This window comes from Solanum lycopersicum, chromosome 2, assembly GCF_036512215.1.
Source record: "Solanum lycopersicum chromosome 2, SLM_r2.1".
Classification (NCBI taxonomy): domain Eukaryota; kingdom Viridiplantae; phylum Streptophyta; class Magnoliopsida; order Solanales; family Solanaceae; genus Solanum; species Solanum lycopersicum.
The window spans coordinates 40,011,169-40,083,257 of record NC_090801.1 but is presented as its reverse complement, the minus strand read 5'-3'; positions in this window follow the sequence as shown (position 1 = coordinate 40,083,257).

Here is a 72,089-nt window from a genome sequence, read left to right as displayed (position 1 = left end):
ACAGACACGCTTGTGATCCGAACAACACTAATTTAGAATTTAGTCTTAGAATAAGATCCTAAAGTCCACTTCACAACACCCAAAACATCTCCATTTCTTTTTTGTGATCCAACTTGCTTGCATTAGAATCAGATTTCCCTGAAAATGCCATATTCATTTGAGAAACCCAACATCACCGATTAGAATACTTACCTTATCAAAATCTAACATCTTCTTGCAATCAAAAGTATGTATTGATCCTTAGATATCCTTGATATCTCCAGCACCATCTGAAACGTGCCTACAAGCCCATACAACCAAAAACATGGGAGAATTACATGCTTCACCTAAGCATTGAAAAGTAAGATTTGCCATAAACAAGGAACACAGCCCCAAGGTAAAGACAAAAATCCATTCTTGATACTGAAAATCCAACAAATCCAGTTGAGACACAATATTTTAAACCTATCTACACTAATCCAAAAGACTACCATTTTGTGAACGACATGATTGCATAGAGCCCATCTCCAATGACCTACTCCAAGCAATGTAACTTTAAATAAAACTTACACCTTGAGCGTACAAGATACTCTCCACCACAAATCCTAACTAACCACTTGAGTTTAATGGAAATCAAAATGGTAGACATCGTATTAACATAGTCATCTAGACAATAGTGGCCCAAGGATGCCAACTCCCATCACAAACCACAAAATTTATCAACCAAGATGATACAAGACCATATCCTGAATAAGAACTATGTAACACTTCAAAAATCCAAGATGTGTTCTAGAGCCTAACATAAGTGTCATAAGGTTTAGAAACCGTTTTAAGGTCCATTTTAATGAATATAATTCATTTAGAAAGTGTATAAATCCAAACGTCCAAGATTTTCCATGACATTCGGAAACTAGTTCAAGGAGGTACTAGCATGACTTAGCTATTTGACTAGCTTTTAGGTGTCAGAAGTTCATGAAATTCGTTGGAAGGGTGACTAACTTGTGTTAGGATTGATTCATGGTTGAAACGTCCTTGTATCACTCCTCAAGGACCTACTAAGGGACCTTTAGGAGGACCCTTGCATTTTGGGGGCAAAGACTGTCTGGGCAGTATGGACCCATGAAGGGAAGCGACGGAGCTTGTGTGGATTGATGGGGCATCGATGCCATCCGTCAAGCAACACTTACAAATTTTGGCTAATGGTTTATTTGTACAAGTCTCTCAAATTACCTACGAATGTGTAGCACAGAATGTGGTACGGGTTGTCGACTCACACACGAACCGTTGGTCGAGGTCTCGTCTGTGAGAGCATGACTTCTTTGTACGTTTTAAATTAGGTCCAATTAATTAAGGGGTTAGGTTGTTATTTAGGGGTTCGGAGACACTTAATTAAGTTAATTAACACCCAAAATAAAGACCCTAACCTTATTAAACTAATCTAAGCTCTCATAACTCACAAACCCAAACTCTCTTCCTTCTCTCTTCTCTTTCTCTAGTGAGGAACTCCATTGAAGAACAAGCTAGGGGAGGGTTTGAGGTCTTAAAATATTCAATTTTATCCATAAATATTCATCAATTAGTAAGTTATGTGATCTATTTCACCTTTTAGACCTCTTTCCTCAAAGGGTTCCATTAAGTTGATTTCCAAAGTTGAGTTTTCAAGTGGGTTTCATCCAATCTAAAAATTGATTTGCTTATGACTTATTTGGATGTTATGAATATGTTAACATGTTTTCTAATTAATTATGATATATGTTGATGGTTTGGTATAGTTTGTAGAATATGACCGTCACCCCTTAACCCTAGGTTATGATCTTGATATGAATTGTTTAATGTTGGTTCAATTGACTTGATTATTGATTGAATTACTACCAGATGATGTTATTGTATCATTATGAATAGATTAGGATTAATATTGTCCTATCATGCTAGTTCTTGAGAAGTTGATCTAGGTTATGAAGTATGTTGTGAATCAACGTACTTATCTTATCTTAAGCTATGAACTAGTGATGAATCGTGATATAGCGATGCAATTGTCCTTGTTATCATATTGGTTATTGTTGTGATGATATTAATACCTTGTTAGGTTTAATTAAGGGTTGATAGTAAGACCCTTATGATGAATTATCGAAGAGACTTGGTTAGTCTAATGATCCCTATTCTTTACTTCAAATTATGGTTAATTGTGATTAAGTCATAATGTTGTATTGGAGTATGCCTTGTATTAGGATTGATAGGTTGGAATGATGTTGAATTGTTGACTATGATTTGTGAGGTGTTGGCTAATATGTAAATGCTATAACGATGGTGAATGGTTTACCAATGTGCCTTATTATGAAGTGATATGTAAATGTGCTAACCACACTTACATGAATTATGACGAAGGGATTATACTCAGGCAATTCTTATTGAGCTGTGATGATGATGAATATACTAGGTTTAGACCCTATGACCTACAATAAGTAATGATTATTCATTAAGACAGTAAAGACATTCCAAAAAGGGACTTACCTTAGTACTGAGTGAACTTGACTATGGGAGGTGATGACTTCCCATAGAGGAAGATTCACCATATAGTTCCACATGTGGTGTTGACTCCATAATAAGGGATACTCATCCAATGGATTCCCATAAAAGGAGGTCCCAATTTCCAAGTGGTATTTAGAGGGATTATACCTATCTCTTAGTTCTTGAACTATGTTGCCCCCATAAGAACACTAGCTAGTGGATCTACCTAGAAAGTTACGTTTACGTTTATTTTTACTTTGGTCGTAGACCACCTTCCATCGGTGTAAGGTTTCACAACACTAGATTCCTCACTTATATCTTGTGGTCTATGTCGGTTAACTCAAGTGTTCCCTAAACTAAAATGAAGTAATGAAGTACAAACCAACTAGGGTGACTTAAAAGGTTTGACTTAGCTTAGGTAGGGGTATGGGACTCTACCTATGCCTTGCACTAGTTTGCCTTGAGGGAAGCCTTAGGAGGTTGTTCTTATGTATGAATATGCTTATGGGTATTTTCTTAGTCATTGCACTTTTTGACTTGATAGGGGTTGTAGTTAATTGTATTGCTTTGGTTATGTTGAAATGTACTCCAATTCATGGTTGTTACTATTATGACCTGATGATAGAGTTACTTGACTATATGTTCAATCATATGATATGCATATTGACTTTACTAGACTTAATGTTGTTGTTCTTGTGATGTACATTCCTATGACTAAATTAACATGTCCTATTAGTTGGTATGGTCTTGTTGAATGTGCATAAAGGTTTTTAATGAATAGTGCATACTCATTGAAATGTCCCTTTTCTTTGCATGATTTCAATGTATATGTGCATATGATCTCAGACTTAGTACAAATGGTATACTAACCTCATTTTCTTCCTGTTCCCCAACATTTTAGGTTCCGATCGTTGAAGGATCTTTGAGACGACATTGAAGAAGACATGTAATTTCTCAATCATCCAAGTGGGTACTCCTCACATTTCGAGGGTGATGCCAATATCAAGCTTATGAAGTTGTTTTAGTTTTAAAACTTTTAGGTTCTTTCTCTTTTACATTGATGTATGAACTATGTCAAAATTGCTGTAATCTTATTAGATGGTTATGAGATGAGACACTCTTTAAAGACTCTGTTCTATATTTTATATATACTTATGTGCAATAAAAGTAGAAGACTATGTAATCTTACTATACGAAGGGTCTATGTATACTCGATATGAATATATTATGTGTATGTAGAAGTCTATGCAAACCTCAGTGTAGAAGTAATGAAATTTTTTAATTTTTTCCGCATTTTTAACCTATGAATGTAATGATGTATGATAAGAGGCTAGTGTTAGTTCTTAAAGAGATTGACGATGCCAGTTACGTCTAGGAGGTGCTCCCAAGATGTGAGAAACCAAATCACGGATTCCACGAATCACTTTAACCCCATTATGAAGATGAACTTTCTTAATAAACTTTCATTTCCAACAATATCTTGAATCGTAAGTCATTGATGAGATTTACCTATCTTACTTCAAATCACAAACCAATCTCCAAAACTATCTACAACCCCACTGAGAAACAATTAAATTAGCAACTATATACAACAAAGAACCATACCTCCAATTTTTGGCTAGCCATAACCAAACTCAAGAACCACTAAATTAAGAAATACCCAAAAAGATAAAATGAGCCACACAACTTCACATTCGAGAATCCACAAAGGCAAAAAAATAAAGTGGCCAACTAGGACTACCACAAAATTACAAAAGACTAAACTACCACTCACACAACTAGCAATCCCTAAACTACTGCAATAAAGGACGACATTCAACTAAGGCAACCTCCTAAACCAACTAGGCCCCGCAATACACAAATCTCAACTAGGAAAAACTGGTACAAACACTAATCAACCAATAATGGAATCATAGTCAAAACTCATAATAAAAGTTGATTAAAGGCAACCAGTAATCCCAAGATCGCCTACACAACAAAACAACCAAGGCAAAGGCGCGATGAGCTACTCAACTATTACTCCTATTCTAAGAATCATGGACTAGTAAATAAACTATTAAAAAAACCAACAAATGAGTCTAATCACATACAAAATCCTCAAATGAAGATGTCATAAAAAGCCAAATAAACCCGAATAGGCATCAAAAACCCCAAATCACACAAAATAGTAACAAAAGGATAAGACCCAAAAAATTACATCTAAAGAAGGAATACCTAGATCCTCAGCCTTGGAGTGGCTTAGAAACACATAGAATGGATCAAGACCGACCTTAGCTTGAGCACTTGAAGTATAACCAACAACACCAAAGACACAACCTATAACTAAATGTATCATTAATCAACAAATTGAAAAATCTAAAAACCTCTCATCGTTGTCCAATGTTTGGGACAAAATCTAAATTAATTTACATGATCTCCATACATACAAAATAGTCCATCCACTATATCCTGAGGAATATCATATGCAGGCAATTCCTGGGAGATCAACTTCCACCCAGGGCACTATTTAACTAGTTGTCAAACTCTCTATAATTGTGGAAACCCGTAAAGTAGAAGCTTGACATTAAGGATGAGATGAGCTATCCTGTCTACTATGCTAAGCTAGAAACCACCCCACCCATCTAAATTGGAGTTTGTGACAATCTTATACATAGTGGCCTACTTCACCATACTCATATGATTCATCACCAAGTGTAACCTGCTATAAACACCTAACTAGAGTAATGTGAGACCCAACAATGACAGGTCTAAGATGGTCACCATGAGAAATATGACTAGAGAATTTACTTCCATAGTACCACCACTACCTCATATCCCCCTAGAACCTCAGATGCCGCACCATAGGCCTGATAGGTCATGAAGAGACCTGACCCTCACTAAGCTGATACCCACTTAGAAGTGGAATGTTATCACTATTGTACTGATTGCGAGGCCTCACACCACTCTCTCTGTAAGACTCAATATATACCTGCTCCATATCCCTCACATGGATAACAACCTAGATAAATGTAAATCTCGTTAATATAAGATTTTCCTATGTCAACCTTAGTGGCAAGGCTAACCTATCGATGAACCCCTGACTAAAATCTCAATGTGAAGAAAACAATGTTAGACTAAGACTATCCTACTCTAAAATCACATGATATACTCAAAATACTCGACGAGCTCTACTAGGGACTATTAAACCCAACTCTATCTTGAGAAGCACTCACTGCATTAGAAACCACACATGTGTGTGGTGTACCCTTGAAAAATCCCAAACCTCCTAATACTGAATCTTGAGGAATCGAGGTGGTCAATGATTATGTTTGATCTTGGGCTAACCCAAAATCCTCTAAATGCTGAAGAATGTCTTTGATTCAATGTTTATTCCCAACTAAGGACTTCTAACCTTACCACGTACTGAGACTACGATGGAATATGTTGATGCTCCTTCCATGTGCAGTGAGTACCTTGTTCTATTAAACTAAGAAAGTGCAGATTCTAAAGAATCTATTTTAGAGGTTAATTGAAGCAAAAATAAATAATCAGTTAATGATGGAATAACCTCCCAATGATATGATACAGACGTCCCCTCACAAATTAGTAGGACTCTAATACACATTTACTCTCAAACAAATGATGTCAGCAAACCTATAACTCTAATACCAACTTGTCACAATCCAATTTCTTGGGTCATGATGGAACCTGCTACACCCAACAAATAGGTAAGTCTAACCATGATCTTAGAGTCATAGGGAACAAGATACCAAGCGAAAGTTGATAACAAGAAGCGTAAAACTTTTAACTAAGCAAAGAAAGGATAATCTACAGAAATGTAATAAAAGGAACAATCCATTAGTCAGCAATTAAGTTTAATAAAAAAAAGAGTACAAGGATGTTACAAATAAAATAAGTATAGGTTGTATTTCAATAAAATACAAACACTAAATATCTCTCCCCATTTTTTTGCTAAATTAAGTTTGCAACGACGTGGCAACTCTTTTATGATTCTTCTGAGTATGGTTCATAAATAGAGAAGACTATTAAGAAGGAAAAATCAATACAAATATATAGGAGAAACACTATTTTAATTACTTATTTACCAAAATAAATACAAATAATTAATTAAAAAGACAAGACAAATTAAATTTAAACCTACGACTATCCTTGTTGGATCAAAGCCTGACTTATTAATCGGAAGATAAATTAGAGCTTATAATTTTCTGCTCGAGTCAACTTACATCATTTACGAAAGAGCCTATCTAACACAACCCCCTTTTAAATTCCTTTATTATTAAGATCCTAAAATGAACTAAGAAAATCATAAAACTAGAAATAACATTACTAGTCTTCCAAATAGGTTGTTAAAGTTAAAAGAAAAGAATTAAGCAAATTAAAGTGACCAAAGAGTACTCAAATATCAAGATCTTCACATAATCATTCTTTTATAAGTGACAACCTTACCACGTTTAAGCTAGATTCCAGAATTATTCTAAATCAAACAATTCCACGAAGTTAAATGGAAGTGTGGAGAAAGATAGAATCAATTACATATAAAGGTACATAAAATAACCAAATACTAATCGTATGTTTAAGCATTATGAGAATCAAAAAAAGCAAAACATCTAAAATTGTATCAACTCAAATTTCAAATAGAATCAGTCAATAACGACACATTTAATAATTATTTGAACATAATTAAAATAGAGTCAAAATTAGAAATATCAAATTGGTCGTAGATGAATATCAATTATACAAATTCTCAAGAATTGACATTTCAGCACACTAAGCCTAAAAACATATATGGTAATGAAAGAACTAAATCAATAAATTGTATACTAAAAAAAGTAGAATATTGTAGGGAAGAGGTGGAACTTATGTTAGAGGGACATACCTTATGTGGATCTGTCTTAAAGACAATAATATCTAGAAGCTTTGATTGATCCGACTACAACTTTTTGGTTCCATAGTTACTAGTGGAAAAGAGATCTGTGGTTGGTTTCTTTTGCCAATGAAGATGGTCAGAGATCAAGGAGAGGGAGGCAGAGGAGCGAAAGGGAAAAGGAAGAGAAAGAGTTTGCTAATAGTCTTTGCCAGATATGGGGTGGAGCATCGGTAGAAACAAGAGACACATCAAAAGGGAACAAGGACAGAGTGGGTGAAGCAGAAATTGTTTATAACCTTAGACGGGGATTAGTAGGGTGTTCCAGTATAGAGGTTCATCAATGTGAAAGTGGAGCGGCGGCGTAGGAGAGGAGGAGACGAGGAGAAGTGGGTGGTGCTTTTCTTTTGGGAAGAAGAAGCGTGTATTGATTTGAGGACTTTTTGTTAGGGTTATAAAAATGTAAAAAGAGTAGGATTTTATAATCATAGGATTAAGAAGGCTCAACTTAATATGGATCAAAATAGATCAAAATTGATAAGTTATTGTGTAGGATTAGACTTCAAATTAAATAAAGAATTCTAGAATTGAAATGAATTTGAAAGAATAGGTTATGATTTAAATAATTTGGAGGAAGAGTAAAAAGATCACTATTTAATATATGAGATATGCTACACATATTTAAATAAATGAATATAAATTTTCACATAAATAAATACATTTTCCACCTGAAAAGACACCTACGCTTTGAAAAACAAAATAATTATTTTAAATTTAGTAATCGATAAATTTAATGATAATATTTTTATTAATTACAAATTACTAAAGTATATATAGAATTTATACATAATTTTGAGCATATAAATGAAAACATAAGTTTTAAAATATATTAATCGATTAGACATATAGAGATGGGTTATAACTATAAGTCTAGCCAAAGCAGACATAAACCAGTGACTCTAGTGAATGGCAGATCTCATCCTAGTTTTCGAACTCTAATATACTCCGTTAGATTCCAAATTGAAAGTGAGAACCCAAACTATGATCGACATGGAGTAGAAGTGTAGTATGAGTGCCAAAAATGGTACTCATGGTCGACTAAGATCAAAGATAAGACAAGTGTAAGAAACAAGTAATAAGGAAAGTGTAGCTCATATACTGAACATGAGATTACATAATAGACAAGCAATAAGGAGCATAAATAGGACACAAAACAATAAGGAACCAAGTCAAGAACATACCTGGAATTCAAGACGAGCACCTAATCACAATCAAACTAAGATACAAAGTCAACTACCCCTGGTCAGGAGGATTAACAGGCAAAATTCAAAAGAAAAATCCTATCAGCTAACCGATCAATAACAACAGAAAACATAATATAATCAAACAATAACCTAGTTAGACCCCCATAAGCCTTGAAGCTAAAAACAATAAGCATAACTGCCCCCATATAATTAAGGGTGCAATAAAAAACAAGTACTATTGGTGTTAAGCAATGTATATGAATGCAGAGTATGCAGTAGGACCATTAGTAACCAAGTGTAAAAACCTACCTCCATCTTGTGAGACTCACGGCTAGATGGGATCAAAGTTGAAATGGGAAGTTTGTGTACATTGCTTAGGCCTGAATCCCTGTCTTGCAATTAATTGACAACATAGATGAGAAGACCAGAACTTTAATATGCAAATATAAGGGATCTACTCTATAGAGAATCAAGAGTAGCAAAAATTACGAATTAAGGAACGTCAACGTGTCAGCTAGTCAACTTAGAACTAAGCATATCCCAAAGGTGTGTAGTGTCTCAAGAAGAAAAAAGAGCATGTTAACGATGACTCATAAGTCTCAAACTCAATAAATTTAGTGATGCAACTGGTACGACTCCCATTAAAGCCTCTTTAGAATAAAAGTCAAGTGAAAATATTATTTCTCTATGAACAAAAATTTATGAGCCAAGATCATGCCATAAAATACGTGCTGGTGAACAACAAATGCAATGCATGCCATCACTAACATTGAAACAAGGCACTAGCAATCAAATAAAAATAATTCTAATCAAACCATGTTATCAAGTAAGAAAGTACTTACTTGTCATCCAAATAGTCCTCAACATGGACCTGGGCCAACAATATAGTCAAAGATCAAAGGATTATAACTAGCCTACAACTAAAAACAAGCAAAGTGACCAGAAAAGATTCTGAATAAATAAAAGGGGGAGAAAAACTCAACGAACGACGCCTTACCCCAATCATACTGCTCATATCAATAACTAAGCACATCTAGTTCTAACATATGGCTACGATGAGCCACCAAGGTCTTAAGCACCATTACATGATGAACAACCCAATAGAAGCCCTACAGGGAGCATATCACAACTACAAGGGCAATAAAATACTCTCCAGGGCATCAAATTCTCCAACATAGCCTAATCCCATAAGAATCAAACCTAACAAGGATACATATTTAAATATACACAATAAATGAGCATGAAAGATTAAACAAAGGATAAGGGGGAAGCTCTAAAGTGAAAAGTTAAATTACCATATTGTTCTTTTACTAAGTTCATTAATTATTTAATTAAATATAAACATTTTAATTACATAATGGTAGAATTTAAGTCTTTAAGTCCTTAAATAATTAAATTATTATATTCTTGATATATGAGTACGTTGATATTGAGTTTAGTTATGCTCATAATTCTCATAATGGAAGAATTTGAAAAGTTGTGATAGGTAAAACAATATTTATATCGTCATCATCATATCATATCATCTAATATAATATCATTCATATATTATTGTTAAAAGTGGAAAAGTACAAAGTTCAAATTTTGATTACTATTTTACCCCTACATTCAATTTGAATATTATAAAATATTTAATTAATTAAGTATTAAATAGATAATCATATTGTATTATACTAAATCCTAAAACAGAGAAGGTATTTAATTAAATTACCATAATTCGTTCTTTTAAAAAACAATGCATTAATTTTCTTAGTTACTCTCAATAGTTTAAGAGTATTAAGGGTTACTTTATATGGTTCAATTATGTGGATTAGATTCAAAAGCAGGTGTTATGTATTCTTTCCAAATGAATTCATCGATTCTCTTAATTAATTTTAAAAAAATGAATAAATAATTTGAAAAGTTACCTTTCAAGTATAATTATTGGTATGCTCAAATTACACCTCCTTAAATAAGCATGAACAATCGTTATCAAGTAAAGAACCCAAGTGGTAGGTCGGGGTCAATCCTACGAGGAATATGGTTTAGACTTAACTTTAACCCACACCTATATTCTCTTAGTCAAAGTATTTCCGAAACAAGTAAGTACAAGGGGGGGGGGGGATTTGTGAAACAAATTCCCAAGAATATGTAATTATCAAGTAAGCAAGAGTTAACCTCGATTATCATCAAGATGAGAAAGTAACTAGGGTGTACGTGTTCCTCACAAGTTCATAACGCGGTAATACTAGTAATAGAAATCCTTTCCTAGTGTATTTCATACAAAGGGATAAGTTATGTATCTTTACATTCTTGGTCCGACATCTAGAGAATTTCACCCACACCTTGTTCCGATTATGTTTGTACAATTTACTAACCCTTACCTTTACGTCATATTAGGCATCACATTGATGTATGACTTAGTTTTCACCCTCGCACCAATCGACACTAGACTATTAGATAGTATCACACTAAATCTATGTTTAATTTCTTACTTATTAACTACATCCTTGTTCCAACAAGTAGCCACAAGGCAAGTTTTAACATTTACAATCGCTAAATAGACTTCTAAATGAAAAAAATTTATCAATGCATGCAAAACACTATTCGAAGATTGCTTAATTACTATTTATACGTTGTTAATCACTCATAAGTCCAAAACCTAGTACGCATATGTCACGACCCAAATCCGGGCCGCGACTGGCACCCACACTTACCCTCCTATGTGAGCAAACCAACCAATCTAAACCTTAACATTTCAATATAATATAAACAGAAAGTAATGCGGAAGACTTAAACTCATTAATAAAAACCAATTCAATAACTATCAATATTCAACATCTATTATTCCCAAAACCTGGAAGTCATCATCACAAGAACATCTACTTTAAACTACTAATTCTAAGAGTTTCTAAGAAGCTAAAAATACATAAGAAGCTAGTCCATGCCGGAAGTTCAAGGCATCAAGACATGAAGGAGAAGATCAAGTCCAAGCTAGAAGCGTTAGCTCACCCTGAAGATCCGGTGTGACGAAGACTGGCTTGAGTTACTGTTGAGTCGAAGATGACGGCACGTTTGCTGCACTCCACAAATAACAAGAAGAAAAACATAAAAGTAGGGGTCAGTACAAAACACGGGTACTGAGTAGATATCATCGACCAACTCAAAATAGGGAACAATATATATCAATATTATCGTAAATCAACTATAAAACTCAACATGTAGCAACAACAAGTATTATAATCATCAATAAGTACCATCAAGTTCATCCATGAGGGCTCAAGCCTCAACACCATACTCATTTGGGAATTAAGTATATTAAGTTGAGTATATTATCATCTTTCAAGATTCATTATCTTTCCTCCTCTTGTGTCGGTACGTGACACTCCGATCCCCTACTACTATGTGTCGGTACGTGACACTCCGATCCCCTAATTCTATGTGTCGGAACGTGACACTCCGATCCCCTACATGTGTCGGAACGTGACACTCCGATCCCCTACATGTGTCGGAACGTGACACTCCGATCCCCTAATTCTATGTGTCGGAACGTGACACTCCGATCCCCTACATGTGTCGGAACGTGACACTCCGATCCCCTACATGTGTCGGAACGTGACACTCCGATCCCCTAATTCTATGTGTCGGAACATGACACTCCGATCCACTAATACTATGTGTCGGAACGTGACACTCCGATCAACTAATACTATGTGTCGGAACGTGACACTCCGATCCACTAATACTATGTGTCGGAACGTGACACTCCGATCTACTAATATCATTCTGTAAATCATCAACCCTTCTCTATTCCAAGGCATCATCAATCCCATTACTTTAATTCATCAAGCCTTCTTCTATACCAAGGCATCATCATTAATAATGTATATTAAAGTTTCTTTTCAAGATTTGGGATTCAATATTTTCATCATGCTTATCTTATCACAATCACATAATCATATTCATGCAAACATACCATTAAGCATATAGTAGGGTTTACAATACTACCAATACATATCATTCACTATTAAGAGTTTACTTATGAAAGCATGAAACCATAACCTACCTCCACCGAAGAGTTGAATCAAGCAAGAATTTTCCCCAAAGCTTTGTTTCTCCCTTCTCGTTCGATTCCCTCTCTCTCTTGTTGTTCTTTCTATTTTCTTATTCAAACCCTCTTTATTTTACCCTAATTAGTATATAATTAAGAATAAAAGATGGTAATAATACCCCACTAATTAACTTAGGGTTACCTCTTTTAACCCCTCAAGAATTTTAGTTATTAATATAACACCACGAAATCTATAATTAAGGAAAGAATAGTCCAAAAACGTCCCTTAAAACTTCACCAGAAATCCGACTCTGCCTGGGATTTGCGCAACCTGTGACGGGCCGTCGTGCCTGCGACGGTCCGTCCTGCAGGTCGTCGCAAAGTTCAGAGAATGGATTTTCACTGAAGTCTCCGTGACGGTCCATCACGCCTGTGACGGTCCGTCCTGCCATTCCGTCACGAAGTTCAAAGAGTCGATTTTCAGTACCCAATTTCAGATTTTCTAAGTGTTTTGAAACGAGACCCTGCGACGGTCCGTCGTGCCCTTGACGGTCCGTCGTGGGGTCCGTCGCTTCTGCCAGTTTCTCCAGAATTGAAGTTTGTTGCTCAAAACGACTAAACAGGTCGTTACAATAGATACCAATTTACCCATCGTTCGTCCCCGAACGATCAAAAGAAGGAAAACAAGGGCGAAAAGAAGTACCTGAATCTGTAAACAGATGTGGGTATTTTTCTCGCATATCCGCCTCCTTCTCCCAAGTGGCTTCTTCAACGGGTCGATTCTTCCATTGCACCTTGATGGATGCAATCTCTCTTGACCTCAACTTGCGAACTTCCCTATCTAAAATAGCAATAGGATCCTCCTCATAAGACAAGTTCTCATCAAGCAAAATTGAATCCCAACGGATGATGTAGTTTCCATCCCCATGGCATCTTTTCAACATCGACACATGGAATACCGGATGCACTCCGGACAGCCCTGGAGGCAAGGCTAACTCATAAGCCACCTCTCCTACTCGCTTAAGTACTTCAAATGGTCCAATGTACCTTGGACTTAGTTTACCCCTTTTACCAAACCGCATCACCCCTTTCATTGGTGAAACTTTCAATAAGACTTGTTCACCCTCTATGAACTCTAAATCTCTAACCTTTCGATCTGCATATTCTTTTTGTCTACTTTGCGCCGCTAGAAGCTTTTCTTGAATAGACTTCACTTTTTCCATTGAATCCCTCAAGAGATCAGTACCCTAAGGTCTAACCTCGAACGCATCAAACCAACCAATGGGAGACCTACATCTCCTCCGATACAATGCTTCGAATGGAGCCATATCAATGCTTGAGTGATAGCTATTATTGTATGAAAACTCCGCTAAGGGTAGGAAGCTATCCCAATGACCACCAAACTCTATCACACACACACGAAGCATATCCTCCAATACTTGAATCGTTCGCTCAGACTGACCATCGGTCTGAGGATGGAACGCAGTACTAAAGTCCAACCTAGTACCCAATTCCGCATGCAATGTTTTCCAAAACATAGAAGTAAACTGCGTACCTCTATCTGATATGATGGATAGTGGAACCCCATGCAATCGCACCACTTCCGAGATGTAAAGTTTGGCTAACTTTTCTGCATTGTAAGTCACCTTGACCGGAATGAAATGAGCAGATTTAGTTAACCTATCAACAATCACCAAAATGGAGTCATACTTACCCATCGTCTTTGGAAGACCAACCACGAAGTCCATTGCGATTCTTTCCCATTTCCATTTCGGAATGGGCATTCTCTGAAGTGTTCCTTCGGGCCTTTGGTGTTCATACTTTACTTGTTGACAATTTGGACATTTGGCAATAAAATCCACAATATCACGCTTCATTCTACTCCACCAAAAGTGTTGCTTTAGGTCACGGTACATCTTGGTTGCACCCGGATGTATCGAATACCTTGAACTATGAGCCTCTGTCAGAATAGTGTTGATCAAATCATCGACTCGGGGTACACATACCCTTCCCTTAATCCTCAAAACACCTTCCTCATCGATTTGTGCTTCCTTAGCCTCTCCTCGCAATACCTTATCTTGGATTCTGCGCAGTTTCTCATCATCAAACTGTCTTCCCTTAATCTTGTCAAGGAAGGAAGATCTTGCCTCCACACAAGCTAAAAATCCTCCCTTCTCATTTACTTCTAATCTCATAAGGTCGTTAGCCAGAATCTGAACTTCTCTAGCCAATGGGCGTCTAGAAGCTTGCAAGTGAGCTAGACTTCCCATGCTTCCCGCCTTTCTACTTAAAGCATCCACTACAACATTCGCCTTCCCCGGATGATACAAAATAGTGATGTCATAGTCCTTCAGTAGTTCCATCCATCTCCTCTGTCTCAAGTTCAAATCTTTATGAGTAAAGACATACTGTAGGCTACGATGATCCGTATAGACCTCACACTTAACCCCATATAAATAGTGTCTCCATTGCTTTAATGCAAACACTACCGTGGCCAATTCCAAATCATGAGTTGGATAGTTACGTTCATGCACTTTTAATTATCTTGAAGCATAAGTAATCACATTCTTCTATTGCATTAGCACTGCACCCAAACCCGAATAGGATGCATCACAATAGACAATGAAATTCTTACCTTCCACTGGTAAGGTAAGGATTAGTGCGGTAGTCAACAGAGTCTTGAGCTTCTGAAAGCTTTCCTCACACTCATCCGACCATACAAATGGGACATTCTGCTTAGTCAAGTTCGTCAATTGGGAAGCGATAGAAGAGAATCCCTTGATAAATCGGCGATAGTAGCTAGCTAACCCAACAAAGCTCCTTATTTCTGACACATTAGTAGGTCTTACCCAATTCTTCACTGTCTCAATCTTAGAAGGATCCACCATCACTCCATCCTTAGAAACCACGTGTCCCAAGAAGGACACTGCATCTAGCCAAAACTCACACTTAGAGAACTTGGCATAAAGCTTTTTCTCCCTTAACATTTCCAATACCATTCTCAAATGCTCTTCATGTTCCTTCTTGCTCTTTGAGTATACCAATATATCATCAATAAATACGATCACGAAGAGGTCCAAATATGGTTTAAAAAATCCCGTTCATCAAGCTCATGAACGCAGCAGGGACACTCGTAAGACCAAAAGACATCACTACAAATTCGTAATGCCCATACCTCGTTCGAAAAGCAGTCTTTGGCACATCCGTTGCCCGTATTTTCAATTGATGATAAACGGATCTCAAGTTAATCTTAGAGAAGACCCAAGCACCTTGTAACTGATCGAAAAAGTCATCAATGCGAGGAAGAGGGTACTTGTTCTTAATAGTTACTTTATTCAGTTGTCTGTAGTCTATGCACATCCAAAACTCCCATCCTTCTTCTTTACAAACAAAACCGGAGCACCCCAAGGGGATGCACTTGGTCTAATGAAGCCTTTGTTCAATAACTCTTGAAGTTGTGCTTTTAACTCTCTTAACTCCGCGGGAGCCATTCTATAAGGGGGTATAGAAATGGGGCGAGTACCGGGTTCAAGATCAATACAGAAGTCAATATCCCTATCCGGTGGCATACCAGGAAGATCTGCAGGGAACACATCCAGAAACTCACGAACTACTGAAACCGACTCAATCGAAGGTACTTGGGTAATGTCATCCTTGAGGTGTGCCAAGAAAGCTAAACACCCTTTACTAATCATTTTCTTAGCACGAAGAAAGGAGACGATACGCACCGGATTGGAAGTGTAGTCACCCTCCCACACTAACGGATCTGTCCCAGGCTTGGCTAACGTCACCGTTTTAGCATTACAATCCAAGATCGCAAATTGCGGAGAAAGCCAAGTCATACCCAGAATTACATCAAAATCATCCATTTCTAAGATAACCAAATCTACATAAGTGTTGCTCCCCACAAAGTTCACCAACCAAGACCTATATACCTTTTCAACTACCACAGACTCACCCACCGGAGTAGAAACACGAATAGGCATATCAAGAACTCATCCCTTTTCCTATCCCTCAAAGTTCGGGGGATATACTTCTCCATAAACAAGCTAGAGAATGAGGCCCAAGTCATAGGTGGTGCCTCTGTTGGCTGACACTCAATATGTGACCGCCACCACATTTTTGCATTCCCTTGAAACTGATAAGTCACAAACTCCACACCAAACCGTTCTACTATACCCATCTTGTGTAGTAGCTCGTGACAGTCAACCAGAAAATCATAAGCATCCTCCGATTCAGCACCCTTGAAGACCGGAGGTTTCAATTTCAAGAACTTACTGAAAAGTCCATGCTGATCATTTGTCATTATAGTCCCTGTAGTCAAACGAGGAAATGTGCCTATTTCCAATGGAACATCCATGCGGGGAGCATCAATAGCCGCATGTTGTACCTTCGGACCCTGAGGTGCTGGTGTAGAAAACACTAGAGGTGCCTGACCCTGATCAGACAACCCACTAAGATAAGCGAGAATCTGATTGATCATCTCTGGGGTAGGTTGGGGTGGAATTTCCTCATTTTGCACTTGTTCATTCACCCCATCTTCCCCCTCTCTTATCACTTCCTCAGTTGGTGGAGGAGTCACCGCCCTAGTACCAGATGGGCTAGGCGCTCGTCCTCTTCCCCTAGAGGACGTCCTCCCACGACCTCTACCACAGCCTCTTGCCGTTGCTCTTCCTCGAGCCACAGCCCCAGTGGCTGGCTCAGACGCTTCTTGTCTTGCCGATGTTAGTGTTGGCGCAGTCGTTGCTCTAGTTCTAACCATCCGCGAAAGAGAGTGAAGATGGTCAGATACCAATTTGTATCGCCTAGATACCAATTGGACTCAAGTAGTAGCACGAAAGAAAGAATGAAAGAGTGAAATTTTCCTAAAGTCTTATAGCCTCTCAAAGAAAAGTAAAGGCGTCCCCCTACCGTTCCTTAAGACTCTACTAGACCTGTTCTTGTGTGATGAGACCAACGAACCTAATGCTCTAATACCAAGTTTGTCACGACCCAAATCCGGGCCGCGACTGGCACCCACACTTACCCTCCTATGTGAGCGAACCAACCAATCTAAACCTTAACATTTCAATATAATATAAACAGAAAGTAATGCGGAAGACTTAAACTCATTAATAAAAACCAATTCAATAACTATCAATATTCAACATCTATTATTCCCAAAACCTGGAAGTCATCATCACAAGAACATCTACTTTAAACTATAATTCTAAGAGTTTCTAAGAAGCTAAAAATACATAAGAAGCTAGTCCATGCCGGAAGTTCAAGGCATCAAGACATGAAGGAGAAGATCCAGTCCAAGCTAGAAGCATTAGCTCTCCCTGAAGATCCGGTGTGACGAAGAATGGCTTGAGTTACTGTTGAGTCGAAGATGACGGCACGTTTGCTGCACTCCACAAATAACAAGAAGAAAAACATAAAAGTAGGGGTCAGTACAAAACACGGGTACTGAGTAGATATCATCGGCCAACTAAAAATAGGGAACAATATATATCAATATTATCGTAAATCAACTATAGAACTCAACATGTAGCAACAACAAGTATTATAATCATCAATAAGTACCATCAAGTTCATCCATGAGGGCTCAAGCCTCAACACCATACTCATTTGGGAATTAAGTATATTAAGTTGAGTATATTATCATCTTTCAAGATTCATTATCTTTCCTCCTCTTGTGTCGGTACGTGACACTCCGATCCCCTACTACTATGTGTCGGTACGTGACACTCCGATCCCCTAATTCTATGTGTCGGAACGTGACACTCTGATCCCCTACATGTGTCGGAACGTGACACTCCGATCCCCTACATGTGTCGGAACGTGACACTCCGATCCCATAATTCTATGTGTCGGAACGTGACACTTTGATCCCCTACATGTGTCGGAACGTGAAACTCCGATCCCCTACATGTGTCGGAACGTGACACTCCGATCCCCTAATTCTATGTGTCGGAACGTGACACTCCGATCCACTAATACTATGTGTCGGAACGTGACACTCCGATCCACTAATACTATGTGTCAGAACGTGACACTCCGATCCACTAATACTATGTGTCGGAACGTGACACTCCGATCCACTAATATCATTCTGTAAATCATCAAGCCTTCTCTATTCCAAGGCATCATCAATCCCATTACTTTAATTCATCAAGCCTTCTTCTATACCAAGGCATCATCATTAATAATGTATATTAAAGTTTCTTTTCAAGATTTGGGATTCAATATTTTCATCATGCTTATCTTATCACAATCACATAATCATATTCATGCAAACATACCATTAAGCATATAGTAGGGTTTACAATACTACCAATACATATCATTCACTATTAAGAGTTTACTTATGAAAGAATGAAACCATAACCTACCTCCACCGAAGAGTTGAATCAAGCAAGAATTTTCCCCAAAGCTTTGTTTCTCCCTTCTCGTTCGATTCCCTCTCTCTCTTGTTGTTCTTTCTATTTTCTTATTCAAACCCTCTTTCTTTTACCCTAATTAGTATATAATTAAGAATAAAAGATGGCAATAATACCCCACTAATTAACTTAGGGTTACCTCTTTTAACCCCTCAAGAATTTTAGTTATTAATATAACCCCACGAAATCTATAATTAAGGAAAGAATAGTCCAAAAACGTCCCTTAAAACTTCACCAGAAATCCGACTCTGCCTGGGATTTGCGCAACCTGTGACGGGCCATCGTGCCTGGGACGGTCCGTCCTGCAGGTCGTCGCAAAGTTCAGAGAATGGATTTTCACTGAAGTCTCCGTGACGGTCCGTCACGCCTGTGACGGTCCGTCACGCCTGTGACGGTCCGTCCTGCCATTCCGTCACGAAGTTCAGAGAGTCAATTTTCAGTACCCAATTTCAGATTTTCTAAGTGTTTTGAAACGAGATCCTGCGACGGTCCGTCGTGCCCTTGACGGTCCGTCGTGGGGTCCGTCGCTTCTGCCAGTTTCTCCAGAATTGAAGTTTGTTGCTCAAAACGACTAAACAGGTCGTTACAGCATAACGGACTAAAATCCGGAAAGAAGAAAATATAGAATGAGAAGCAATATAACTTATAACTAGCAAATAGAATCGTAAATCACATGCAATCTATATTATACATTATCTAAAAAGCCCAATCAAGAAAATAAATTGAAGCCTACATCAAAGGCTATCATGAGGGCTTGAACTCCATTACAAATGACTAATCCATTTCTGAAATGCCTCTAAATATAGTCACACTACCAATTTATTGACCAAAACATCATTGCATATGTTCAGACACTAGATTCTCAGTAAATGGATATGGAACCAATCTTTAGCGAAATGAGAATGTGGGACCTACATTGGAAATATAAAATTGATTCCATCAAACGGTCCTACATATTACAAGGAACTTGTGCCTTGAAAATGGACTTAAATCCGACCATGGAAATGGTAAAAAACTACACATGCAATAAAACTACCATAAAACCTCAAGGATCATGCTTAAGAGCCCCTTCGGATAGAAGTTTCCTCAGAATGATTCACAGTTTCACAATCATGTAGCCACGCAAAAATCCGAACTAGCACAACTAAAATCAGCTTGATATAAGCTCTATTGCTCATGAAATTGCATTTTGAAAATGAGGGGCGAATTTAAATTTTTGAGATTTAAATAGCAGCAATTTGTTCACCAAAACTCAAATCTGGACCTAAAAGCCTAAATTTTTGTAGCTAAACATCTGCACCAGCAATACCAGGCTTTGCTATTTTTTTAAAATCTCTGAATGGACCCTTAAGATTAATATAGGACCTAATGAACCAGATATGATACCACAGTAAATTCAGCAATCCAAACTTAATGAGGTCATTGAAACTTTTATCCAAGGTCATCTTAACGAAAAGTGAGTCCCACACTCAAGCTCCATTGTAATCCGAAATCCACAAAGAGGCTTTAAACAAAACTGGAAGCATTGTGATTCGTATGAAAGGTTGTTTTTAACCAAACTCGACCTGCCAGAGCTAAGCGTTCAAATAAGTCCAATGTAAGCATGCTTATGAATACTGTTAACTTAACTCAAACTTTGGCGTAAGCTTCAATATTAAAAGGCCCAACGACACAAAATTGCACAAAAAGCGCTGAGCCCCGAACCAACCATGCTCTTAGCTTAAAATGGCCCTTTTGGAGGTGATTAAACCGTTAATATTTCATATCCGGACAATGTTCTTGAAAATTTACCAAAGTCAACCATTCATGTTTTAAAGGGTCAAAAATATGGGAACTTACATAAAACACAAAATAACAATCTGACAACTAAAATGTCAGTCCCAGCAGGTCATAAATAACTTAGCATTTCTAGAAAAAATCTCTAAATGCCAAAAATATATGAAAATGGAGGAATTGTGTTAATTAAATTATGCTTTAAAACAACATTCTTTATTCTTTTCTTGTGAAATGTGTTGATTAATTTCAAAAGTTCATTTGATTTTCATAAAAAAAATCATCAATGGCATTGTCTTTTGATCATTATACATGACATCAAACTTTATCTCCTTTTAACTCTTTTACTCACTTGTACATTATTCTAACCACATTCTCTGTGTCTTTCTATTAGACCATACCTTTTCATACAAAAAACACTAGCCTTCTCCACAAATAATTTTTTATGTTTTCACTTTTTTACTACAACATTCCATAAAGTATTGCGTCAACACTAGTTGCTAATGGATATTATACATTGAAGTCTATCAAAACTATCTACATTTCTCAACAAAGAAACCTTCATATATAACATGTGGATTTCCTGTGGTCAAGATTTCATATGATTTTCTATATAGTTGTGGTATCTTTTTGAATAACTTAATAAGTTTGATATTATTCTTATTGTGGAGGCACAACAAAGAGGACATAGAACGTAATCAGTTGATTAATTAGGGGTTTGCAAAAATCGTACCCAAAAAATGTTATTGGCTTATTGTTATTGTGTTAATGAGTTTTTAATGGTTTTGTAAAAAATTACCGAGTTACCAATTTGATTTTGATTTTTAATATTAGATAAACCGATGACCCATTAAGTTTGTTCTAATTTAATAATTTACCTTTATATAAATACAAATATTGATATTTGTACCTTACTAATTACTATATTTGCCTTTATCCTTCAATTCACATTATTGTCCTAATTTTTTTATTTGTGTTGCATTAATATTGTTCTTTTTATGTTACATACTAATGTTTCTGTTTTATGTGGCACAAAATTATAGTAGAAATCATATATCTATTTTATTAGCATTTTCTTATTAATTAAATCGAAATTCTAAACATTAAAGATAAAAAATTGATTAACCAAAAAAAATATCGGATAAGTTAAGAATATTTAAAAACTAAAAACCAATAATATATAAATTGAACAAAACCGATCGATGTACACCCTTATATTATGCAAAAAGTGACTAAAGATTTGAAGTGAAAGATTCTAGACAACAACTATTTGTATTAGTTTCAATTAGTTTTGTGTAAGTAACCTATAAAAGGAAAACCAATATCTTCAATAAACAAGAATACCTAATATAACTTGAAGATATTAGTTGAATATCATAAAGACATTAGCATGACTAACTTATAGCCAGTACAAACTCAAACTTAAGCAAATGCCAATTTTCTTTATAGAATCGAAGAACCCAAAACATGCAATGGATAACATACTAATAACATAAGTTCTTGTGACATCAGTCACTAAGACAAAAACTTTATTGATGAGCTCACTTGAGCTTCAATCGAAGCTTGAGAAAGAAGAAAAGCTGATGAAATAGAAATGAGAGAGGAGAAAAATAACTTTTGTATTATTGAATGAATGTGAGTAAGAGTACAAGACTAACTAATTTATCCAAAAATAACTAACTAACTAACTAAATCTCTAACCATGCATAGTTGTTAACATCATAGCCAACTTTCAAAGTAATGCAATATGGTTGATCCTTGTCATGTTCTTGGTGAGCTCATCAACTAATTGGTCATGGTTGAGACATTGAATATTAATGATCCAATCTTGCAAGTTGTTCCATACAAATTGACAACCTACCTCTATATGTTTCATATGTTCATGGAATATAGGCTTCCCGTGTATATGAACTACTACTTGACTTTAACAATACAAAAATGTAGGATTAGTTGATGATAAGTGTGGTACAAAGAATGAAGACAAGTGACTAGTTGGCACGGGTAATTGCTTTAGTGGTTGGAAAAGTCTTCATATGAAAAGTGATTGTCCCATCTTAAGAGATCAAGGGAGGGAGAACAAACAAGCACAAGCAAGTTGTTCTAATGATGATTCTCCAAAGAAGAATTATTTCTATGCTCTCCAATCTCGATTTGATCAAGAGTTACCTCAAGATGTTGTTACCGGTATGTTGAAAGTATTTTCAATTAATGTTTATACATTGTCAGCCCCGATGCAACTTTGTCTTTTGTAACTCCTTTAGTGGCTATAAAATTTGATGTACTCACCGATGTGTAGATGAACCTTTTTTGGTTTCTACCTTAGTTGGAGACTCGGTGTTAGATAAGAGAGTCTATAGGAGTTGTCCTATTTCATCATCTCATAGAGTCACGGTGGTTGATTTGGTAGAAATAGTCAGGCTTGATTTCGATGTAATGTTGGGCATGGATTGGTTGTATCCATGTAATGCCTCCATTAATTGTAGAACTCGGGTAATTAGATTAATATTCCCAAACAAATCCATTATATATTGGAAAGGGTGAAACATTATTCCTAGAGGTCAATTTCTATAATAGATAAAAGACAGAAAGATGATTGCAAATGGGTGCATGTATCACATTGTTAGGGTAAAAGATTTTGAACTGAAGTCCCTCCATTGGAGTCGGTCCCCTTAGTGTGGAAATCTTATGAAGTCTTTCTTAATGACTTTCTTGGTATTCCTGCCAAATGACAAATAGATTTTGACATTGATCTTATGCTAGATACTGACCCTATATATATCCCTCCTTTTCGGATAGCTCCAACTGAATAGAAGGAATTGAAAGTTCAACTTAAGGATTTGCTAGACAAGGGTTTTATTCAGCTAAACATATCTTCGGGGGGTGTTCTGGTGTTGTTTGTGAAAAATAAAGATGGGTACTTAAGAATGTGTATTGACTATCGCAAATTGAATAAGATCACTATAAATAATAAGTATCCTCTTCCGAGAATTGATGACTTGTTCGATAAATTTCTAAGGAAAATAACTTTTCAAACATTGATCTTCGTTCATGCTGCCATCAAAGTAGTGTGAGACAGAATGGCATTCCTAAAATGGATTTTCGAACTACGTATGGGAACTATTGTCCCTTGTGATGTTCTTTGGAAAGGCTAATGCCACAACAACATTCATGGACCTTATGAATAGATTGTTTTGAAAATTTCTAGAAATGTTCTTCTTTGTGTTTATCGATGATATCTTGGTACATTCAAGAAGTGAGGATGATCACATGAAGCATTTCAGAATTGAATCAAAAACCCTAAAATATCACAAAGTGTTTGCAAATTTCAATAAGTCTGCATTTTGGTTGAAATCGTTGGCATTCCTAGGTTCACATAGTGTCAAGAAAGGGTATTGAGGTTGATCCAAAAAAGAAAGACTCCTTCAAAAATTTTTGTAGAACATTATCACCAACAAATATTAAAATTTACTTGGTCTTAGTCGACTATTATAGGAGATTTGTCTAGGATTCTTCTCTATAGCTTCTCCTTTGATATCCCTAACCAAAAAGAAAGCTAAATTTGAGTGGACGGAAGCTTGTGAGAAAGGCTTTAAGGATTGAAGAAAAATCTTACCTCCACTCCGATGTTGATTTAACAAAGGGAAATGAACAGTTTGTCGTGTATTCTGACTCATCCCTAGTAGGTTTGGGTTGTTTTCTCATGAAACGTGGTAATATGATATCTTATGTCTCATGGCTACTCAATTTGCATGATAATAATAATTCGACACATGATCTTGAGCTAGCGGAACTACATTCGCTTCATCCACGTCGTGGACTTGTCGCTTTTGGACTTCTTGTTTGGCCCATTTTTTGAGGTAGTCCTAGAAATATAACATCAAGTCATTAGTTGTCAAACTCGGAATCTGGAAGGTCAACTTTGTGAACCCTTTCACATAGTACCGAATAGAGGAATTTTGTTTTAACCACCTCAAGTTCCAATGATCCTCATGGACAATGTTATGTTGATATGACTATCACTTAAGCTCCTCGTTGGCTTGATTGCATTAATCAATAACACAAACCCCCTGTTCATGTCTGACTTTTTCCTCCGCCACCATAGCATCGCTATATCGGTCCAATATATGGAAGCCGTTCGGATTTTGGCAGCCTCACTGTGCATATTATCATGTTCGAAGTAGGCATCCATTATCCACAAAAAGGTCTCAACATCTTGAGTAATCCTTTCATCACGAAATTCTTTGGGTTTGGAAACCTCAATACATGTATCATGTGTAGTCACATGATAAGCAACCCCCGCCTCGGCAGTCTCATCAACCTGCTGTTTCAATTCTTCAAACTCTCTATGATGAGAAGAGAGAGCTTCAGTGAGCTCAAGTTTGAGGTTGTTCAAACCTTCTTTGTGAACTTTCTCAAGTTCAACAAGATTGTTCTTCACGTCATCCAAATCTTCAAGAGCTACAGATTCCAAGAGAACTGACATCCACATTTGCGCCTGGCCCACATGGCTTGACACCCACATGTGCGCCTGCCCTTAACCGCCCTAACCAAATTCTTGCACATGTGTTGCTGCTCAATTCTTGTTGTACCAAGGATCCTCACTATATCCTTGGGCAGTACTTACTCTACATGATCATTTTAAATAATCATGTTCTATGGTACCTAGGCTTGACACTTGGATGCCTCATACCTAATTATGGAATCTAAGGAATGAAAATTTTATTAGCTTAGGGTATTCATTGAAGTTACAATTCCACACAATCTTGAATTGGGGCATTTGAACAGCAAAGTGTATCTTAATACATAGAAATTGGCTAACACCCTTAAGCCAATATTCTCTAATATGCCCAATATTACGCAATATTGGGAATTGGGAAGCCTATGTACCCCAATACCCATTCTTAAAAATAAATATACTCTTCACTAGACGAGTACATTTTCTGGAATTTTACATATTTAGTGACATATTGTTCTCGTTTTGTATTTGTAATAGCTTTGTACTCTTATTTTCATTATATCCCTGATTGCTGATTGATTCCAAGTTTCTGGATGGTTCCTTGTATTACATTTATGTTGATTACTCTTTCTTAGATTGGTTACAAGTTTTATGCTTCTTTTTGTTGACTTTCACTTGGTAGACCATTGCCTATGAGTCCAAGTTAAGGGTTAGGCTTACCTACTGGCTAGTGTCGTAGGTTTCATCATGACCTAATAAATAGGGTCGTGAAAGGAAGGATGGAGATATGCTAATAACTTATGTTTTGAATTCTTATGCTTGTGTTGAACGCCATTACGAGCAATAAAGGGAAGACTCCTTGTTTGTAAAAATAGAATTAATGATCTAAACTTCGTTACTCATTCTTTTGGTACTTTTTTCTAAGCCATTTAATTATATATTCCTCCTTTGGTTATAAAACATACATCTCGCTGATCAAATGCTTTCATCATTTCTATCAGACACTTTGGTAGAATTTCAAAAAACACTGTAAAAAATATTTTTTTTTCAGTTCATTTTGATCAGTTTTTCCCTTCTTTTTTCAAAACCACTTGTCAGGAAAGCACATGAATGAGAATCCAGATTAGATAAAGGTCGTGAAAATAGTGTTTCTTTTAGAATTGAATCCAAACAATATGTTAGAATACTAGTCTTGTTTTGGATTATCAGAGAGAAAGAAACATGGAATATGTTGTGAACCAAAATGGCAACATGAGAATCTACTCATCCATTTAAGATTATTGAGTATATGGAAATGTTGAGAAGTTCTTTTTGGGACCCTGTCCCAATTACATATTAGTAAACTAAGTCTTGGAGTTAACACAAAAGAGTTACACATTGGAGAAATAAGTTTGTTCCTCTCTTCTTCTTCTAGTTTCTAAAAGCTTTTCATTCCAATTCTTATCTCTATTTTAGTTACTGATTATTTTAATATTTTCATTGTAAATAAGTTGTTTGAGTATTGTTATTACGATTCTATAGTTCTAATCACATTCCAATATATATATTAATATATTGAGGAATTTGGATGAATTATCATTTTGATTGGATAGAAATTTAATGTGGCAAATGATCATTGGCTAATGACATAAGAATGAAAAATTGCAATGTATATCATATCAATACAATTATTTCAATAGAGGTGAAGTGTCTCTATCATTGAATAAATCTTCAGCATCCCCTGATCAGGAAGCTAGCCATCAGTGTCATGCTGAGGAGAATTCTGATTCACACTCTCTTTTTCATGCCATTAAGCGTGACATGTCTATATGTTGTATCATTCTTTTATCTATGTAAGCTTATAGTGCCATGGAATCTTGAATCATATATTTCTCTCATTAATGAAGAGCAAATAACTTTACAAATTGCGGCTACAAAATGTTGTGATTGAGCATTACGTTTATTTCTCCTATCGGATTCTTGAATGGGTGTTTTCAACCCCAACACTATCGTTGGATGCATTTTACAACTATAAATACATGTGAATGATTTATTTTCTCTTGCCAACTAGATGAAATGTTTTATATCATAAGAGGCATTGGAGGAGCTAAAGGGAGGGAGAGGAGCGAAAGGGAAAAGGAAGAGAAAGAGTTTGCTAGTGGTCTTTGCCGGAGATGGGGTGGAGCATCGGTAGAAACAAGAGACACATCCAAAGGGAACGAGGACAGAGAGGGTGAAACGCAATTGTTTATCACCTTAGATGGGGATTAGTAGGGTGTTCCAGTGTGGAGCTTCATCAAAGTGAAAGTGGAGCGGCGGCGTAGGAGAGTAAGAGACAAAGGGAAGCGGGCGGTGCTTTTCTTTTGGGAAGAAGAAGCGTGTATTGATTTGAGGACGTGTTGTTAGGGTTATAAAAATGGAAAAAGAGTAGGATTTTATCACCGTAGGATTGAGAAGGCTCAACTTAATTTGGATCAAAATAGATCAAAATTGACAAGTTCTTGTGTAGGATTTGACTTCAAATTAAATAAAGAATTCTAGGATTGAAATAAATTTGAAAGAATAGGTTATGATTTAAATAAGTTGGAGGAAGATTAAAAAGATTGCTATTTAATTAATAAGATATGCTACACATTTTTAAATAAATGAATATAAATTTTCACATAAATAAATACATTTTCCACCTGAATAGACAACTATGCTTTGAAAAACAAAATAATTATTTTAAATTTAGCAATCGATAAATTTAATAATAATAATTTTGTAAATATGAATTACTAAAGCATATATAATATTTATATATAATTGTGAGCATATAACTGAAAAGATAAGTTTTAAAATATATTAATCGAATAGACATATAGAGATGGGTTATAACTCTGTCAAAATGGGTGTAAACTAGCGAAAGCAGACATAAACCAGTGAATCTACTGAATGCCATGATCTCATCCTAGTTTTCGAACTCTAACATGCTCTGTAAGACTCCAAATTTAAAGTGAGAACCCAAACTATGATCTACATGGAGTAGAAGTGTAGTATGAGTGCCAAAAATGGTACTCATGGTCGACTAAGATCAAAGATAAGACAAGTGTAAGAAAAAAGTAATAAGGAAAGTGTAGCATATATACTAAACATGAGATTACATAAAATACAAGCAATAAGGAGCATAAATAGGACACAAAACAATAAGGAACCAAGTCAAGAACATACATGGAATTCAAGCCGACAACCTAATCAGAATCAAACTAAGATACAAAGTCAACTACCCCTGGTCAGGAGGATTAACAGCCAAAATTCTAGAGAAAAATTCTATCAGCTAATCGATCAATAACAGCAGAGAACATAATATAATCAAACAATAACCTAGTCAGACTCCCATAAGCCTGGAAGCTAAAAACAATAGGCATAACTTCCCCCATATACTTAAGGGTGCAATAAAAAACAAGGATATTGGTGTAAAGCAATGTATACGAATGCAGAGTATGCAGTAGGACCATTAGTAACCAAGTGTAAACACCTACCTCCATCTTGTGAGACTCACGGCTAGATGGGCTCAAAGTGGAAATGGGAAGTTTGTGTACATTGCTTGGGCCTGAATCCGGGTCGGGCAATTTATCGACTACCTAATTAAGAAGACCAGAACTTTAATATGCAAATAGTAGGGATCAACTCTATAGAGAAATAAGAATAGCAAAAATCATGAATTAAAGAACGTCAACGCGTCCGCTAATCACTTTAAAACTAAGCATATCCCAGATGTGTGTGGTGTCTCAAGAAGAAAAAAGAGCATGTTAACGATGACTCATAAGTCTCAAACTCAATAAATCTAGTGATGCAACTGCTACGATTCCCATTAAAGCTTGTTTAGAATAAAAGTCAAGTGAAAATATTATTTCTCTATGAACAAAAATTTATAAGCCAAGATCATGCCATAAAATACGTGATGGTGAACAACATATGCAATACATGTCATCACCAACATTGTAATAAGGCACTTGCAATCAAATAAAAATAATTCTAATCAAACCATGTTATCAAGTAAGAAAGTACTTACTTGTCATCCAAATAGTCCTCAACATGACCCCGGGCCAAAATTAAAGTCAAAGATCAAAAGATCATAACTAGCCTACAACTAAAAACAAGCAAAGTGACCAGAAAAGTCTGAATATATAAAGGGGGAGAAAAACTCAACCGACGATGCCTTACCCCAATCATACTTCTCCTATCAATAACTAAGCACATCTAGTACTAACGTATGGCTACGATGAGCCACCATGGTGTTAAGCACCAATACAAGATGAACAACCCAATAAAAGCCCTATAGGGAACATATCACAACCACAAGGGCAATAAAATACTCTTTAGGGCATCAAATTCTCCAACATAGCCTAAGCCCATAAGAATCAAACCTAACAAGGATACATATTCAAATATACACAATAAATGAGGATGAAATATTAAACAAAGGATAAGGGGAAGCTCCAAAGTGAAAAGTTAAATTACCATATTGTTCTTTTACTAATTTGATTAATTATTTAATTAAATATAAACATTTTAATTACATAATGGTAGAATTTAAGTCTTTAAGTCCTTAAATAATTAAAATTATTATAATCATGATTTATGAGTACCTTGATATTGATTTTAGTTATGCTCATAATTCTCATAATGGAAGAATTTGAAAAGTTGTGATAGATAAAACAATGTATATATTGTCATCATTATATCATATCATATAATATAATATCATTCATATATTATTATTAAAAGTGGAAAAGTACAAAGTTCAAATTTAGATTACTATTTTACCCCTACATTCAATCATTATATTATAAAATATTTAATTAATTAACTATTAAATAGATAATCATATTGTAATATACTAAATCCTAAAACATAGAACGTATTTAATTAAATTACCATAATTTGTTCTTTTAAAAAACAATGCACTAATTTTCTTAGTTACTCTCAAAAGTTTAAGAGTATTAAGGGTTACTTTATATGGTTCAATTACATGGATTAGATTCAAAAGCAGGTGTAATGTATTCTTTCAAAATCAATGCATTGATTCTCGTAATTAATTTTAAAAAAATAAATAAGTAATTTGAAAAGTTACCTTTCATGTATAATTATTGATATGCTCAAATTACACCTCCCTAAATAAGCATGAACAATCGTTATCAAGTAAAGAACCAAACTGGTAGGTCGGGGTCAATCCCACGAGGAATATGGTTTAGACTTAACTTTAACCCACAACTATATTATCTTAGTCAAAGTATTTCCGAAACAAGTAAGTACAAAGAGGGGGGGGGGGGGAATTTTTGAAACAAATTCCTAAGATTATGTAATTATCAAGTAAGCAAGAGTTAACCTTGGTAATTATCAAGATGAGAAAGTAACTAGGGTGTATGTGTTCCCACAAGTTCATAACGCGATAATACTAGTAATAGAAATCCTATCCTAGTTTATTTCATGCAAAGTGATAAGTTATGTATCTTTACATCCTTGGTCCGACATCTAGAGAATTTCACCCTGCACCTTGTTCTAATTATGTGTGTATAATTTACTAACCCTTACCTTTACGTCATATTAGGCATCACATTGATGTATGACTTAGTTTTCACCCTCGCACCAATCGACACTAGACTATTATATAGTATTACATTAAATCTATGTTTAATTTTTTTCTTATTAACTACATCCTTGTTCCGGCAAGTAGCAACAAGGCAAGTTTTAACATTTACAATCGCGAAATAGACTTCTAACGAAGAAAATTATCAATGCATGCAAAACACTATTCGAAGATTGCTTAATTACTATTTATATGTTGTTAATCACTCATAAGTCCAAAACCCTAGTATGCATAAAGGACCAAAGATCCGGAATGTAAAAAGTGTAGAATGAGAAGCAAGATAACTAATAACTGACAAATAGAATCCTAAATCACATGCAATCTATATTATACATTATCTAAAAAGCCCAATCAAGAAAATAAATTGAAGCCTACATCAAAGGCTTCATGCGCGCTTGAAATCATTACAAAATGACTAATCCATTTCTGAAATGCCTCTAAATATAGTCACACTATCAATTTATTGACCAAAACACGATTGCATATGTTTAGACACTAGATTCTCAGTAAATGGAAATGGAACCAAACTTGAGCGAAATGGGAATGTGGTACCTATATTGAAAATATAAAATTGATTCCTTCAAACGGTCCTAAATATTACAAGGAACTTGTGCCCTGAAAATGGACTCAAATTCGACCATGGAAATGGGCAAAAACAACACATGCAATAAAACTACCATAAAACCTCAAGGATCATGCTTAGCAGCCCTTTCGGGTAGAAGTTTCCTCGGAATGATGACTTCCAAGATTCCCCAATTTCTCAATCATGTATCCACGCAAAAATCCGAACTAGCACAACTAAAATAATCTCAATACAAGCTCTATATCTCATGAAATTGCATTTTGAAAATGCGGGGCGAATTTAAATTTTTTAGATTTAAATAGAAGCAATCTGGTCACCAAAAGTCAAATCTGGACCTAAAAGCCTAAATTTTTGTAGCTAAACATCTGCACCAGCAATACCACACTTTGCTATTTTTTTAAAATCTCTGAACGAACCCTTAATATTAATTTAGGACCTAATTAACCAGATATGATGCCACACTAAATTCAGCAATCCAAACTTAATGAGGTCATTTAAACTTCTAACCAAGGTCATCTTAATGAAAAGTGAGTCGCACACTCAAGCTCCATTGTAATCCAAAATCAAGAAAGAGGCTTTAAACAAAATTGGAAACATTGGGATTCGTTTGAAAGGTTGTTCTTAACCAAACTCTACCTGCCAGAGCTAAGCGTTGAAATAATTCTCATGTAATCATGGTTATGAATAATGTTAAATGAAGTCAAACTTTGGCTTAAGATTCAATATTAAAATGCCTAACGACACAAACCTGCGCAAAAAGCGCTGAGCCCCAAACCAACCATGCTCTAAGCTTAAAATGGCCCTTTGGGAGGTGATTAAAACGTTAATATTGCATATCCAGACAATGTTCTTGAAATTTTATCAAAGTCAACCATTCATGTTTTAGCGGGTCAAAAATATGGGAACTTACATAAAACACAAAAGAACAATCCGACAACTAAAATATCACTCCCAGTAAGTCATAAATAACTTAACATTTCTAAAAAAATCTCTAAATGCCAAAAATATATGAAAATGGAAGAAATGTGTTAATTAAATTACGCTTTAAAACCACATTCTTCATTCTTTTTTTCTGTAATGTGTTGATTAAATTCAAAAGTTCATTTGATTTTCATAAAAAAATCACCAATGGCATTGTCTTTTGATCATTATACATGACATCAAAATTTATCTCCTTTTAACTCTTTACTCACTTGTACATTATTCTAACCACATTCTATGTGTCTTTCAATTACATCGTACCTTTTCAAACAAAAAAAAACTAGCCTTCTCCACAAATATTTTTCTATGTTTTCAATTTTTTACTACAACATTCCATAAAGTCATTGCGTCAACACTAGTTGATAATGGATATTATACATTGAAGTCTATCAAAACTAACTACATTTCTCAACAAAGAAACCTTCATATATAACATGTGGATTTCATGTAGTCAAGATTTTGTATGATTTTATATATAGTTGTGGTATCATTTTGAATCACTTAAGAAGTTTGATATAATTCTTATTGTGGAGGCACAACAAAGAGGACATAGAACGTAATCAGTGGATTAATTAGGGGTTTGAAAAAGTCGTACCAAAAAAATGTTATTGGCTTATTGTTATTGTGTTAATGAGTTTTTAATGATTTTATAAAAAGTTACCGAGTTACCAATTTAATTTTGATTTTTAATATTAGATAAATTGTTGACCCATTAAGTTTGTTCTAATTTACTCCTTTACCTTTATATAAATATAAAATATTGATATTTTTACCTTACTAATTACTATATTTGCCTTTATCCTTCAATTAACATTATTGTCCTAATTTTTATTATTTGTGTTGCACTTATATTGTTCTTGTTATCTTACATACTAATGTTTCTGTTTTATGTGGCACAAAATTATTGTAGAAATCGTATATCTATTTTATGAGCATTTTCTTATTAGTTAATTGAAATTCTAACCACTAAATAAAAAATTGATAAACCAAAAATAACAATAAAAAATATTGTATTAGTTAAGAATATTTAAAAACTAATAACCAATAATATATAAATTGAACCAAACCGATCTATGTACACCCTTATATTATGCAAAAAGTGACTAAAGATTTGAAGTGAATGATTCTAGACAACAACTATTTGTATTAGTTTTAGTTAGTTTTGTGTAAGAAACCTATAAAATGAAAATCAATATCTTCAATAAACAAGAATACCAAATATAACTTGAAGATATTAGTTAAATATCATAAAGATAAAAGCATGACTAACTTATAGCCAGTACAAACTCAAACTTAAGCAAATGCCAATTTACTTTATAGAATCCAAGAACCCAAAACATGCAATGGATCACATAGTAATAACATAAGTTCTTGTTCCATCAGTCACTATGACAAAAACATCATTGATGAGATCACTTGAGCTTCAATCGAAGCTTGAGAAAGAAAAAAAGCTGAAGAAATAGAAACGAGAAAGGAGAAAAATAACTTTTGTATTATTCAATGAAAGTGAGTAAAAGTACAATACTAACTAATTTTTTGTACAAAACTAACTAACTAACTAAATCTCAAACCATGCATAGTTGTTAACATCATAGCCAACTTTCAGAGTATTGCAATATGGTTGATCCTTGTCAAGTACTTGGTGAGCGCATCAACTAATTGTTCATGGTTGAGACATCATATTGAATATTAATGATCCAATCTTGCAAGTTGTTCCTTACAAATTGACAACCCACCTCTATATGTTTCATATGTTCATGGAATATAGGCTTCCCGGCTATATGAACTACTACTTGACTTTAACAATACAAAAATGTTGGATTAGTTGATGATAAGTGTGGTACAAAGAATGAAGACAAGTGACTAGTTGGCACGTGTTATTGCATTAGTGGTTGGAAAAGTCTTCATGTGAAAAGTGATTGTCCCATCTTAAGAGCTCATGGGAGGGAGAACAAACAAGCACAAGCAAGTGGTTCTAATGATGATGCTCCAAAGAAGAATCATTTCTAAGCTCTCTAATCTTGATTTGATCAAGAGATACCTCCAGATGTTGTTACCGGTATGTTGAAAGTATTTTCAACTAATGATTACAAATTGTTAGCCCCGATGCAACTTTGTCTTTTGTAACTCCTTTAGTGGCTATGGAATTGGATGTACTCACCGATGTGTAGATGAACTTTTTTTGCTTTCTACCTCAGTTAGTGATGCGGTAATAGATAAGAGAGTCTATAGGAGTGAAACGTTATTCCTAGAGGTCAATTTCTATAATACATAAAAGATAGAAAGATGATTGCAATGGGGTGCATGTATCACATTGTTAGGGTAAAAGATTTTGAACCGAGGTCCCTCCAATTGAGTCGGTCCCCCTTGTGAGGAAATTTTGTGAAGTCTTTCTTAATGACTTTCTTGATATTTCTCCCAAATGACAAATAGATTTTGACATTGATCTTATGCTGGATACTGACCCTATATCTATCCCTCCTTGTGGGATAGCTCCAATCAGGAATTGAAAGATCAACTTAAGGATTTGCTAGACAAGGGTTTCATTCAGCCAAACATATCTTTGTGGGGTGTTATGGTATTGTTTGTGAAAAATAAAGATGGGTACTTAAGAATGTGCATTGAGTATCGCCAATTGAATAAGATCACTATAAATAATAAGTATCCTCTTCCGAGAATTGATGACTTGTTAGATAAATTTCAAAGGAAAATAACTTTTCAAACATCAACCTTCGTTCATGCTTCCATCAAAGTAGTGTGAGAGAGATTGAAATTCAAAAAATGGATTTTTGAACTACGTATGGGAACTATAAGTCCCTTGTGATGTCCTTTTGACAAGCTAATGCCATGATGACATTCATGGACCTTATGAATAGAGTGTTTTGGAAATTTCTAGAAATGTTCTTCATTGTGTTTAACGATGATATCTTGGTACATTCTAGAAGTGAGGATGATCACATGAAGCATTTGAGAATTGAATAAAAAACCCCAAAATATCACCAAGTGTTCTCAAATTTCAATAAGTCTACATTTTGGTTGAAATCGTTGACATTCCTAGGTCACATAGTGTAAAGAAAGGGTATAGAGGTTGATCCAAAAAAGACAGACTCCTTCAAGAATTTTTGTAGAACATTATCACCAACAAATATTAAAACTTTTTTGAGCTTAGTCGACTATTATAGGAGATTTGATAAGGATTCTCCTCTATTGCTTCTCCTTTGATAGCCCGAACCAAAAAGAAAGCTAACTTTGAGTGGAAGGAAGCTTGTGAGAAATGCTTTAAAGGATTTAAGAAAAAGCTTACCTCTTCTCCGATGTTGACTTTACAAAGGGAAATGAAAAGTTTGTCGTGTATTCTGACTCATCCCTAGTAGGTTTGGGTTGTTTTCTCATGAAACATGGTAATATGATATCTTATGCCTCAAGGCAACTCAATTTCCATGATAATAATAATTCGACACATGATCTTGAGCTAGCGGAACTACAATTGCTTTATCCACGTCGTGGACTTGCCGCCTTTGGACTTCTTGTTTTGCCCATTTATAGAGGCAATCCAAGAAATATAACATCAAGTCATTACTTGTTATACTCAAAATCTAGAGGGGCAACTTTGTGAACTCTTTCACATAGTACCGAATAGAAGAAGTTTGTTTTAACTACCTCGGCTTCCGATGAGCCTCATGGACAATTTTATGTGGATATGACTATCACTTAAGCTCCTCGTTGAACTGCTCTCAATCATCATTAAGACTAACCCCCCTGTCCATCTCAGACTTTTTCCTCCGCCACCACAACATCGTTGTATCGGTCCAATACATGGCAGCCGTTCGGATTTTGGCAGCCTCAGTGTGCATATAAACATGTTCAAAGTAGGGATCCATTTGCCACAAAAAGTTCTCAACATCTTGAGTAATCCTTTCATCACGAAATTCTTTGGGTTTGGACACCTAATACATGTATCATGTGCAGTCACGGGAGAATCAACCCCCGCCTCTACAGTCTCATCAACCTGCCATTCCGTGTCTTCAAACTCTCTATGTTGAGAAGAGAGAGCTTCAGTGAGTTCAAGTTTGAGGTTGGTCAAACCTTCTTTGTGAACTTTCTCAAGTTCAACAAGATTGTTCTTCACGTCATCCAAACCTTCAAGAGCTACAGATTCCAAGAGAATTGTCACCCACATAATTTGACACCCACATGTGCTCCTGACCCACATGGCTTGACACCCACATGTGCTCCTGACCCACATGGCTTGACACCCACATGTGCTCCTGACCCACATGGATTGAAACCCACATGTGCGCCTGCCCCTAACCGCTCTAACCAAATTCTTGCACATGTGCTTGCACATGGGTTGCACATGTGTTTGCTGCTCATTTCTTGTTGTCCTAAGGATCCTCACTATATCCTTGGCCACTGCTTACTCTACATGTTCATTTTAAATAATCATGTTCGATGGTACCTAGGCTTGACATTTGGATGACTCATACCTAATTGTGGAATCTAAGGAATGAAAATTTTATTAGCTTAGGGTCTTCATTGAGGTTACAATTCCTAAACAGGCTTGAATTGGGGCATTTGAACAGCAAAGTATATCTGAATACATAGAAATTGGCTAACATCCTTAAGCCAATATTCTCTAATATGCACAATATTACGCAATATTAAGCATTGGGATGTCTATGTACCCAAATACCCATTCTTAAAAATAAATAGACTCTTCACTAGATGAGTGCATTTTCAGGAATTTTACATATTTAGTGACATATTGTTCTCGTTTTGTATTTGTAATAGCTTTGTACTCTTATTTTCATTATATCCCTGATTGCTGATTGATTCCATGTTTTGGGATGCTTCCTTGTATTACATTTATGTTGATTACTCTTTCTTAGCTTGGTTACAATTTTTATGCTTCTTTTTGTTGACTTTCCCTTGGTAGACCATTTCCTATGACTTTAAGTTTAGGGTTAGGCTTACCTACTGGTTGGTGTCGTAGGTTTCATCATGACCTAATAAATAGGGTCGTGAAAGGAAGGATAAGTTATGTTTTGAATTCTTATGCTTGTGTTGAATGCCATTAAGAGCAATAAAGGGAAGACTACTTGTTTGTAAAAATAGAATTAACGATCTAAACTTCGTTACTTATTCTTTTGACACTTTTTTCTAAACCATTTAATTATATCTTCCTCCTTTGTTTATAAAACATACATCTCGCTGATCAAATGCTTTCATAATTTTTATCAGACACTTTGGTAGAATTTCAAAAAACACAATAGAAAATAATTTTTTCAGTTCATTTTGATCAGTTTTCCCCTTCTTTTTTCAAATCCACTTGTCAGGAAAGCACATGAATGAGAATCCTGATTAGATAAAGGTCGTGAAAATAGTGTTTCTATTAGGATTGAATCCAAACGATATGTTAGAATACTAGTCTTGTTTTGGATTATCAGAGAGAAAGAAACATGAATTATGTTGTGAACCAAATTGGAAAAAAAGGAATCTAGTCATCCATTTAAGATTATTGAGTATATTGAAATGTTGAGAAGTTCTATTTGGGACCCAGTCCCAATTATAAATAAGTAAAATAAGTCTCCTAGTTAATACAAAAGAGTTACACATTGGAGAAATGTGTTTGTTCCTCTCTTCTTCTTCTAGTGTCTAAAAGCTTTTCATTCCAATTCTTATCTCTATCTTAGTTACTTATTATTTCAATATTTCCATTGTAAATAAGTTGTTTGAGTATTGTTAGTAGTATTCTATAGTTCTAATCAAATTCCAATATACTTATTAATATATTGAGGAATTTGGGTGAATTATAATTTTGATAGGATAGAAATTCAATGTGGCAAATAATCATTGACTAATGACATAAGAATGAAAAATTGCAATGTATATAATATCAATACAATTCTCTCAATAGAGGTGAAGTGTCTCAATCATTGAATAACTCTTATCTTGTTGAAATTATAATTCACCCAAATTCCTCCCTATATTAAAAAAAATATTGGTATGTCATTACAACTTTAGAATCATGATTGCAATACTCAAAAAATAATGGAAATAATGAAATAATAAGTAACAAAGATAGAGATAAGAATTGGGATTAAAACTTTTAGACTTTTGAAGAACAAGAGAGGAGCAAACATTTTTCTTCAACATGAATAATTCTTTTGTGTTAACTCCAATACCTATTTAACCAATTGATAATTGGGTATGTATCCCAAACAAAACACTCCAACATTTTAATCTGCCCAATTATCTTAAGTGGACAGTCTCATGCGCCCCTCCAACATTAGGCCCTCATGTAGTCAATTTAGCTCACAATATACTTCATGAATCTAATTAGAGTTGTCAATATGGGTTGGCCAACCTCATCTGGGCTAACTCATACACAGTTTGAAATTTGACGGGGCAGGCCATGCTAGACCATTTATTGTGTGGGCTAGAAAATGGTTGGCCCAACCCAAAAATGTGGGCTACATGCTTTGCTGAAACAATTCTCTTTTTTTAAAATTTAAATTATAATTTGAAAATATTATCATAAATAACGACAAAACAATCACACAGTGTTAACGTTACTACTTGTTAATCAAATACTCAATAAAATTATCTTTATAATACTTATTAAGATTGATTTCAAGTAAAAGCATAAATATCTAAATATAAATATTAATCTAATTATTTTCTAATGATCATAATAAAACACAAAATATATGACAATATTCCATAGGGTATGGCCTATGATGTGATTCGTTAGAAATATATTGGGAATTTTTATTTTACGTAGTAGATCTTTTATAAAAACAATTTGTATTTAAATTATAATATTCCAAACTTAACAAGATTTTGAGTTTATACTCTTGTTAATTTTAATACTTTTTTATATTTTTATTTTTTAATTAATTTTTTTTGGCCCACCGACTGGCCCTTATCCATATTTCTCAAGGCCAAAAAGTTGGCACACTTATTGAGGTCGGGCAAAAAAATTCCTTTTCTCAAATGGTTTCCGAAAATTGTAGCCTAACCCTATCAAATTACGAGTTAGGCTAGCCCATCCCAACAAGCCTATACCATATTTACAACTGTAGCTCTAATGATCCCATGATACCAAATAAGATTTGCCTTCTAACATGTCGTTTCGATTCAATCCTAAAAGATATACCATGTGGCTTTTCTCTAATGTAAATTCTTAACAATTTGCTTTTCCTCACACAAGGATTTAAAAATTTAAAGGAAATGCTTTCCGAATGAACTAAAAAGACAAATATATTCTACTATATTATTGAAATTCTACCAAAGGAGCTTGTTAGAATTATGAAAGCAGATGATATCTGAGATGCAAGTCGTATAATCAAAGGAGGAAAGATATTTAAATGCCTTAGAAAGGGCCAAAAGAGTAAGTTAGACAATCTAGATCATTATTCTTTCTTTGTGATTTTTACAAAGAAGTAGTATTCCCTTTATTTCTTTTAATAGAGTTGAATACAAGCGTCAACGGTCAAAACATTAGTTTATCATCACCTTGATGAGTGTTATTTTCACTAATCTGTAGACTTTTCGTTCAACAATTAATGTCCTCAATGCCTATTTATGTCTTATTTTGATGATTTGTTGGTGTTTTGCAGGTATAAAATCTAAAGGATAAGGCAAGGATGAATCTAAAAAAAAAGGATAAACATTGAAAATAGTGTAAACTCTAAGATTGTTATCTCCTAAAAGGGTGGATTGCCCAAAAAGTCATACCTCACCCAAAGTGATTATGTATGTTTGATCATATTTAAGGCAGCTTTGCAAGCTAAAGTGGAAACGTTAATTTACGGAACTTATTGGGCGAGTTTGATGTTCCATTGCCGAAAATGATAGACTTTTAAGTTAAATTGAAGGCTCAATGGGTGAACAAGATTGTAATCGCTCAGTCGTCGAATGTCAAAGGCCAAATCGATTGACTTCACCAACTGAGGTTCAAATAGCCTAAAGCTTCAAGCAAATGAAGGGCGATCTCAACAGAAAATGGTGATCCACTGAACGGAAACGTGAGCTTGATAAATGTTGCCGATCAGGTCGCGTATGGAATTTCTCACTAATCTTTTGGGAAACTATAAATAGTTCAAAGGATAGAGAAAATGGATCTTGAATTTGATCTTTTGAAGAATTCATCTATCAGATTTTTATTGAGTTTTTGAACTTTTTGCCCTTTCTCTTAGTTTAAGGGTTTTTGCGAAACTTTTCTAATTCATAATTGATTGTTGAGATTGAAGTGAATGCTGAAAATTATTTGTTTATCATCAACACATTAATTTCTACAACTTCGTTGGTATAATTTTTTTTTCTTATTATGATGTTGTGCTAAAACCCCAAATCTAAGGGTCTAATTATGGGGTTGGGTGTTTATTTAATTTTGTAGGTCGTGTATCTTGCTCTATTGTACTATTGTACACTTATGGATTCGAGTTATTTAGCATGAGATTAATTCATGGCTTAAGTTTGAAAACTTAATACTAGTTTAGATCTTTGATTGATGCTTGAAGAGATCAACTGAAATGGGTAGATAATTTGATGCATGGAATTTACTTTTGATTGTTGTAGTTTACCCGATGAAGAAATTTTGGTTCAATTCTAATTGTCATATCTTCTTGAAAGAGAGATTTTTGTAAGGTGTTAGTTTGATTTGTTTTTACATAGATGAGAGAGAATCCAGGTCTTACAACATATCGACTCCATAAAGGATAAGAACAAACCCTTACTCTACGGATAGTAGGAATTAACTCCATAAAGGACCACTAGTAGCCAAAATTATACCCAAAAGAAATCGAAGCACTGGCTAGTCATAAAATATGAGCACATACCACAAGCCTCTAATGTCCCAAGTAGAAAAGGAGCACGTCAACAACATTTCTTAAATATTAAAATTAATAAATCTAGTGATCCATGTAGTACATTCTTGTTAAATCCAATGTAGAATAAAAGTAGAGTGAAAACACTACTTCTCAATGTCAATGATGAGCCAATGCACGAGCTAGGATCGTACCAAAATACATGTGATAATGAAAACATAAGGCACTAGAAATAAAAAAATGTAAGTCCAATCAAATCATGATACCACGGGGAGAAGTACTAACATGGGACAAACCTGCGTCCAAACACAGCCTCGGGCCCAACAACAAAATGCAACATCAAAGAACCATAGCAAGCCTGTGAAGGTACCAAGCAAAGCTACTGAGTCAATCAAAGAGGGGGGGGGGGGAACTCAAGGGATGACACCTTACCACACTCGTACTACTCTAGTATATGACTAAGCACAACAAGTTCCAACCAATGTCTACGATGATCCACTAAAGTATAAAGAACCAACACAGGATAAACAACCCAATACAAGCCCTAGGGGAAGAAATTCTCATGAAATCTTCCCTCCTTGCCTTCAATTGCATCAAAAAATAACTTGTAAACTTTATGATAACCGTCTCTCATCAATTATTCATCTTATTTATTTTTTTTGGATTCTTGGATCTTCCGAGCCCTTCCTCATGCGGCAAATTCATTATACCAATGTTAGCGAATCAGATTCTTCAAAAGAAGAGTCTGCCGGGAAGCAAATCTAGTTTCCAAACAAGTTAGAATATTAGTGGAAGCTCTTCCTTTGACATAGGAATAACTAGCAAAAGAAGAGATTATGCTAAGATTCTGATTTATTTGGAAAATATATTTGCTGCCCCTACATACTCTTCTTTTGAAGAATCTGATTCGCTAACATTGGTATATTGTATTTGTGGCATGGCTTAGAGTAGAACATGAGTGGGTCTTCCTTGCCAACCTTCAATTCTAGAAGTAAGTACGTATAAGATGACCCTCCAACATACATCGCAGGGAAAGACCCCTCCAGTAGCGCACTTTATGGAGAAAGGCTTCCATCAGTAGGCACGTATTTACAAAACTTGGGATCTTTCATTCCTAAAGCATTTCCCTATAAACAAATTCTTTCTTCTCCTCTTTAAAGCCTGGATCTGGACTTCTTTTTCCCGACTTGAATCACAGTTTAATCACACTAATTCAGATCCTAACAATGGTAAGAGAGATAGGAGTAGGGACGGGGAACAAATGTCACCAACAACACTTGAAGTCTCGGATCTTTGAATAGACACAAAGTGATACTCTTCCTGCGCCCCAAGAGAGTATTTGTTCAAAGAGTTTGCAATGAATTTTTCCCCATATAAGGGATAAGGGAAAGAGAGATCCGAGACCCAAAAAGCCAATAAAAAGAATTTCCCTCTCCGTGTAGGTGACCAACTGAATTACATCCACCCTCTCACTTTGTTAAAGCTTCCTTTTTAGACCTCTCACGGGAAACGTTTAATTTAAATACATATGAGACTACAAAAGTAAATGAGACTTCATTCCCAAGAGCAATAAATGAAAGAGAAAATACCCATTTATTCATCTGAACCAAAAAAGAGCTAAGACAAGAAGTCACGAAGCTCTCTTCTTTATTAATGGTAGCAACTAGTTTGAGCTCAATGTCAGCAGAATTTCTAAGCACTATTATTTCCTTATCATTGGATAACTCTTTAAAAAAATAGAGTCAACCCATGCGCCTTTCGCGGGAAGAGAAAAAATTATTTCTCTGGATCCTGGTATGAATTCAAAAAAACATTTACCCATCGCCTTCTTCATCTGTAGAGCTTTCTCTTGTTCACAACAAAGAGAGAGGATTCGTTCAAGTAAGCTAATCACATAACCCTTTCTAGGGTAGCTGCACTATAAGATGTCATCACTCTCTTTTTCTCCCTGAATCCTTGAAGAAGAGCAAACAATTGATATTTCCTAGTCCTTTAAAACCAGTCTTTATAAACGTAGAAAAGACTTTGGCTACAATTCAATCTCGAAAGCCCGAACTTCATTAAAGGGGGCTGACTCTTTCACTTCTACATGAACCATGCGCTCCTTTTTCGATTCTTCTTCTATATAAGTGAATAGATCTTTGTGATTCAATCGATTTGATTCTCATTCTTACCCTCAGAAAACTCCCTTTAAGGACAGAATCACACCCCAACCTCGTTCTTTTGTATTATTTGTTTGTTGGAATAGATAATATACATATATGATCCGATGCATATGTTGGTAAGGACTACGTAGAGTTGAACATAGAATGCTTAGCTAAAATGGAAATGTAAAATGATCTCGGAAATACAATTTTCCTTTTCTTAAAAGAGAAGAAAACAAAATAGATACACTTTATGGATTATTGTTGATGTAATCATAAAAAGTGATTTTTTCAGGGCAGGATAAACTTTGATTTTTGACTAACACAACACCAACTCTTCAATAGATATCTTGCTAGAAATCCATCCTTTAAGGTACAGAAGCTGCATCTACTTTAAATGACAATTTCTCACCTTCAGCCTTTATACTATATTACATCAAATAGATGCGATGGTACAAATATTGGCCTAAACGAGCTTTTATGAATCATCTCAGCTCAAATTATGGTCCAATTTGAACCCATCCCAATAACGAACACCTTTCTACAGCAAGGTGAGGCTCTACTCTTCCCCTAGAATCCACTTCGGGTCGGAGGAACAACTAGTCAAAATTCTTGAGCAGCCGAGATAATGAACAATGAATATTTGAAACAATTCCTGCCTCACCCTTAGATGAGAGGGAAGGTCTATTTGACTCAAATTCTGGAACTTATCTTGAAATCTATACCAGTTAATGATGCGATGGGGGAAGTTTTTCTTTTTTCATCAATGCTGGCCTAGTCAAGGCTCATCTATGCCCAATCCCGATGGGCCTTCGATTTTCCCCTGCCCTATCTTTCTAATCCACTGTCTTCCCTAGTCCTTAAAAGCCCTAAAAATCCATCCTCAGAACCGCAATATCTATGAAGATGCCCTTCAACTACGAGATAGAGCTTTTATAGTTTCTCTGCTTCCAAACCCGAGGCTGGGTCACCCCCTTCAATTCAAACATCAGAAATAAGCTCCATACTGGAATTATCTGGTTGAGGAATCGGGTTTGGCGCTTGAATGAACCACTCTTCACCCGATGGATGAGAGTAGAATTGATTAACTGCACGAGTTATGTCATCCATGAGAAGATACCTAAAGTGTAAGGTGATCTTCAATGTCGTAGTTTTAGTATAGAAATGCGCTAGTAAACTATAGAGAAATCAGTGGAGATGAGAGAGATAAGAGTGTCAATAATTCTGTTAGGATGCTCAAAGAGTGCTTTCAAGAAGATGGAGAAGGAGAGAATGCACTTACAGCCTCTCTCATATTACCTGCCAAGAAATGACATAGATAGTAGAAAATCATTCCAATCAAGAAGGGGGGGGGGGGGGAAGACAAGGTACTCAATGGGGATAAGTGATCCATCCCCCTAGGTAGAAAAAGTAACAGATTGCTCACTTTTTGGAGGTCACGTCCATCCTTCTTGGGCATGGGGACGATGTTCAAAATCCAATAAGTATTATCTACTACCTTAATGAAATCAATATAATAGTAACAAGACAGATGAAGAGAGGATAACGTAGACAAGAATCAACCTCTTCTCGATGAGGTTTTGATCCATCACAGAATCCAAAAAGTAGTTTTGCAGTGAGATGGTCTCGGCTTTTTGTTATAAAAATCAGGTGATCACTTTATCCAATATTGTAAGTGTAAGCAATGTCTTGGTGATAATTAGTCAGGTAGAAGAGAGTCCCAGCAAGCTGGTTCCGTTTTAATAGTAACATGGTTCCTATCACTCATAGATTCCCTTCACCAAGTCATGTCCATCATTGAAGGCCTAAGGAAGAGACTATTCATGTGCGGTTGATTCTCGACCGAAGCAAAAAATAACTACCAACTGCGAGATAAGAGAGAAAGCAAGTCGAGAACTTTGAACTTCATAACTGGACAAAATGTCTTCCTGTAATTCCTTGAATGAGAGTGAGCGTGCTTCTTCAATGTCGTAGTCTTAGTCTAAGAATGAGCTAGTAAACTGTAGGGAAATCACTGGAGAAGTTCCTGCCAAAGGCTGAGATGTTCAGTCGACTACCTCCCCCTTTTTAGGGGTCCCGACCCCTACGAGTAAGTAGAAAAGGGAGGAGAAAAGAGGCCATGGTGAACCGTCATAATTAGTGAAGAAGTGTAAGCTTCACTGTCCGAAAATATGGAGTACTGACCACAATGAGGGACAGGCCCTGAAGTGAAGAATGGGAACGAGCCAAATCAGTGTGTTTTGATTTCTGGCCTTGCATCGACCGAGGAATTGACCATAGAATAAATGGAAGCTGATGTCCAAGTTCCCTCCTCCCCCCGATAGGTACATCTCACACCTATGGGCCGCTATTAGTATCGAAGAAGACACTTAGAACTATATGGATAAACAAACCCACCCGGTGGGCTGCCGAGCTACAAGTACTACGACACAGGAGCGAGATTCTCTAAGAAGCCATGCTTGTGGGTTTCCACGAGGGCCCACTTGGAGACTTGGGATGTCAGTAGGAAATTCGAAGGTTGCAACAAATCGGATAGCCAAAGAGAATCAACTAGTATAGTTCTGATTTGAGTAGGCTCATAATTAAGAAATACCCTAACTCTTGCAGATGACGTTCCGATTTGTCCGTCGGTAGTTGAATGTATTGCTATAGTTTGATTCATGATTGCATTTGCAAATCTTATCCATAGGCTTTAGCGGACGTTTTTCATTCTTCATCCCGTCCTTAGTAGCCTTTCTAAAGTCAACTTAACCGCTTAACTTTTGAAAGGCGCTAAATGGGCCTTCAACCTTAAGCCTTTATTTATAATAAAAGAAAATTAGATATTTGTATATAGAATTATCCAGATCGTCTAAAGAATAAACATAATATCCTTTGTTCTGAAGGCCTAGCGAGTTCCATTCACAACTACAAAGGCGATATAACTCGGTCGAAGGCATGTTATTCTAAAACCTAGCCTAAGACAATAAGTGTCAAACATAAGCAGGTTAAACATGCTAATCTATACTACCAAAGAGGCTAAAAGCCTACATTAAAGATCTCAACACCCACAAAAGACCCAAAGCTCAAACGAAATAAAGAAAAGATAGAACGAATAACATGGTAATAATACTAAACAAATATATACAATTCTAATTCACATGAAGCATATACTATACATTATATAAAAATTCTAATCAAGAAAATACACCAAAGTCTACCTCAAAGTCGATAACACATGCTCTAAATCCATTGTCAACTTATGCACTTATGAAATACCTTTAAACACCGCGATGCTGTTAAATTATTGATTACAACATCATTACAAACTATATACACTATATTTGCAATATTTGGAAATATACCCAAAATAGATCTGTAAAAAAGGTCTGAAACAACCCAATAAACTTGTGCCCTCAAAATGGGATTAATCCAAGCTCTGAAATGTTCTAAAATTGAACATGCAATAAAATCACCATTAAAGCTCAAAATAAAAATAGGCATCCCCTTCAGGGCAAAAAATATCTCATTAATAATAACTTCCAAACTTCCCTGATCACTCCAACACGTAGACATGAAAATCCTTGAACCTACACAACTATAATCATCCCAATCGGAATACCATAACTCCAGAAATCACGAATAGAAAATGAGGGTTGAAGATGCAAAATTGGTATTTAAATAGAAGCAATGTAGTCTTTGTAAGTTAAACACAACCGTTAAAAGTCTTTATTAGCAATACTAGATTTTTGTTATTTTCCAAAATCTTTGAACGGACCATCAAGATTACTTCTAGACCTAATGAAAATAAACCAGATATTCTATCCCTCTAAATCTGGCAAAGCAGGTTCAACGGAACCATCAAAACAACAATATGAGGTTGTCTTATTGAAAACTGGGTCCCATAACCAAGCTGCATTTTAAGTCAAAATCAACAAAAAGGCTCAGAATGATATTGAAAGCCTTGGGAACTCTACAAAGGGTTGTTTATATGCAAACTCAATATTATGAAGCAAACAATACTAATGAAAATTCTCATCAGAGCCTGTTTACCAAAATTATTGAATGAAGTCAAAATTTGGCTTAAGCTTCAAAGTAAAAATGCCTAACAACACAAACACACACCAGAATCCTCGCGTAACCTAAAATGTCCCTTTTGCAGCCAATGAAACTGTTAGAATTGCATTCTATTGTCGTATTCATGAAATTTTAATGAAATAAACCATTCAAGTTTCAAAGGCTCCAAACATGAAAACTTGCACAAACCAAAAATAAACTACCCAACAACTAAATTATCAGTCTTCGCAAAACATAAATGACTTTGGATCTTAACATGAAAGCTCTAAAGGTTGAAAAGATTGAAAAATGGAGGAAATGTCTTGAATGATCATTACGCATTATCCACTACTAAAAGGTATTTATTCTTTAAAATTTGAAGAAGAGTTATATCCTTAAGGCATAAAATGACGAGGATATCAGTTTGTCATGCTACGACAAACTCACAGACACGCTCGTGATCCGAACAACACTAATTTAGAATAAAGTCTTAGAATAAGATCCTAAAGTCCACTTCACAACACCAGAACTTCTCCAATTCTTTTTTGTGATCCAACTTGCTTGCATTAGAATCATATTTCCCTAAAAATGCCATATTCATTTGAGAAACCTAACGTCACTGATAAGAATACTCACCTTAGCAAAATCTAACATCTTCTTGAAATCAAAAGTGTTTATTGATCCTTAGATATCCTTGACATCTCCAACACCATCTGAAACGTGCCTACAATCCCATAAAACCCAAACCTTGGGAGAATTACATGCTTCACCTAAGCATCGAGAAGTAAGATCTTCCATAACAAAGAACGAAGCCCCAAGGTAAAGACAAAAATCCATTCTTGATACTCAAAATCTAACAAATCCAGTTGAGACACAATCTTTTAAACCTATATACACTAATCCAAAAGACTATAATTTTGTGAACGACATGATTGCATAGAGCCCATCTCCAATGACCTACTCCAAGCAATGTAACTTTTAAATAAAACTTACACCTTGAGTGTACAAGATACTCTCCACCACAAATCCTAACTAACCACTCCAGTTTAATGGAAATCAAAATGTTAGACATCGTATCAACATAGTCATATGGACAATAGTGGCCCAAGGATGCCAACTCCCATAACAAACCACAAAATCTATCAACCAAGATGAAATAATACCATATCCTAAACAAGAACTATGAAACACTTTGAAAATCCAAGATGTGTTTTAGAGCCTAACATAAGTGTCATAAGGTTTAGACACCGTTTTAAGGTCCATTTTAATGAATATAATTCATTTAGGAAGTCTATAAATCAAAACTTCCAAGATTGTCCATGACATTTGGAAACTAGTTCAAGGAGGTACTAGCATGACTTAGCCTATTTGACTAGCTTTTAGGTGTCAGAAGTTCATGAAATTCGGTGGAAGGGTGAACAACTTGTGTGAGGATTGATTGATGGTTGAAACGTCCTTGTATGACTCCCCCAGGACCAACTAAGGACCCTTGAGGAGGACCCTTGCATTTTGGGGTCAAAGACTGCCTGGGCAGTATGCACCATGAAGGGAAGTGATGGAGCGTGTGTGGATCGATGGGGCGTCGATGCCATCCATCAAACAACACTTAGAAATTTTGGCTAATAGTTCATCTGTACAAGTCTCTCAACTTACTTACGAATGTGTAGCACAGAAGGTGGTACAGGTTGTCGACTCACACACGAACCGTTGGTCGAGGTCTCATCTGTGAGAGCGTGACTTCTCTGTACGTTTTAAATTAGGTCCAATTAATTAATTAAGGGGTTAGGTAGTTATTTAGGGGTTAGGAGACACGTAATTAAGTTAATTAATACCCCATATAAAGACCCAACCTCATTAAACTAATCTAAGCTCTCATAACTCAAAAACCCAAACACTCTTCTTTCTCTCTTCCCTTTCTCTAGTGAGGAACTCCATTGAAGAACAAGCTAGGGGAGGGTTTGAGGGATGAAAAGAGTCAAGATTCATCAATTAGTAAGTTATGTGATCTATTTCACCTTTGAGACCTCTTTCCTCAAAGGGTTCCATTAAATTGATTTCCAAAGTTGAGTTTTCAAGCGGGTTTCATCCAATCTCAAAATTGATTTTATGAATTGATTTGCTTATGACTTATTATGATGTTATGAATATATTAACATATATTATAATTAATTATGATATATCTTGATGGGTTGTTCTAGTTTGTAGAATATGACCTTCACCCTTTAACCCTAGGTTATGATCTTGATATGAATTGTTTAATGTTGGTTCGATTGACTTGATTATTGATTGAATTACTACTGGATGATTTTATTTTATCATTATTAATAGATTAGGATTAATTATTGTCCTATCATGCTAGTTCTTGAGAAGTTGATCTAGGTTATGAAGTATGTTGTGAATTGACCTAAGTATCTTATTTTAAGCTATGAACTATTGATGAATCGTGATATTGCGATGCAATTGGCCTTGTTATCATATTGGTTATTGTTGTGTGATGATATTTGTTTTATAGAAAAAGTATATATTTTCGAAAAAGAGTTTGTTTTGTTTTTCGAGATATTTTCGACTTTTTAGGAGTCGCCACTTAATTTTGAGAAAATTAAGAAAACTTGTTTTCAAATAACTAAACAGGAAATCGTTTGAAAAATTTTAAGGGTTCGGGATTCCTATTAGTGTCTTAGGAAGTTGTTAAAAGCACCTAAGACACTCCGCTAACTATGGTTTTCCGGCAATTAACTACTTGACTATTTTATCTTAAAGTTGGCGAATCTTTTTTGTTTTTGAACTTATTAAAAATTTACTTAGGCAAATTTTACGGATTTTGTAATATTTATTATTTTTAAGATTCCGTTAAAGTTAGACTTTTTAAACTTTAACTCTAAGCAACTTTCAAATTTAAACGTGTATCGTTTTAATGTTTCAATTTTTAGTTTTAAGTTTGATAAAGCAAAAGGCGTTTCGAAGGGGGTTTGGAGTTTTCTAATCCTAAACTAACGACATTCAAAACCAAATGTAAACGAGTAGCAAATAGAGATAGAGAGAGAGAGATTCGGGTCCAAGTTTTCGGGTTCTGTTCACCTTGACCGAAACTTGGACCCACCTGCTTTTGGGTGTTTGACCCATTTTTGTACCTGTCCTAATCTAAACATATAAAAAGATTTACGAAAAAAGAAAATAAAACAACAAGGTCTTATGCCCATTACAAATGAAAATACAAAGGACACAAATAAATAAAAATCTTCTAATCCATTCTTCGAGTTCTTCAATCTTCGCGATTCCAAATTTTCCCATCTGTCTTGATGATTTGACTCGAGAATAAGAATTTCGAGCCTTTACGGCACTTTCTAATACCTATAGAAAGGAAAGAGCCCAAAATAGACTCGAGCAGATATTTCACATGCAACAAAGTAGAAATGAATTAGTGTGTGAGCGATAATGCAAACGTGATACTTCAAATGGCAAAACGCACAAATAAAAATAAAAAATAAAAAAAAACTTATAATCAGCCCAAGGAAACATCAAGTTTTAAAGTTAATCAAATTTAATAAGCAAACCCACGCCTTAACGGTAACACCTTAAACTCGTCAGTCGCTAAACAAACTTATCGCTAAATTAATAATAAACAAGCATGGATTATCGACTTTTGACACATGAAAATTCTGATTAATTGCCAAGACTAAATGGGGATACACACATCCAAAGACTCTATGGGAACAATACTATGAACATGGAGGGATAACAAAAAGGCATATCAAGAAGCAGTGAAGGGAAAAGCATACATTTGTCACTATCCCACACATATTTAACTCAGGTTAAGAGTAAAACAGAACAAGAATAATCCGTCTAACTCCTAATGACGAACAGAAATGAATGAATCATGCAACGCTGTGAGGAGAATTATATGAATAAGAGAGGGAGTTGGACAGTAACTTGATTCCGCAGAGGAAAACTACGCTACTCATTTGACGTTACAAGTCAGAACACCTCCCGAATTTCGAACAATCAACAAACTCGGTAGCCAAAAAACAATACAAGAAAAAAGATTGTAGTGATACCATGACGAACTCAGAAAAAACAGAGATCAACACAAGACCAGCATGCATAATATCACAAAATCACAACGCGCACTACGTCTCGGAATCGAGCAAACAACAGATATGCTATTTTTCTATTCACGACAACACATGCCATATACCTAACATTCAAATACTAAACATACTTGATCTAAAATAAAAAAAAGAAAGCCATATTTGATTAACAACAATGCGTACAAACACATAAATTAATAACTCAAGCGAACGCCAGCCACAACAAAGAATCATCGCGTCGAAGACGACATAGATAAAGAGTGTTTGGAGAGGAGAAACATTACCTGTTCCTGGCGACGAATTGGGATGCGGCGAGAAGACGATACACCTTCCACGACTCGAGCGCGGCCTTGACGATTCCCACGAGCAGAAATAGGGTAATGGAAAGCAGAAAACCAAACAAATCTAAACCCAAAATCTTCCCAACTGTTCTTTGCATTGAAAAAAAATCTATTCCCGAAAATCCAACTGCTCTTCTACACGGACAGGACAGAAAGAAATCTTTTCGAAATTTTCCCAAAAATCTCCAACCCAAAAGAACTAACCCAGTTCTCCCGAGATTAACAGAAAGAAATCGAGAGAAATTTTCCTCTTCCCACAAATATTCTCACCACCCCCCGAATCCAACCTTTTTTTTTAGTAATGACCCTTGAGGTGGGTCAGGGGCTTTGCAACACCCCCAGGCCTTAACATTTCATAAAATCAAAAATTACAAGAAGGGGGACATAAACCTTACCTTCTATGATTTGGTAGGTATGTAATTGACTTATCTTAAAGATTAGTCAATTCAACCTTATACAGAATGATGCACATCTAAAGAAAAATAATACCTAGAGAGGACTCCTCTCTTAATACATTTTCTCAGAAAGCATAAACTAGGGAGACTCTCCCTTTACAAGAATGATGAAAAACATAAACCTATTCTATTAACTATAATAGTCAATGAATAAGTTTGATATACATTTTGCTTTGACAATCCTCTGTAAAAGATTGTTTAAGGAGGGTGTTTGATTCTCTTTACTTTCCTTCTTCTAAAGTTTTGAATGCCCATCTTCTCCAATATGTAGCTTCCTCTAATTGTTCCTTTTAATTGTCTTGTTGTGTAGAAATGTTGAGGAATGTCGATGTTGTGACTCCATTTGGCTAGCAAATCTGATGTGCTGTTTGCTTCTCTTTATATGTGTTGACATTGAAAGTGATGTAATTTCTTGGTTATTTGGTGAATGTGTTGTACATATTGTTGACATCTCCAAGGAATTTGTATTGTGTTGCTAATCCATTTTGACAACAATTCTGAATCAACCTCCAATACAATGTCTTTGTAACCGTGTTGTCGCACCACTCAAGCCCATATACTGCTGCTTTTAAATCTGCAATATTGTTAGTACCAAAACCAAAAGGTGAAGCAAATGCAAATATTATACTACCTTGATTATCCCTTAGGATTCCACCACCTCCAATCTTACCATTTTCTTGTAAACAACTACCATCTGTATTGAGTATGTATCTGCCTATTGTTGGTTTGATCCATCTTACCATAAAGATCTTATATTGTTGTTTACATTGATCTATGAAATTGATCAAATGGCCCCAACTATACTGCCATGGTATGTTAGGATACTCCAATTTAATAATCTGCATTGTATCTTTAAAAATACCATATTGAACTATGTATATGCTAGATTGCTTCCCTCCATATTTGACAGCACACCTATTTTTCCATAAATTCCAACAAATAATGTCAGGTAAAGTATGAATAAGCAATTTGTGTACCTCATTGTTTGTTTGCAGACTCCTCCAATATAATAGCTGGCTTCTCATATTTGTATTAACATGAACTGCTCCAACTGTAGATGCATGCTTTTTCCATATATAATTAGCAAAATTGCCAGCAAGCAATATATGATTTATATCATCCTTGCCTTTGTTATAACAACAGTAACAATCAACTATATCCCTACCCAATCTCTGCAATATCTCATTAGTAGGTAGTTTGCCCTTTAAAGCTCTCCACATAAAGAAAGATATTTTAAAGGGAATGTGTTTATGTCAAATAATATTATTAATAGGATCATGACTTCTTTTCTTTCTAATAACCTTCCAGGCTGATGAAACAGTAAATTTACCAGTTTCATCTGGTATCCATATGGCAGTGTCTTCCTTTCCTTCATTATAATTGAATACAGTCTGAAGAATGATAGGAATCAATAATGGTGGAACATGCTGTCTAATTAAACTCTCATTCCATTTACCATCTATCCAAAAATCAGCTAATCTACTGTTGTTTAAGCTAGAAATATGATCACAGTGATTGGCTAGAGAATCATTTTCTAACCAATTATCCCACCAAAAGCTGCAAGTTCCTGAATGGATACTCCATTTAATAAGAGATTCAACCTTGTTCCTATTTTTAGTTAAATATCTCCAAACAATAGAATCCCCAGAATCATATTTTTTTGCCACAGGATTGGCTCTTTGACAGTATTTGTCTTTTAAGAATTGACTCCACAAAGATTTTTTGGTTCTAAATTCCCACCACTATTTGTATTGAAAAGCAGTACAAACATCTTCCAATAGCCTTACACCAATACCTCCTTCATTAATGGGATAAGCAAGATTTTCCCAAGAAGACCAATGATATTTCTTCCTATCCTTATTAGTACCCCAAAAGAAATCAGCAATAACCTTCTTAATACATTTTAGAGTAGTCTTAGGAGGAGAAATAGCTGCAAGAGTATGAACTGGAATAGATTGCAATACATGTTTAACCAAAGTGACTTTGCCCCCAAAGTTTAACATCTTTGCTTGCCATTCCAAGATTCTTTTGATCACTTTTTCTACCACTCCGGAATAATAGATAATTCTTTGCCTTCCTATATAAATAATGGACACCCCAGATAGTTGATAGGACTCTCCTTCCTATCAAAACCAGTAGCTCTTTCAATATTATCAATAATAACATGATTAGTGTTGGAAGTCACCATAAAGAAACTCTTATCTTTATTCACTTTCTGACCAGATACCCTTTCATACTCTTCAATAGTCTTCATTATCAGGTGAAGAGAATTACTATCAGTGGAAGTAAAAATAATTATGTCATCTGCAAAGCTAAGATGATTTATTTGAGGCCCATTGCTTTCTATATGAAATCCTCTATACATATTTTTTTGGTAAAGAAGATTAAGTTGTCTTGAAAGAACCTCAGCCCCTAAAATAAATAGTGCTGGAGACAAGGGGTCTCCTTGCTTTAGTCCTTTCTTAGACTGAAAAAATCCATGTCTCTTACCATTGATAACCACAGAATACCAATTATTGCTCATAATCCTCCAAATTCTGTCTATAAATACTTCACTGAAGCCCATTTTCCTTAAAACTATACAAATATATGTCCAAGAAACTCTGTCATAAGCTTTAACCATATCAAGCTTGATAACCACATTACTTCCTTCTTTGGGTAATTTCATGCCATGGATAATTTCTTGAGCCAACATAATATTCTCAGAAATGCTCCTACCCTTGACAAAATCAGATTGATTATCTGATACCATAAAAGGTAAAATTGATGATAATCTAGTACTCAGGATTTTTGAAATGATCTTATTAATGAAGTTACTAAGGCTGATAGGTCTATAATCCTTTAATCTGTTAGGATGTTCCACTTTAGGTAGTAAAACTAGGCAAGCATGAGACATATACCTAGGCATAATGTTACCTGTATAAAAAGACTTAATAAAAGCCATAAGATCATCTTTAATAATTCCAAAACACATTTGATAAAATTTGCCTCCAAATCCATCAGGGCCAAGGGAAGAATTAGGATTCATACTCATAATAATCCTTTTCACTTCATCCTCTATAGGTATCTTGTCTAACTCATCATTTTGTTCTTGAGTGGTCCTATGATTGATACATTGTTATATTTCTTCCTGTATCTTATCATTATTAGCAGAAAAAATCCCTTTATAGTAATCACAGGCTTCTTTGGCAATTTTCTCTTCCCCTTGAATCCATGCTCCACTATCATCCATAAGCTTATTAATGTACATTCTCTTTCTTTTGCCTCTAATCACAGCATGGAAATATTTAGTGTTTGCATCCCCCTCTCTTAACCAATGTAACTGAGTTTTTTGCTGCAATATCTTATATTCCCATTTCAAATACTTAATATAATGAGCATTAACATCATTCAACTTTTCACTATTTTCTATACTGTCATTCATAATCATATTTTGTTCAACCTATTTCACCTCATCCTCATACTGTTTTACTTTTTCAAAAATATCTCCATACCCTGTTTTGACCAATCTCTTAGAGTTTTTTTTAACCTCTTTAATTTTGCATGAAAAATCCACATAGGATTTCCAACCACTTTCCTTTTCCAGCACTTTTCAACTGTTGCTAAGAAAGTATCACTATCAGTCCAATAATTGAGAAACTTAAAATATCTAATAACATTGGCAAGATTATCACTTACTTCCATCAGTAAAGGACAGTGATCAGAACCTACTGATGGAAGATGAGTTATGCTAGAATGAGGCATTTTTTCTAGCCACTGATTATTAATCATACCCCTGTCCAGCCTTTTCCAAATCCTTGCACCATCATTTCTATGATTGCACCATGTAAACTTCTGACCATTATAGCCCATATCAACCCAACCACAAGTTTCAATAATGTTAATGAATTCTAGACTCTTAGTGATATTATAATCTCTACCACCCAATTTCTCATTTGAGGAGGCTATAACATTGAAATCCCCAATAATACACCAAGGATACCTAGTGTCAGACCACTGCAACATACTATCCCACAAAGGTTTTCTCAACTGATCCTTACACTTACCATATACATAGGTCATAAGAAACTTCTCACTGCAATTTTCATGGCTCACCTCACAGGTAATATGTTGTTGATCACACTCCAAAATATCACAGATTACTTCATTAGACCAAAATAACCAAATTTTGTTATTTGGATTACTATGACCTTGATTCATGAGCAGCTTCATTCTATAAGAATCTACTTGAGACTGGTTAGAAAAAGGTTCCAAAATAGCCAACATAGACAAATTATGTAATTTTCTTAGATTAATCAACCTTTCTAGAGCACCAAAGGTATTAATGCTTCTAGCATTCCAACAAATCAACTTAATCATTAGTTTCCTTTACTTCTAGCTCTAGTATTAGGCTTACTAGTACTAGGATTTTTAATAGATTTAGACAGTTTCCTTCCCCTAGGTGACAGACCTTGTTTGCCAGTAAATTCAAGTATTTCATCAACATTAGAAGTACTAAGTAAAAGGCCTTTTTGAATTTGATCAGAATTGGTGATTTCCTCCCCTGGTTCAATGCCATCCCCTAAAGAATGAGTATCAACATCATACTCATCTTCAGAATCTGGCTCCCTATACTCATCAAAATTGTCTTGGTGATCAATAGGGGTTTTACCAGTATTAGAAGGATTTTTATTTTTATTAGAAAAATTAACCTGTTGATTAGGAAGCTGAATTTTATCTGGGGGTTCGTTATCAACATTGCTACAAGAACCCTGTTCAACTATTTTATTTTTCCCTTTATCATTTCTATCATGATAAAAAAATTATCCACCTGACCACATCCAACCTCACCTCCTTCAGCTACACCAACAGTATCAATATAAGGGGCTGCAGGAGAGCGGAGCATTGAGTCAATTCCTGAGTTTTTTCTTGTTTCTTGTTGATAAACTGTATGTTCAGTCATAGAACCTTGTACTTCCTTTCTTTTTTGTTTATTCCTGTGTTCTCTATGTACCTAAATTTCTTCAACATCTGTTTGACTTTGTTCTTGCCTTTGCTGAGTGTATGCCTCCATTCCATCTCCAGTAGTATTATATTCCTGCACTTCAAGATCAATATATGTATTCTTGGTAGGAATTGAAACCATACCTGTTTGTGGCTGTTGTTGAAGAACAACAGTCTTGTCATTGCTAAATCTAACTTGTTGATTACCACTCCTTCTTTTTTGTGTTTGCCATTCTTCTTGGATCACTTGATGTTGATTATCAACCTGATGGTGTCTTTGTTGATTGTACTCAGCATCACCTCTACCATTGTCCTTATCAATATTAATCTGCAATTCTGCATTAATATTTTGAGCAGTACCTTTCCTAGGCTTATTTTTTTCCATCTCTTTTCTTTTTTTACTATCCTCATCTCTTTTTTTTAACTATACAATTAATTTCTTTATGCCCATGATGCTTGCAGTAATAACAATAGTCAGGAATAGTATCATACTCAATCTTTTGCCACCTCCCATCTGTTATATCTTCCCCAATGTACCCCATCCAAATATGAGGGGGTCTTTCTTTAGTTAAATCAACCTGTACTTTAACTCTAGCTTGGCTCCCTCTAGTTTTATTAATGGAGGCAGAATCAAGGTATAATACTCTACCTATAGGGGACAGTAAGGTGGTGATAAACTCTTTGTTGTAGCAATGCAAAGGTAATTCAGGTAAAGAGATCCAGATGGGCACCAAGGGTGTTTCTTCCTCAGGTTTGAAAGTTGGTGTCCATGCTTGGATTCTCATAACTTGGCCAGCTATAGTCATTCTTTGCTTAGTCCATACCATATTATACTCTAATTCATTATCCAAGTCTATATACACATGCCTAGAATTAAAATGAGCTATTTTAACACCACCTGACAATTGAGTTTGAAGTATGAAATTCTTTCTAATCAAATCAACTCTTGGCATGGTGTAAATGAATTTCCCAATCAATGTAAATTTACAAGTAGATGCTAAGTCTTTAACCAATTCATCCTTAACATATAACACAGCAGGAAGCCCTTGTTTAGAGGTAACCTCAGGTTCTGTTAATTTTATACTAACACCCTTTTTAGCTTGATTTTGTCTAAGTCTATCTGCATATGTTTGAACAATTGTATAGGGAGCAGGCTCTGGTATATGATCCTTCTTATTGAAGATATTATTAGGATATTGATCATTCATCTCAATCATCTTCCTAGGGACAGGTCGATCGAAATTGCTAGATACTTTAGGAAAGTTATTATGATAATCATGTTCAGCAGTAGTTCTATCAACTTCTTTCAACAAACCATCATTCTTAGAATTAGGTAAAGAAGTGTTACCTTGACCATTATCAGATCTAATGGCCAATTCAGACGAGGGGATAGCAGGATGACTATTTTTGGCGAGATGAACAGCCTCCCTTGAATCTTGAATTCTTCTAGGTCTTTGGAATTGCTGTGTTATCTCTTTTTCCTTGTTCAAATTAGGAATACTTTGAGGATATTGTACAGGTCGATGACCTTGTTGTTGTTGCACATCACGATTTCGCTGTTCTTGCTGCGCAATACCAGTTTCTCCTTCATGTTGATAGTCTACATTTTGACCTTCAATTCCAACCCCAATTTGCTGAATATTAGAATCGTGAACTGGAGATATATCCCCAATATCTGATTCTTGTCTATTACCCGCCGAATGACCTGGGGTTTGGATCGATTTCACCGCTACTTGCGCCGACTGTTGCGATGCGATTTTTCCAATTTCCATCTGTTCCTCTATTCTACGAATTGTGTCTCCTTGACTGCTAATATTGTGCCCTTTACTTAAATTGTGACGAGATGCATCGATTTCTGCCTCTACAGTCGCTTGTGAGGAGGTAGACAACAACTCATGTGCCACTTCTTGAGATTTTGATTAAACTATAGGATTCCCAGTTCCTAAAGGTGGATCTGGGGGCCTAAATTGCTCGTCCGCTGGATTTCCAGCCATCATAACACACAATTATCCAAGAAATTAGCCGATTAGCTAACTTGTGCGATGAACACCTTGAGAAATTGTAGAGAGAGAAATAATGCCAATCGAGTATGGGTCTTTTTGGGCTGCTTAAATTTAAACAAAAAGAGGCCTGAAAAGATTGTTGAATCCAACCTATTAACTAAAGAAAGACGGGGTTTAAATAGAAGAAAGCCATTTCGGGTTTCGAGGGGAGCGGGTAAGACGATTTCAGCCCATTTCGAATTCGAAATTCGCAATTATCCGCATCTGAAGGAATATGCCACTTTGATGCCAAGATTCCCAACGGAATCGAGTTGAGGTGGAGGGACGATATTATTCCATCGTCCCTTTGCCCTTGCATGTCTAGAATCCGCATCTCAAGGACGGATCCGTGTCGTTTTGCACTGCAAGTCGAACGAAAAGGGAGACGTCGGAGAGGCTTTAGAGGTCCTTTGGGTGATCTCGTTCTTCCACGCGCTAGATAGAGGGGGAAAGAGGTGGGGAGAGACGCGTGGTCGACATGAGAACGCGTGGGGATTTCTGTTGGGAATCGCGTCTTCGTCGTGGAAATTTGGACGAGGAAGAAAGGAAGAACGAGGGGGGGGGGAGTCGTGTGAGTTTCTGCTGGGAGTCTGGGGTCGCGTCTGTTTTCTGGGAAATTTTTATGGGTTTCGCGTCTGGGGTTTGGGAGAGAGTGTGGGGGTTTGAGGGAGAGAGCGTGGGGAGAGATGCGAAACTGTGAAGCGCGGGGGGGAGAGGGGTCGCTTGAGGCTTCTGTTTTTGACATTTTTTCTGGGGATTTTCGCGTGGTGTTGGGGGTGTTGGGGGGGGGGAAGAAGAAAGTGGGATTTGGGTCGGACGGGCGGGTCAAAAAAGGTTGGGCCGGGTAGGAGATTTAAGGGATTTGGGTTGGGTTTAAAATTAAAGGGGCGTTGGGCTGGTTTTAGAAAGAAGTGGGCTGAGATTAAGTTGTTGGGTTGGAACGGGGGAATTGGGCTTCAGAATTGGGTTGGTAAGTTGGGAGAAGACCCAAAATGGTTCTAAGGGAAAAAGAGTTAAGTTTAATGAATGGTCAATTGATTTAAAGTAAGACGAATTTGGCGTAAATTCATTAACGAGCTTACTTACCTAGTAATAAAATTTTAAAAATAGTGACTCATAATTTTAAACTAAGATGGAATGATTATCAAAATCGAAATATTTTGGGATGATTTTTGAATATACACAAGATATATCGTCTATATACACAACTATGTAAAAATTATATCGTTATGTTTTCGCAAAATTATAAAACTAATTAATTTAAATTATTTGGAAAATTTAGGAAGCTCGATAATTAATTTACGCCGACGTGGGTCTAAATTGGGTGTCAACAACTGCCCCTCATTTTACTCCGGATTGATGCAAGCAATTCGAGGAAAATGATTTTGACCAAACCAATTTTGACCAACCCCATTCATTTTTTAAAGGAAGGAATTGACAAAGGGTTTAGGAGTTATGGCCGAACCTTTGAAACAGGTTTCCTACATATCTCAAGCTATATAAGAATTCCGGCCACTTGTAGTTCGATAAGCTCGATTTATCGCACAATCTTGAAAGAATCTAAAGCCACCTCGATACCAAATTATGAAGGTATCGAGATGCTTGAGAATAGAATTCGAGAGCGAATGTCGGAACACAGCCGATTTTTATACATTGAATTCGCCTACATATCCTTAAACTTTCGGAATCAGGCTATGTGTAGTTCGACTCGAACGGTGGAAACGAAGATCTATTATGCTAGATAACATTTGGTTTAGGACAAGCGACAAATTAACGAGTATGAAAAGGAGGCTTGTAACCTCTTTGCCATGAATGTGGCGCGCTTCACACCATAATTAAGAACTTACACGGACATAATTTCCAAAGCTCTTGGCGTATTGTCACTCGGATTGGAAACTTTCTTCTGATAAATCAAAACTTCCGGATGCGAGACTGTAACTGACAGGACTAAAGAAAGACCCGCATGCCTCCAGAGGGTGGTTCGATTGTGGTGGAAGTCGCTCCTCTGCTCGCGTCCTGAGAGTTTGACATTCCTCTTAGGACTGTGTCCCAGAACGCTGCTAAGAAAAGATCCACGTTGTGCTGCATCCTTTTTGATGTCGTCCGCACCTGTGGTTTTTGGAGAATTCATCCTCTTGGATGCTCTCGACAAAGACTGAGATAAAATCGTCATCTTAAAAAATGCAATTAGGATGGGAGACAGTGTTTTTTTACCATGTCGACACCTCATTGTTCTCCTCAATATTCGACGTTGACTCGATCGGTCTGACGTCAAGCAAATAAAGCTTATGCCTTGTGTTTTGCAATATAATCTTCAATGTACTCTATACTTGATGTCGAAATAAATAAATAAATGTTGATGTGATATTGGTGTCTCTTTTGTTGTCATCTTCGATGCTCTTCTTGATGTTTATTTTTATCAAAAAATAAAAGATGCAGTTGAGGCCGATGGATAAATATTGTACTTGGGATACACAATTTCCGTTTCTTTATCCGCGTATGTCCTCTTGCGGGGCATGAATATCTTCCCGCGATACGTAAATTCCCACGAGTCATGAAATCTTCTCGCAATGTTCGAATTTCAATGAGGCATGAAATCTTTTCGCGATGCACAAATTTCAACGAGGCATGGAATCTTTTCGCGATTCACAAATTTCAACGAGGCATGGATCCTTCTCGTGGTGCATAAATTTCAGCGAGGTACAAAGTCTTCTCACGATATATAAGTTTTCAGCGAAGTATGAAATCTTCTCGTCGTGCATAAATTCAAGCGAGGTATGAAGTCTTCTCGCGATATATAAATTTGACGAGGCATCAAATCTTCTCGTCATGCATAAATTCCAGTGAGGTATGAAGTCTTCTCGCGATATATAAATTTGACGAGGCATGAAATCTTCTCGTCGTGCATAAATTCAAAACTCGCGATGCATGATTTTCCACAATGCATGATTTTTCTGCGATGCATGATTTTCAAGTGTATAACTTCCGCGATGCATGAATTTTTGGCAACACATGATTCTCCGCATTGCATGAATATTTATATCGTCTGTGTTGATAATAACGGAAAAACGACCTCCAAATAATAAACCGACTTGATCAATAATAACAAATAGTAATAAAATAACAATCTCTTCTAGGGTAATGCATCGTCTTGATTATCTTGTTTTGATAACGTAGTGCAAATAGCGTCCTCTACAGAAATCGTAAAATCCTCGTTGAGATTCCTGTTTGATTCACCTTTGAATCTTGCTAGACACCATGTAAACTTCATATTGTTGGGAATGTCTTGAAATGAACAAATGCATTCCCAAGCATCTTGACACGAACGAGATGAACAGCCTCCTGCTTTCAGTAAAATCAGTGGTTTTGGAGATAGTTTTCTCCTCTTTGGGAGCTCTCCATAACGAGCAATCTAGCTCAATAATTATCCAACTGTAACGAGGTGGATGACTCGATAATAGTCCAACTGTAACGAGGTGGATGGCTCGATATTATTCCAACTGTAACGAGGTGGATGGTTCGATAATATTCCAACTGTAACGAGGTGGATAGCTCGATAATATTCCAACTGTAACGAGGTGGATGCTCGATAATATTCCAACTGTAACGAGGTGGATGCTCGATAATATTCCAACTGTAACGAGGTTTATGGCTCAATAATATTCCAACTGTAACGAGGTGGATGCTCGATAATATTCCTACTGTAACATTTGGTTTCCCGATAATATTCCAACTGTAACGAGGTGGATGGCTTGATAATATTCCAACTGTAACGAGGTGGATGCTCGATAATATTCCAACTGTAACGAGGTGGATGCTTGATTATATTCCAACTGTAACGAGGTGGATTCTTGATAATATTCAAACTGTAACGAGGTTGATGCTCGATAATATTCCAATTGTAACGAGGTAGATGCTCGATAATATTCCAACTGTAACGAGGTAGATGCTCGATAATATTTCAACTGTAACGGGGTGGATGCTCGATAATATTCCAAATGTAACGAGGTGGATGACTCGATAATATTCCAACTGTAACGAGGTGGATGATCGATAATATTCCATCTGATTCATAAAATAGAAACCTGCAATGGAAAAGCACATATACGAACCACTTATGGGGTGGATCGCCCAACAAGCTATATGTTAAAGTCTTTGATTAGCCAATCAAAACACATAATCCACTTATGGGGTGGATACCCAATAAATAAGAATTATGACTCTGACATATTCAAGAAACAAAGTACACCGAAATTACTACGCGACAAACATACTAAAACTAAATTGACGTTTATGCATGTCGCGACTATGGTTATGTTCTTTAAACGAAAGAATTATCGAGGTGAATGACTTAATTCATTCACATGAAAAATAAAGACACCCTCGTCTTCCTTGACAAACTCAGCAGAATTTGAGTTTGTTGCAGTCATTTTAATCATTTTTTTAAAACCTGTAACAATTCGATAATTTTGACTGTCAAGGAGATATTGGTCACCATTATCTTTCTGATGTGATGGACTCGGCAAATTCCCTTGCAACACTTCTACGTTAGTGTCACTTTGATCGTCTTCAAAATTTGATGTCGCTTTAATATACGACTTTTGACTTTATCAATGCTATCACCTGCAAAGCTCGACACCAAATGTTAGTATCGATGATGAAGTAAAGAATAAAAGTAAAGTTGAAGAACTAAGTAAAGTCGTTTGGCTTATCCAGATTAGCCTATGATGAATCCAACGATAGCTTTTATCATGACTCATGACTAGCAATCCTCCTGCACTTTGTTTCTAGCAACTTTGAAAGAATCTATCAGTGTTCGGTCTTAATATTCCTGCAAGATAAAAAGAAACTTGTTTATCACTTGAGGCAATACAAAGAAATAGAGATAAAATTAGATGGGAGATTTTCTAGGTTTTGTTGATGAGTCCACGATGGGTGCAATGACGCCTTTTTTCATTCTTGATAGCTATTTTTGTGACTTCAAAGTTCCTGCATCCAAAGAAAAATTGTTAGTTTGAAGGACTGATCTGTGTTGGTCTTGTCTCCATGCTCCTTCTTGCAGTTGACTTACACGCTCGCCCATTCTTTATATGACATATTTTGATGGAATTCTTGAGGACTCTCCTCAAAAAAAATTGTCCCGGTCTAAAATATGTAAGAACTCTCATAATTTGCTTTGTTAATTCTAAGGTTGCTCATTCTTGAATCTTGAGGCCCTCCTCAAAATTTGTCCCAGTTTACTTCAATAAGCAACAAATGACATTTGTGGAATTTTTGATATCATTTCAAAAATTCTGTCCCAATTTCAAACTAGACTTTCGTATTTTTGAGATGCACCCAAAGCTAGTCTCAGTAGAATTTTGATCTTCCGTTTTGACTTTTTAATGAAGTCCAACTTCAAATGAAATTTTGAGATCTTCTTGAATATTCTGTCCTAGTTTCCATTATGAAGAGGAATGGAAATCTTACTGGGTATATGACCGAGCCGTTGTGGCGCCTACGTATCCCATTGGAGCAGGAATCAGGTCAATCGTAGTTCCCCTCTCAAGGATTAACCAAAATAAGTTTTGATAAAGAAATGACCGAGGCCGACATAGGCCGCCTACATATCTCATTCTTGAGAAATCAGGTCGAACGTAGTTCAAAAAATAAATGTGCAATACATTTTCAAAAGAAAGGTAACAAAACTTCATATGCAAAATTTTGGCCAATGTTGGGCATTTTTCTTCTCGAATGAACATCTTCAAATGACTCAGTTCAGAAATGTCTTGTACTCACTCTTGAGCATCCAATATGTCATCCATTCAGGTGGTTCCCTCAATATTGATCAAGTTGTTGTTGATCATGTTTTGTATCTTGTGCTTCAGAGTTGAACAATTCTTTGTGTCATGTCCAACGGCTCCTGAATGATAAGCACATCTGCGGTCAGCTCTGTAATATTTTCCCAAAGGATTGGCTGGTCTTCCTTCTATAGGATAGAGCATACCCATTTCTTTAAACCTTTCATAAAGTTGAGTTTGAGATTCCCTTAATGGTGTAAATACCTTAGGCGCCTTCCTAAATTTAGGGCGAGGAATTTTTTCTTGATTGACACTATGGTTTTGATATTTCCTTTGAGAAGCTGGCCTCATACAGGTAGTCGTGACCATACTTACCTCCTCCACTTTTCCTTTTGATTTATCCATATCACTAATTATAGTAGATTTTCCATTAGATCGCAATGCGGTGAATTTGGTGAGCATTCCACTCTTGAAACCATCTTCCAAAGCTTCTCCCACTTTGACAATCTCGACAAACTTTTGTCCCATCATACACAACATTTTTTCATAGTACTCAGGCTCTTGAGTACGAATGAACATTTTAGTGATCTCACGTTCAGACATGGGAGATTGAACTCTTGCGGCCTCTTTTCTCCTACGAAGAGCGTACTCTCGATAATTTTCTGTAGACTTCTATTTGATCTTCTCCAAGTAGTAACGATCTAGGGCATCTTCTATGTTATGTCCCAATCTTTCTATGAAATCCTTTGCGAGTGCATTCCAACTTTTCCATTGTTTCAGATCTTATGATGTAAGCCACGCCAGAGCTTCTCCACTTAGACTTCGACTGAAGAGACGCATCAATAATACTTCATTTTTGCCAACTCCAACGAGTTGATCACAATAAACTTTTAGATGTGCTAGAGGATTTACTGTTCAGTTAAAAGTGACAAACTTTGGCACTTTGAACCCTTCCAGGAGGTCGAGATTCGGATGGATACATAAATCCATATAGCTCAATCCATCGACTTCGGAAATACAGTGCAACTCCTTAATGGCTTTCCTGATTTCCTCTTTCATATTCAGCTTGACTACCTCTTATTTTTACCTCCACTCTCTCTTCTGTTCCTTATAGTGATCAAGCTCGGAACAGTTGGCATAAGGTTCATTTGAAGTTTGGATTTGGGAAGTAGTCTTTTGAGGTATGGGTGGAACAATGGAAGGATTCTGGGTATTTTGAGTGGCTTGATAATTTTGGGGGAAAGTTTGACGATCGGCATTTTTGTTTTGAAGATGGGGGAAGGTTTGAGCATTGTTCGTATTTTTGTTTTGAAGATGGTGGAAGATTTGAGCATTGTTTGTATTTTGGTTTTGAGAGAGATGGAGGATTTGAAGGTTAGTATTTTGAGGATGTTGTGGGGCTTGACACGATGTGGCGTGACGGGGATTGGGGGTAGTTAAGTCAATGGCTGGAGGATTTTGAGTAGGGTTAGAGAGAAGGTTTTGAACCTGTTCCGTGCTTGGTGGAGGAAAGTGGAGTGGAGGTCTTCCATCTCTTGAAGGGTTGAAGGATGAAATTGGATTAGACAAATTTTGCATTCTTTGTATTTCGACCCTCATTTCGGCAATCTGTTGCATCAACTGCATAATAAATTCATTTTTATCAGCGGCGGCGGGTTGAGCCACGAGAACATCATTCATATCAATCTCATCATTGTTACCCCCCATTGTCGTCTTTTCTTTTTGCATATTTGATCGGGTAAGGAATCTTTAGGGGCCTTAGACCTTGTGAAATACGGATGATAACCCAACACAGATCAGTTTTAAATACCTCACAAATGAAAAAAAACTCAAAAGACCAGTATGTTAGTGCTAGGAGGCGGTAAATAATGCAAGATATCACATACAGGTGTAAACACATAGACTTGCTTTATTCGGACATAAACTTGCTCATTAATATAGAGAAACCAATATAAAGAAATTGTTAAATATACAGGAATTTGTCTACTTGATTTTGGGATTAGTGAATAAAAATGTCGACTTGAGTCGAGACAAAGTTGGCGGTATCTTTCATTACCGTACTTTGATTTTTGAATGAGATGTAACTCTAATTTCCTTGTAAGAGTCGAAAAGGATAAAATTTCTCAAAATTCTTCCGATTTGAAAGAAAAAATGAAGTTCAATATATATATATATATATATATATATGTATATATATATATTCGAAGAGTATTTGGACACAGTTTTGATAATTACTTGATATTTGTGCTTAGGGTATCTAAAAGTATTTGAAGAAGAGTGAGCTAGAATATCTCCAGATAAAACAACATATTCATATAAGCAGTTATAACACATAAACAAATATTGCGCGTTCTAAACAAATATGTGACCCTTTTCTGCCAAGGGTGGGCTTAGCGATTTGAGAGATGTATACGTCATTAGAAATATTTCATTGCCCCAGAATTCAAATTTACAAATTTCATGAATAAAACTTAATGGGGATACATAATAGGGAAAGGTATACAAAATAATCAGTCTCACGCAGGGGTACGACCCTAATCTAATCCTTACCCCCTGAGACAATGATTTTCTCGAACACCGTATACATCCTTCAAATTTAAACACATAAGTATGACCGTCCATTTAGGTCGTGGGCCCTTTTGGACTCAAGGTGGTCTTCTAATTGGCCCAACACGCCATGGGTATTGGGTCATCTTAGGCAAATGCACTATTTTCGGGATTTAATTTAGCTCTATCCTAGGTTTACAAGAATTGTTTTCAAATAGACGGTTACCCGAGTCGGACAAACACTGGGGTGGAGCTATCGAACAACGTCGGATAGCCGCGTAACTTCCGTTTCCTAATGCAATCTATTTGCCGTTTGGCGGAAGTTATGCCATGAAAAATACAATTTCTTGAAAGTTAGAATAACTTAAACAAATAAACAGTTATTTACAAATAGTCAAATAAAGTTAGTCTTTAAGGTTAGAATCCTCCGTCCCCAGTGGAGTGGCCATTCTGTTTTATTGAAAAAGTATATATTTTCGAAAAAGAGTGTGTTTTGTTTTTCGAGATATTTTCGACTTTTTAGGAGTCGCCATTTAATTTTGAGATAATTAAGAAAACTTGTTTTCAAATAATTAAAAAGGAAATCGTTTGAAAACTTTTAAAGGTTCGGGATTCCTATTAGTGTCTTAGGAAGGTGTTAAAAGCACCTAAGACACTCTGCTAACTACGGTTTTCCGGCGATTAACTACCTGACTATTTTATCTTTACGTTTGCGAATCTTTTTTGTTTTTGAACTTATTAAAAATTTACTTCGGCAAATTTTACGGATTTTGTAATATTTATTATTTTTAAGATTCCGTTAAAGTTAGACCTTTTAAACTTTAACTCCAAGCAACTTTCAAATTTAAACCTCTATCGTTTTAAAGTTTCAATTTTTAGTTTTAAGTTTGATAAAGCAAAAGGTGTTTTGAAGGGGGTTTGGAGTTTTCTAATCCTAAACTAACGACATTCAAAACAAAACGTAAACAAGTAGCAAATACTAATAGAGAGAGAGAGAGATTTGGGTCCAAGTTTTCGGGTTTTGTTTGCCTTGACCGAAATTTGGACCCACCTGCTTTTGGGTGTTTGACCCATTTTTGTACCTATCCTAATCTAAACATATAAAAATAAATGCGGAAAAAAGAAAATAAAACAACAAGGGCTTATGCCCATTACAAATGAAAATACAAAGGACACAAATAAATAAAAATCTTCTAATCCATTCTTTGAGTTCTTCAATCTTCGCGATTCCAAATTTGCCCGTCTGTCTTGATGATTTGACTCGAGAATACGAATTTCGAGCCTTTACAGCTCTTTCGAATACATATAGAAAGGACAGAGCCCAAAATGGACTCGAGGGGATTTTTCACATGCAACAAAGTAGAAAGGAATTAGTGTGTGAGCGATAATGCAAACGTGATACTTCAAATGGCAAAACGCACAAATAAGAATAAAAAATAATAATAAAAAAAACTTATAAGAAGCCCAAGGAAAAATCAAGTTTTAAAGTTAATAAAAGTTAATAAGCAAACCCACGCTTGAACGGTAACACCTTAAACTCGTCAGTCGCTAGACAAACTTATCGCTAAACTAATAATAAACAAGCATGGATTATAGACTTTTGACACATGAAAATTCTGATTAATTTCAAAGACTAAATGGGGATACACACATCCAAAGACTCTACTTGGAACAATACTATGAACATGGAGGGATAAACAAAAGGCATATAAAGAAGCAGTGAAGGGAAAAGCATACATTTGTCACTACCCCACACATATTTAACTCAGGTTAAGATTAAAAAAGAACAAGAATAATCCGTCTAACCCCTAATAACGAACAGAAATGAATGAATCATGCAACGGTGTGAGGAGAATTATATGAATAATAGAGGGAGTTGGACAGTAACTTGATTACGCAGAGGAAAACTACGCTACTCATTCGACGTTACAAGTCGGAACACCTCCCGAATTTCGAACAATCAACAAACTCGGTAGCCAAAAAACAATACAAGAAAAACGATTGCAGTGATACCATGAGGAACTCAGAAAAAATTGAGATCAACACAAGACCAGCATGCATAATATCACAAAATCACAACGCGCACTACCTCTCGGAATCGAGCAAACAACAGATATGCTATTTTTCTATTCACGACAACACAGTCCATATACCTAACATTAAAATACTCAACATAATTGATCCAAAATAAAATAAAGACAGCCATATTTGATTAATAGAAATACGTACGAACACTTAAATTAATAACTCAAGCGAACGCCATCCATAACAAAGAATCATTGCGTCGAAGATGACATAGATAAAGAGTGTTTGGAGAGGTGAAACATTACGTGTTCATGGCGATGAACTGGGATGCGGCGATCAGACGATACGACCTTCCACGACTCGAGCGCGACCTTGATGATTCCTACGAGCAGAAACAGGGTAACAGAAAGCTGAAAACCAAACAAATCTAAACCCAAAATCTTCCCAACCGTTCATTGCGTTGAAAAAAAATCTATTCCCGAAAATCCAACTGCTCTTCTACACGGACAGGATAGAAAGAAATATTTTCGAAATTTTCCCAAAAAATCTCCAACCCAAAAGAACTAACCCAGTTCTCCCGAGATGAACAGAAAGAAATCGAGAGAAATTTTCCTCTTCCCAAAAAAATTCTCACCACCCCCCGAATCCAAACTATTAACTGAAGAAAGACAGGGTTTAAATAGCATAAATCCATTTTGGATTTCGAGGGGAGCGGGTAAGACGATTTCAGCCCATTTCAAATTCGAAATTTGAAATTATCCGCATCTGAAGGATATGCCACTTTGATGCCAAGATTTCCAACGGAATCGAGTTAAGGTGGAGGGACGAGATTATTCCATCATCCCTTTGCCCTTGCGTGTCTCTAATCCGCAATGTAAGGACGGATCCGTGTCGTTTTGCACTGCAAGTCGTATGAAAAAGGGAGACGTCGCAGAGGCTGCAGAGGTCCATTGGGTGATCTCGTTCTTCCATGCGCTAGAGAGAGAGGGAGAGGTGGGGGAGAGATGCGTGGTCGAGACGAGAACGGGTGGGGATTTCTGTTGGGAATCGCCTCTTCGTCCTGGAAATTTGGACGAGGCAGAAAGGAAGAACGAGGGGGGGTCGCGTGAGTTTCTGCTGGGAGTCTGGGGTCACGTCTGTTTTCTGGGAATTTTTTTTTCGGTTTTGCGTCTGGGGTTTGGGAGAGAGCATGGGGGGTTTGAGGGAGAGACTGTGGGGAGAGACGGGAAACTGGGAAGCGCGGGGGGAGAGGGCTCGCGTGAGGATTCTGTTTTTGACGTTTTTTCTGGGGATTTTCGTGTGGTGGAGGGGGTGTTGGGGGGGAAGAAGAAAGTGGGATTTGGGTCGGACAGGCGGGTCAAAAAAGGTTGGGTCGGGTAGGAGATTTAAGGGATATGGGTTGGGTTTAAAATTAAAGGGGCGTTGGGCCGGTTTTAGGAAAAAAGTGGGCTGGGATTAAAGGTGTTGGGTTGGAATGGGGGAATTGGGCCTCAGAATTGGGTTGGTAAGTTTGGAGAAGACCCAAAATGGTTCTAAGGGAAAAAGAGTTAAGTTTAATGAATGGTCAATTGATTTAAAGTAAGACGAATTCGGCATAAATTCATTAACGAGCTTACATACATAGTAATAAAATTTTAAAAATAGTGACTCATAATTTTAAATTAAGATGGAATGATTATCAAAATCGAAATATTTTTGGATGATTTTCGAATATGCACAAGATATATCTGCTATATACACAACTATGTAAACATTATATCGTTATATTTTCGTAAAATTATAAAACTAATTAATTTAAATTATTTGAAAAATTTAGGAAGCTTGATAATTAATTTACGCCGACGTGGGTAATAATTGGGTGGCAACAATACTAATACCCTGTTAGGTTGAATTAAGGGTTTATAGTAAGACCCTTATGATGAATTATCAAGGAGACTTGGTAAGTCTAATGATCCCTATGTTTTACTTCAAATTATGGTTAATTGTGATTAAGTCATAATGTGGTATTATAGTATGCCTTGTATTAGGATTGATAGGTTGGAATGATGCTTAATTGTAATGTCTTGACTATGATTTTTGAGGTGTTGTCTAAGATGTAAATGTTATAAGGATGGTGAATGTTTTACCAATGTGACTTATTATGCAGTTATATCTAAATGTACTAACCTCACTTATATGAATTATGACGAAGGGATTATACTCAGGCAATTCTTATTGAGCTGTGATGATGAATATATAAGGGTTAGACCCTATGACCTACAATAAGTTATGATGATTAATTAAGACAATAAATACATTTCAAAAAGGGACTTACTTTAGCACCGAGAGAACTTTACTATGGGAGGTGATGAGTTCCCATAGAGGAAG